This window comes from Neolamprologus brichardi, chromosome 11 (assembly GCF_056152115.1).
Source record: "Neolamprologus brichardi isolate AB-2024 chromosome 11, ASM5615211v1, whole genome shotgun sequence".
Classification (NCBI taxonomy): domain Eukaryota; kingdom Metazoa; phylum Chordata; class Actinopteri; order Cichliformes; family Cichlidae; genus Neolamprologus; species Neolamprologus brichardi.
The window spans coordinates 32,108,004-32,171,811 of NC_142114.1; the positions used below are offsets into that span (position 1 = coordinate 32,108,004).

A 63,808-nucleotide genomic window follows, 5' to 3' on the forward strand; every position below is an offset into this window, starting at 1 on the left:
CGCCGGCAGGGTAAGACTTTGATTGGTCGAAGAGATTTGTGTCGGTCCAGTCAGGTGACTGTTGACGTGTGTGTCAGCAGGCTGTGGCGGAGGACAAAGACATGTACGAGGAGTATCTGACTCAGAGGGAGATCCAGGACCACATCGACGCCGTCAATGGTGAGAAATAAGCCCCTCCCCCTGTCCTGATGGCATTAATGCAGGTATTGATGACCTAACGATTATGTCACTGTGGGCGTCAGTGCGGGCAGCGGTGGAGCAGGTCGACGAGGCTCTGGACGTCGCCAACGAGCTTGCTCTGCTGTCGGCACTCCAGCTGCCGTGTTTGGCCCTCAGGGGCCTCCGTACTGACAATGGGCCCTGGTACCTGGATCAGCTGACCGCAGACCGCCAGCAGAAGGCCCAGGTAAACTAACAAGTGCGGCCCCTGACCTCTTTCTGACCTCTCTGTGACCTCTGACCTCTCTGTGACCTCTGACCCCAGAATCAGGGCTCTGTGGATCCTCTGGAGCATGAAGAGCTGCAGGAAGGCGTCACCGCTGCCAACCAGGAAGCTCAGAGCACGCGAAACAGTACGCCATTTTCTTCCCATGTTCGAACCAGGCTCACCTTTTGACCTCTGACCTCGCCTCAGTATGTGTGTGTGTTTGTGTGTTTCAGTGGTGGCGGCCCTCCAGAGCGTTAATGCGGCACTGCGTGGAAATGACCCCAGACGCACCGTCAGCTGCCTGATGACCTCTGACCTCCAGCTGCCTGAAGTGTTTCCGTTTGCGGCGAAATTTTATCACCGAGAGCTGCAGCTGCTGCAGAGGCAGACGGCACAGGTAACCACGGCACAGGTGGAGCACCGGGTTTACCTGGAGATGAGTGACAGCGTCACTCAGGGGCGGATCTAGAAGGGTGGCTTCGGGTGGGGGTGCCACCCCAGTTTTCCATATGACAGCGTTGTTTATTAACATAAGACAGCATGAACAGTTTGAGCGTAGTTACAGTCAGCAGTGAGTATAAATGCTAAAACTGAATATATTGCAGAGTGCCCCCCCCCCCGTGCACCAGTAACAAATGGTTCAGCCCACAGCAGGACGGCTTTTTTCTTGTTTTCAGTAGCAAGCGATGCTCATGATCGTGCCAGAGCACATTTTAAACAACACCACGGGAATTTCAGATTTCACACAGGTGGTTGGATGTTGCACTCTGGAGGGAGGTGAGAGTTATTAACCCTCTGGGGTCCACGGACACGCTGCACCTCCAGATCACACGACTGATTTAAGATGACACCGCAACAAGCTGCAGCCACGCTGAGTCTTTCAGCCTGTGTTGAAGTTTGGACTTCAAAGTTTTTAGATTTTAATTACAGGCCAGTAAATCCAGAGTTATGATAAAAATATTTATATATATAAGCCATGCTTGTTTCTAAATACTGTTGTCACGTGTTTTTTTTAAAGCGTTTTCTAAGGACAGCACGAAAACAGTAAAGAAAGGAGAAAAAAGACACTTCTTTCCTATTGGTGGAAAAATGCACCATGTCCACCAATTTAAAAAATAAAAAGTCAAGACGTGGGATTTGGTTGTTTAGGCAGAGGGGAAAGTTTTGGGAGTGACGGCAGCGAGACAGAGCGAGCGAGAGAGAGAGTTTTTAGACGTGGGAGATTTGTGACGTTTAGTGTGGAGTGTGTAGTTAGTGTGTTGTGTTGTCTTGTGTAGTTAGTGTGTTGTGTAGTCGTTGTGTTGTGTGTCAGTGAGGGCACTAATGAATGTCACACAGGCACATTTGCAGTGTAAACACTGTAACCAGGTAGAAAACCAGCAGAGTGATACACCTGTTGTCAGGCCTGCAGGTTTGTCCCTGCGCTGTTTCCTGTCTTGTGGTGGACAAACTTTTATTTTTACTGTCACACATCATTTGTGGGGCATCTTATTGCGACACCTGATTGTTCTCCCATTTTAGTTTTAGTAATATTTTTAAATGGTTGTACAAGATAATAAAAATAAATAGTTGTATAAGTTTACAAAATGTGTGCATAAGTTTTCAAAATGTACAATTTAAATTTACATTTCAAGCTATAAAAATAATTTACTCAACATGTCTGTTTGTTTACAGTAAAAAAATACTACTAGGATCTGAAGTTTGTGTGATTTCAGATCAGTTGTGTTAACACAGTATGTCAATGAAAAAACAACTAAATTCAGACACGTGAGGTTAAGCTGAAAAGAAAGAAACCAAACAAGAAGGGGAAAATAAAATGACACAATTTGAAGGTGAAATACAAACGTGAAATCAAAAGAAGTCAAAAATGAGCGGTTATATTTTGGGCCTCAGAGGGTTAATACAACAAATCATGAAAGATTAGGTTCAGATGTTTGCAGTGCAGATTTCTGACATTTTGTAATTTAAGCTGTAACGATTTTACCTTTTTTCTAACAATAAACAGTGAAACTTAAGGTAGACTTGTGTTTGTAAATGAAGCGCCCCATGTTGTGTAGCTTTCTGATTGTATACTTACTGGGCTACATATTTATTATACAGGCTATACAGTAGGGGTGGGGAAAATGGATACTGTGTAGCATGGTGATACTTTGTTTGCTAATAATGTATGGATACAGGGACAGCAGAAATCGATATTTTGTTACAAAAAGGTTTTTGTGCTCTGACTTCAGAGCATGTTGATCCTTTTTCTGAGCAAGAATCCTGACATTCCTTCACTGTCCAAATGTGTTTAACTTGTTTTTGGCAGCAATAAACATGACAGTTTACTTATTTTAATTTAAGACATGTTTTATTTTAATTAAGTTTAAAACTTTTTTATTTAATGTAAAATTATATTTTGTTTTAATTTACTTTCAAATTCTTCAGTTGCTGAAGGGGCTGCATAGTTTTCATAAACTGCATAGTTCAGAATAGCTATAATTGTACCAGATGGTTGATTCAGTCAAGTTGGACTAGACTGTAATACAAACCGTTCAGTTTGTCAACAATCAAACTGAAATGAGAGAAAGACTGAGTGTGAGACTTTGATATTAGAGAAAATGAATATTGATAAAGTTTACCTTTATGTACAGAATCTGAATATCGCAAAATATTTTAAAAAATTGCAATAATATCGTATCGTGCGTTAAGTATTGTGATAATATCGTATCGTGGGATGTATGGTGATTCCCACCTCTACTATACAGTACATAACATCACATGTTTTATGTCACTAAAGTGTTTAATTATGGGGGCTACAGAAAACAGTTAAGTTATGGACTATATTTCTATGACAAATGTGAATGCTTACTGCATTTGAATCATTTTAACCACATGTAACCACCTGCATGTGTGTTTGAAAAAAGCCTTGATTTTGCCACCCTAAGAAAACTCCTCTAGCTCCGCCCCTGGCGTCACTGTCATTCAGCTGGCACTTCCTGTTGTCTCCTCCAGGGAGAACTGCAGGAGGAGGAGCTCTTTGTTGCCGTGGAGATGCTGTCAGCCGTTGTTCTCATCAATCAGGGTCTGGAGGCGGGACACCTACAGCAGTTCAGCTCCTCATTGGTCAGTTCGTCTGCAGGGCTCTCTGATGTAGAGCCCGCGCTGCTCGACAGGTACCGCCTCTTACCCATTTACCTGTTGATGATGTCACTGTTGATGATGACGTCCCTGATGATGTCACTGTCGCACAGGTACTTTGAGACTCTGGCTGGTGTGAAACAACAAGTGGGCCGAGACCTGCTTACCTGGAACCAGCTGCAGGAAGGAATCGCCGCTGTGAACGGCTTGGCGCAGGACGAACAACAGCGTACGACAACGCGATGACATCGTTACAAACACGATGATGTCATTATAAACAACAAACATTAACTTCTTTGAATTCTGTTGAGCTGACCCTGCGACCTCTGACCCCTGTCACCCTCAGAGCTCCTGGCTGTTGGCCTAATAAACAAGGCCGTGATGAGCGGAGACCCTCGGCGGCTTATCTCCGCCCTGTTGCTGCCCTCCTGCGGCGTGGACGAGGTTTCACCTGCCAATGCCTGCAAGTACCTGACCCTGCTGAGCCAAGCCAGGCAGATCAAAGCTCAGGTGACTGCACAGGTGTGACTGCACAGGTGTGACTGCACAGGTGTGACTGCACAGGTGTGACTGCACAGGTGTGACTGCTCAGGTGTGACTGCACAGGTGTGACTGCACAGGTGTGACTGCACAGGTGTGACTGCACAGGTAACCGAGCCATCACCTCAACAGTCCCTCAGAAACTGACTTTAGTCTTTATCGTGACCCTCTGGAGGTAGAATCCAGGTGAGGTTTAAACTTTCAGTCACATGTCCCCCTCCTGTCCAACCAGGTGAGCAGAGACCCGGGAGCCGAGCTGTGGTTGGCTGATATCCAGGAGGCTGTGAGGACGGCCAATCAGCAGAGTCAGAGAGCTCTAAAGTGTGAGTCACAGAGTCATTTACCTGTAACCACACCTGTTCAGTTTTTAAGCATGTGGGTTAGAAAGATCAGAGGCTGGACCGCCGTCGTTTGTGTTTGATGATATCTGTGATCATTGCGACGCACCTGCGGCGCTTTGTGTCAGACGGAGGAAGGTTGTGAGAGCGAAGCGTCTTCCTCTTACCTGTTAGCTGTCAGCAGTGACCTCACTGAAGGTGTGCCAGGAGACAGGTGTGAACATCGCTCCGAGTTGCACAAGAAGAAACGACTAAAGGACAGAACTTCCCGTCAGCGTGTTGATTATTGATCCGTGTGTTGATTATTGATTGTGTGTCCGTCAGTGTGTCTGTCCGTTGCCGCGGTGAATCAGGCCGTAAAGGAGAACAGGGCGAAGCAGACGCTGCGGGTGCTGTCTCTGCCGGAGGCGGAGCTTCACGGAGTTCTACCTGACTGTGCTGCAGACTATCAGAGAGAGCTGAGCGCCCTGATGGCACGCCGCACACGCACAGGTGAGGCACGCACACACACAGACACACACACAGACACACACACACACACACACTGAGAGAATCACGTGTGTGTGCGTGTGACCTGTGTGTGTGTGTGTGTTCAGGAGATAACCGCAGTCAGTGGGTTCGCGTCCGCCTGCAGGACGGCTCCGTTTATTTCTTCCACCTGAGCAGACTGCAGGGCGGCTGGGAGCGGCCCCCCGGCTTCGTGCACAACAGCGTCTTCTTGGATCGCCACGACATACAGGTGAGACACCTGAGGCTTACCTGCTCACTTCCTCGTCAAACCAGAACACTGTTTCTGTGCTTGGAAAGTTTGATCTGCGATTGGCTACAAGCTTGCTGCGCCACTTTCCCCCCTGCAGGAAGTGGTCGGCAGCGTTTCGGCCCAGTACAGTCGCGGCGTGCTGTGGCGGAACAGCGAGGCCCTCGTCGTTCACCTGCAGGCGCTCTGTCGAGGCTTCCTGATCAGATGGCGGATGGCGGCGCGACGTCACTTCCTGATGAATCAGACGGCCGCCGTCATTGTCATCCAGGTGAGCGTGAGCCCCCTGCAGAGCTGAGGCTCGTCTGGGAGCTATAGGTGTGTCACAGGTGTGTCACAGGTGTGCTCTGCTCTGTGTTCAGTCTCACTGGAGGAGGTTCGTCGAGCAGAGGGTCTACAGACGGCGCCTGCAGTTCCTCTACATGAACTGGAGAGCTGTCGTCAAGGTAACAGCTGCTGTTCCCAATCATGTGACTGAGATTAGATTAGCAGGTGCAGCTCACCTGATTATTTACGTCTGCTTGTGTGAACAGATCCAGGCGTTTGCGAGGATGTGGTTGGCGAGGAGACGATACTGCGCTCGGCTGAGTTTCTTCAGACGTAACGTGAGTTGTTGTTGTTGTTGTTGTTTTTGTTAACGTTGTTGTTTTATTGAAAGCACGTGAACATAACAGTAGTTTGACTTTTTACACTCTTTGCTTTTTTAAACTTGTAATTGAGAACGAAAGACGGGAAACCTCGGGTGGGTACGTCAGCATCTTAATATTGAAATGGGAGTTCAACTCAGGGCTTCAACGTAAAGAAAATCATGGTTCATAAAAATGATTTGATTAAAATAATTTCTGACTGCAGATCTCTAAAGAAGTCGTCTGAGCCTAAATCATGTTCACTCCTTTCAAAGCTTTTCACGCCCCCTTGTGGGCAGATGAATAATATTTAGTTATAGCTTTTGAAATCCTCTTGAATCTGTTACTGATTATTATAATTATAATATAAAATATTATTAAATTATATAATAATAATATTATTATTATGAATACTGTACTGATTCGGGGTAAAATCTGAATCACATGCTCACCATCTTAAAACCTTGGAGGCATTTTCCAAACTGCAAATTCTGATTACGTCTCTCAGAGCAGATGTCATTATTTGTCGTATGGGTTCGTCTGCCATGTGTATTTTATTCTGTAACTTTATGTCCGATATTAAAGCTGGTTTTGCTTTAACTATTGTTCCCTCAACATCTTTCCATCCGGCGGTGTAATCAACAGAGACATCAGTGGTCTTAGCTGAGCTGTAATATTCTCGTAGACAGGGAAGCCCACGACCTCCGTTTTCTTTCTTTAGTTGGGGCGTTTATATTTAACCGTTCCAGATGTGTTTTGGGAACATCACCACACAGTTTGTGGTACGGGAATCAGTAAAGACTGAAACAAACACAGCGTCGGGGAAGAATATTTACTCTGATTCGATCCTGGAGTGCAGGTCCAGAAACAGAACGGTACTCCATCTTTGTCTGACTGTAGAGATTCGTTTAGCGCGGCGTAGTTGGCATTGAACGATGTGTTACCACCTGTAGGTACCTGATGCTATCTGCATCTCACTTCCATTTATAGCGATTCTTAACTACAACTGTTGGCTCATAGTTTAAAGTTAATACTTGCGTTTTCTTACATTAACCTTAAACTCTGATAGCATTTCCATGGTTTGGGGGCCTGTGAGGATATTGTTAATCGTAAGTCGTCAGCGAATAATGCTAATTTCTGTTCCCCTCCTGCTGTTCTTCCTCCAGTTACGTCTCTGCCTGATCCACTGACTTAATGGTGCAGCGGTGAAATACTGCAGCCCTGTCGAGTCCCGCGCTCCAACATAAATGGTTCAGTGAGGCCTCCATTGAGTTTGATTTTAGCTGTTGGTTTATTGTGTAGCCCTGAAATAATATCAATTACAGATTTATCAAAACCAAAATTCTCAAGCACCTGATATAAAAGGACCACCTCACTGAACCGAACGCCTTCTCAGCATCTAAACTTAACACTAAGGTCTCTAATTTTTGTTTATCTGCCTCATTATGTGCAAAACCTTTCTGACGTTGTCCTGTTTCTGTTTGATCAATAACCCAGGTGATATTGTCTCTAGTCTCTGATGATGGATGAACAACTTGTAATCAATATTCAGGATAGTTACATCCTAGTTTATAGTGACGTGAGTTCTGCTGATGTCACATGACTCATGGACTCAGATACTCTCAGCATCTCGGTCATCAAGATCCACCTGTGAGGTCCTGATGCAGGCCAGCGTGTACACCTGTGTCAGCCCGTCAGACACCATCTCCTGTTTCCACAGTAACGGTTTGTGTCCACAGGTGGGCGCCGTCGTAAAGATCCAGGCCTTCTTCAGAGCTAACCGAGCTCGCGAGCAGTACAGGATGCTCGGTGAGTTCAGATGCCTCTGATTGGTCAGGCTGCCGTGTCATCGGTGACTCATTAATAAGACCTCTTCCCCCTCACCTGTTTTAGTGCACTCGGCCACTCCCCCTCTATCTGTGGTCAGGAAGTTCGTTCACCTCCTCGACCTCGGGGATGGTGACATCAGAGAGGAGGCGGAGCTGCTGCGTCTGAGGGAGGAGGTGGTGAGAAGCATTCGCTTCAACCGACAGCTGGAGGCCGACCTGGACCTGATGGACCTGAAGATCGGGCTGCTGGTCCGCAACCGTGCTACGCTGCAGGTACGGCCCCGCCCCCTCAGCTCGCCACGCACACACACCGATTGGCTCCTTGTTGTCCTCGTTAACAAAGCGCCGTCTGTGAACAGGAAGTGGTGTCTCACTGTAAGAAACTAACGAAGAAGAACAAGGAGCAGCTGTCAGACATGATGGATGTGGAGAGGAGTAAAGGCCTGAAGGCTCTGAGCCGAGACAGGAGGGAGAGACTGGAGGCCTACCAGCACCTCTTCTACCTGCTGCAGGTAAGACGCACACCTGCCCGCGGCTCGCTCACCTCAGGCTGACCTCAGCAGGGCCATCACATCACTGTACCTGCCTGACATCTCTGCTTCACCAACAAGGCAGGGGCTCCACCTGGTGGTGATAGTGTGCAACTGCAAGTGGAACAGACGATGCATTGTGTGTGTGTGTGTCTGTGTGTGTGTGTGTGTGTGTGTGGCAGACGCAGCCCCTGTACCTGGCTCAGCTGATCTTCCTGATGCCTCAGAGTCGCTCCACCTCCTTCATGGAGATGGTGGTGTTCAGTCTGTTTAACTATGGCTCCGACCGCCGCGAGGCCTTCCTGCTGCTGCAGCTCTTCACAGAGGCGCTCCGCTACGAGATCAGGTAACGATGATGTCACTGCACCTGCGTCTGAGCAGTCACGTGTTGTCACTGCTTACCTGTGTGCGTGTGTGTGATGTCAGGCTGAAGGTGGAGCAGCCCCAGGACGTGATCACAGGAAACCCCACCGTCATCAGGATGTTGGTAAACTTCTACCGCCACGCTCGTGGTCAAAACGCCCTGCGCGAGGTGCTGGGTCCAGCTCTACAGGACGTCCTGCAGGACCGCACGCTCAGCATCAGGACCGATCCCGTGGATGTCTACAAGACCTGGATCAACCAGACCGAGACGCAGACCGGACACAAGAGGTCAGAGCGCGCCTCTGCTGCGCTGCTCGTCTCTGCTGCGCTGCTCGTCTCTGCTGCGCTGCTCGTCTCTGCTGCGCTGCTCGTCTCTGCTGCGCTGCTCGTCTCTGCTGCGCTGCTCGTCTCTGCTGCGCTGCTCGTCTCTGCTGCGCTGCTCGTCTCTGCTGCGCTGCTCGTCTCTGCTGCGCTGCTCGTCTCTGCTGCGCTGCTCGTCGCTCCTGCGTTGCTCGTCTCTGCTGCGCTGCTCGTCTCTGCTGCGTTGCGCGTCGCTCCTGCGCTGCTCGTCGCTCCTGCGCTGCTCGTCTCTGCTGCGCTGCTCGTCTCTGCTGCGCTGCTCGTCGCTCCTGCGCTGCTCGTCTCTGCTGCGCTGCTCGTCTCTGCTGCGTTGCGCGTCGCTCCTGCGCTGCGCGTCGCTCCTGCGTTGCGCGTCTCACCTGTATTGTGCGTCTCACCTGTCTCACCCAGCTCGCTGCCCTATGAGGTTTCTCCCGAAGACGCTCTGGCTCAGCCTGAAGTCCAGCGACGCATCGACATCTCCATCATCAACCTGAAGAACCTGACGGACAGAGTCCTCAAAGCCATCACCGCCAGCCTCCACAAGCTGCCGTACGTCTCTGCCGCTGCTGCACGCCGCGTCACCAGTCTCTTCTTTGCTAAACGGTCGTCTGTGTTGTCGCAGGTATGGTCTGCGTTACACCGCCAAGGTCCTCAGAGACGCCCTGAAGGCAAAGTTTCCTGAAGCCGGTGAGGACGAGCTCTACAAGGTAAGAACACAGATCAACACACCTGAATCACATGATTAGTTCATTACCAGGCGTCCGGAGAACTCGAGACATGTAGAGGAGGTCGTTTAGTCATTTAAAGCAGCTGTGCTGGAGCAAGGACGCATCTGAAACCTGCAGGCCTGGAGTTGCATACCGCTCAGGTGTGCTCAGGTGAGCATGATGATGGAGGATGTGTGATCAGCAGATTTGGAGGTCTGCAGAAATCACAGCTTGCAGGTCGGAGCTGAGACTTGATTGGTTGCTTGACGTAAAGCTTGGTCTCTGTACGGCGGCGGGCCTTGAAGTCAGAACCACGTGGCTCTGACGCCGTGACCTGAATTGAACCGCTAACGCCGAGCCTGCCCTTCTCCCCGCAGATCGTGGGTAACCTTGTCTACTACCGCTACATGAACCCGGCCGTCGTGGCCCCGGACGGATTCGACGTGGTGGACCGTTCGGCCGGCTCTGCTCTGCAGCCCGGACAGCGCCACATCTTGGGCTCCATTGCCCGCGTGCTGCAGCACGCCGCTGCCAACAAACACTTCCATGGAGGCGGCTACCACATCACAGCACTGAACCAGTACATCAGCCAGACCCACAGCAGGTTCAGGTGGGTTTCAGGTGACCTCGCTCTGAGGTGGAGGGGAGGTGGAGGTTCTGACGGTGTTGTGTGTCTCAGGAGGTTCCTGCAGTCCGTCTGCGACGTTCCTGAGCCGGAGGACAGATTCAGCATGGACGAGTACTCGGAGCTGCTGATCGTGAACAGACCCGTGATCTACATCTCTGTGAGCGAGCTGCTCAACACGCACAAGGTCAGGAAGCTCCGCCTCCAGCTGTCATCTTTTTGCTGCACGCGCACCTGTACCTGGTCTACATAAACCCTCACGTCTCTCTGCAGCTGCTGCTGGAGCATCAGGAGGTTTTGTGCCCGGACCCCTCAGACCCCCTCGGCCTGATCCTGAAGGATCTCGGTCCGGTTCCCGGCCTGCAGGAACTCACCGGTACAGCCAACCGATGCTCCGCCGTCGCCATCCGGTCTGAGCCGAGTCTGACTGTTTTCTGTCCTCCAGGTGAGTCCGCAGCTGATCCGGGATCAGACGCTCAGAGTAGCAAGATGGAGGTCTCTCTGACCCTGACCAACAAGTTTGACATCTTCGACGACGCCAACGACAAACCGGACGCCAGAGGACTCCTGCTCAGGTAACCCCGCCTCTAAGCCTCACCTGCTCAGTGTCTGTCAGAGTTTACCTGAATATAAAGAAGAACCCGGTGTTCACAGAAAATATTTGTTTGTTTGTTTGTTTTTTCCAGCACCAAGCAGCTGATCATCGATGTCATCAGGACGCAGTCAGGTGACTCTCTGCGTGACATCCTGAGGACGACACCGTCACGCGACCAGGTAAAACTCGCACTAATAGGTTGGTTGGTGACTGGCACCCGCTGCAGTCTTGATGTCTAGAGATGGCACGATACCACTTTCATGACCGATATTTGATCTGTCGATACCGACATGAATCCGATATAGTGTGTTTATAATCAATAAAACGTTTTTGTTTTTTAATATATTGCTGCATTTTGTACAAGTTCATACTCTAGTTTTAAAAAACAAAACACTAAAGTTATTCTGTTACACCTGTATGCAAGAAACACACCGCACCCAAAATATTTCATAGTTCAGCAAAACTGATCAATCTAATCAACTTAAATCCTCCATCCTCCCTGTTCTGGTGTTTTAAAGAGCACTTAGCAGAAATATTAAACAACCTGACTAACAGGGCTGCAAACTGCCAGCAAAAAAACCACAGGGGACCACGTAGTGCTGGGTCATATCACACCGTTCACGGTAACACCGGTATAATGTTGGGCAACGATAGGAAAATGAAATATGGCGATAGAATATGGGTAAAACGCGCATGTGCAGTGCCTTTGTTTACATACACACATGGTGGCGACGCAGAACGAGAAGAGCGAAAGTGGATCATTGAGTGAAACGATGAACCTGAACTGGTTTGTAAAAATGCAGCTACTGTCATGGTCCTGGGTCGGTGACCCAGCGCTTTAAGTTGATGATTGTCATTTTTCTAGTTTGTTCTGATTTTGTATTGGTTGTTGGTGTTTGGTTGTGTTTATTTTCCCTACCTGTGTCTCCCTCGGTGCTCTGTTCATGTCCCCGTGTTGTTATGTAAAACAGTCTGTGTGTTTCCTGTTTTACTTTGTAGGGTTGTGTCTCGTTATGTCCATTAGTTCCAGCTGTGTCCCCGCCTGTCTGCCATTACCGGATTACCGTGTGTGTATATATAGTGGGTGTCGGTCTGTGTTCGTTGTCGGCTCGTCTGTGTTTCATGGTGTCCTGTTCCTCGTCTGCGTCTCTCTGCCTCCCACCCCATTCGTATGATATCAGGTTTGTTATTTAGCTCACCCAGTTTAGGTTTATGTTCTGTCCTGCCCTCAGTTCTGTTATTTGTGCACTGTAAATTCTCTCCCCTCACTGCCTGTTTTTGCCACTCCACCACTTGTGAATAAACCCTCACTCGAATCACCAGTCGCTGTCTGCATTTTGGGTCCTCCTTTCCCTCCACACCACACGGCTCACCCCGCCAGCCGTGACAGCTTCACTGGTGGAACTGGTTTAGCGTTCGTCCGTCAGATACACAACAAAGCACTATTTTTGGTAGCGCATGCTAGCGGGCCGTCGTTATTACCGTGTTGTTTGGAAAATACGGCGCACTTAAAATCAATCCTTTGATTTTCCTGAAAGTCGACAGAGCCCCTTATAATCCCGTGTGCCTTATGTATGAACTCTGGTTGTGTTTACTGACCTCGAGACGATTTTATGTGCACGGCGCTCGAAAATCTGTCAAATGTTTCAGTACGACTTTGCTAAGCTACGAAGCCGCACCGCTTGATGGATTGTCGGAGCATTACGGCTATCGTAGGCGGAGCCTCGCGGAGTGATACGTACTGTGCTTCAACATAATGTTACCGTATTGTGTGTGTATGACCTCTTTTTAAGTGTTGTGGATGTTACACATGGTTATGCTGAGGATATGTCGGCCAGTTTCCACTGGAAATGCCTTTTGGTTAAACTGTCAGCGAGGAATTTGCATTTGTACTGTTAATTATTTATTTAACTTTAATGCAGATAAAAAACAGCTGCTTGTTTAAGTGAAAATACATTGATGTTTTTTTTGCACTAATAAAGTTGTGGAGTTGTAAAGTATTTTGTCTCGTGTCAATTATATCGTTATTGCAGATTTTCAGAAGTATATGGTGATAAATATTTTTGGTCATATTGCCCTGCTCTAGAACCCCCCACCCTCCACCTCATGATGCTTAAACGACGCAATCAACCTAAATTTAATGCATGTGTAAAAGAAAAAATAAAATTAAACTGCACAGATGGTTCCCAAAGGAAAAAGTACTACAGCTTACTAGGGTATATTAGACTTAACAGTTACTATATACAGTAATGGACTTCTATACATTTACATCAGATTAAAACTTTGGGTGTAAGATTCAGATAATTATTTAATAAAAGCTCGACATTTTAAATGAGGATAAGAAAGAAAAGTTTGTCTTTGTGCCCCCTTTTCCCTGTTCATGCCCTATCGGCCCCCCTGGCTACACTTTGCTAGATCCGCCCCTGCACAGTTACGTCAGCTGTAGAAAAAGATCCTGGTGTAGAAATAATATTAAATAACTTCTAACAACAGCTGATCAAGCTTAAACGTGCTGCTGTTGTTCAGCCGCTGGTTTCCTCTTTCAACCAGACTGCCGAGAAGTTTTGCACGCCACGGCGCTCTATCACGTGACCACACTGCTCCGACTGCTACGGTTATGAGCCGAGTTACGCCGTGTCGTAGTTTTGTGACATTTAATGGATCAATTTCATTTTTTATTTCTCTCCGGTATCCGATCCAGTATTTTAGGTCAGTATCGGACCGATACATAATATCGGATCGGCCCGTCTCTAATGATGTCATCTGATCTCTTCAAACAGGAAGTGTGTCACGATTGGCTGATGCAGCGCCGCGCCCAGCAGGATGCTCGGACTCCTGAGAAGATGAAGCGGAACCAGTCGCTGGTCGCCAATGGCAACCTGACCCTGGAGGAGAAGAAGAGGAAGATCCTGAGGAGTCTTCGTCATCTGGAGGGACTCGGCACCCTGAAACCGCCAGACAGCGAGAACCAGATCCTGCAGATGATCGCCAAGGTAACGAGACCTGCCTCCATCTCCTCCTATTCCAGGGTCCTCCTTCACTACATCCTGCCTGCAAGCTCCCGCCCTCCTCTGCACGTGTGCAAACTGTTTTACCCAGAATGCACCAGTGGCCTGTTGCCTGCACGTCCCTGACTATGTCGCTGCACGTTTCCCCACCAGGACATCCGTCAGCAACGTCTCCACCGCCAGCGCAGAGGGGCGGAGCTCCTGAAGCTCCATCAGACTCTCAGCAGCCTGCAGGCTAAGAGCAGCTTCCACAGTGAGCAGGTGGACTATTACAGGCATTACATCACTTCCTGTCTGGACAACCTCACCGCCAGGTATGCACAAGCAGGTGTTTTTGGGTAACGACCGAGTTTTCCTCATCTCAGGCCATTAGCATCAGATATAACTTCCTGTTCTCGGACATGGCCGCGCCAAGCGTTTAGAAGTACCGCAGCAATGAACGGCGATGGGGCGGGGCTGTGGTGACATCACACGGCTGTGGTGTGAACCAGGTCGGTTTTGGGGCGGGACGAACAAACGTTTGTCACACAATCAACAACACAAGGGATAAACTAAAGTACAACAAATTAAGTCATTCGGGAACAGGTGAGCCGAGGTCGACCACGAGCCCCGGGTACAGGAAGCGCTATCAGAGGCGCCAGAATACGAGAGCTTTAAACCGTGCGTTTGAAATCTGAGTGAGGAGAAGCTCGCTGAGGTACGAGCTGAATGTTTGCATGAAAAGTTCAAACATCACCAAGAGCGTTGGCGTCACGAGCCGGCATCCACGCCGACCTGCCATCAGCTGACCTTAAATATCCACCAACAGCTCCTGAAACAGGAAAGAGGAGCTTCGACCGCGTGTGTCCCGAAGGTGCACGTCGCGAGGCTGTCAGCGAGGTCCATCACTGATTGGCTTTTTCTTGCAGCAAATCGACCAATCAGAAGGCGGCAGACGGCAAAGGGAGGAACAAGCTTCCTGCTCTGAGCTACAGCGCCACCCGGCTGCACGAGAAGGGCGTTCTGCTGGAGATCGAGGACCTGCCAGTCACGCAGTAAGTGGAACGCACAGACAGCACACGTATGACGCGCAGCGAGGACGCACGCTCACGATCTCTGTTTCCAGGTTTAAGAACGTCATGTTTGAGATTGCTGCCGGGCCTGAGAGAGGAAGTTTCAAAGTAAAAGCTCGATTCCTCGGCGTGGAGATGGAGGAGTTCCTGCTCAAATACCAGGTAGGACCGAGGCCACGGCGAGCCGGGCCACATGAACCAGGTGATACGAGTTTAACGTGTGTGTGTGTGTGTGCATGCATGTGTGTGTGTGTGCATGTGTGTGTGTGTGTGTGTGTGTGTGTGTGTGTTAGGACCTGCTGCAGCTGCAGTATGAGGGGGTGGCTGTGATGAAGATGTTCAGTAAGGCCAAAGTCAATGTGAACCTCCTCATCTTCCTCCTCAACAAGAAGTTCTTCAAGAAGTGAGAGGAGCGGCACTCGGCTTCTGCGGCGAGGCTCACGCTCCCGTCTGTAATCAGGAAACTGAACGGCGTTTTATACCAAATATATCTCGCTCAGTGGGGCGTCCTTATACACTCCTGTCTGTGCTGTCATCACTGAGTTAGTGCTCTGTCTGCAGCGCCGTCTTTGTTTTTATGTCCGTAAGATTCAACTAAAGTGATTCTTTGTTATTTCACGTGATATTTTTATGCATGTTTATATGATACTAATCAGAGTGAGTCGTCTGTCTCGCTGTCTGTAACACTTTCATGGGACGTCCTCTCCCTACACCTGTTTTAATATCTCACTACAGTATTTGGATGCGGTGCAGAGTGAGGCATCTTACCCTAGTGTCTCTCTTTGTTTGGGAACATGTGTGCTTCAGTTTAATTTGGAGGAGTGACACGTCAGTGTTTGTCTTGGTTTGTTTCTCAGGACTCGAACTACACTACGCTGTCTGCTTTTGAAAGGTTTGACCCTTTCAGGACTCCGTAGTGGCTCATTGGTCACTGATGTCTGGTTGTAATGTTTAGCTGCACTGATCTTTGACCAATCAATACCAGCTGATCAATACCTGTAAATATTTCCTGTCATTTCCTTCTTCTTTTGTCTTTGCTACAATAAATGGTCTGTATTTGTATAGCGCTTTACAGTTTTATTTATATAGCACATTTAAAAACCCGAAGGCACACCAAAGAGAGTCAACATAAGTCAATAACAGGGTACAAATCAGGCACTAACAGACCAGGAGAGTTAGATAAATACCAAATCTGCTAAGAAGACAAAAACAGCAGTAAAAATAATAAATTTAATAAAATATAATAAAAGATTTAAAAGGGTATTAATTGGTCAGGAAAGCCAAGTCAAATATGCTTTTAATCTTGATTTAAAGGACTGGATAGAGTCCGAGGCTCGAATAGAAGCTGGGAGGCTTCCAAAGGTCGGGTGCAGCTGAAGCAAAGGTCGCCTCTGGTCTTCAGTCTAAACTTAGGTTGGGCCAGGAGTAACTGACCTGATGATCTTAATGCACGACAGAGTGTACAGATTGAGGTCAGTGAGGTAGCTGGGCGCAATGTTATTCAGGATTTTAAAAGTGAGCAGCAAGATTTTAAACTCGATATTTGATTGGTAACCAGTGTTGATCAACAAGAGCCGGAGTAATAGGGTCAGATTTTCTAGTGCCAGTAAGAAGGCGAGCCGCAGCATCCTGAACGAGCTGCAGCCTTCGAAGAGAGAAGGAGACCACAGTAGAGAGAATTACAGTAATCCAACCTGGAGGTCACAAAAGCATGGATACGTTTTTCCAGGTCCCTGTGTGGTACATAATGCTTAGCTTTAGAAATTTGAAGTTGAAAAAACCCCCATATTTAACTACAGATGATACTTGCTTATCGAGCTTAAAGGAGCTGTCCAAATAGACACCCAGGTTACGCATAGAATCAGAGAGAGAGTTAGCTCGGGGCCCCAGCAGGGCAACAAGCTGGTCTCCAGGAATATGGCTGTCGAACACGATAACTTCAGCTTTTTTCTCATTTAAAGGAGAGAATTTTCTGACAGCCAATCTTTAACCTCTCTCAGACAATCGTTCAGGGAGTTCAGTGATGCTGCCAGTCAGTCAGTTGACAATAGATTTGAATGTCATCGGCGTAAAAGTGATAAGAAATATTGTATTTTTCAAATATGGAGCCCAAGGGTAGCATATACAAAGAGAATAATAAAGGGCCCAATACAGACCCCTGGGGCACACCACAGCAGAGAGGGGCAACAGAGGAAGAGTTTCCTCCCATCACAACAGAGAAGGATCTATGAGGTAAGAATTAAACCAGTTAAGGGCAGAGCACTTGATGCCTACAACATGCTCTAGCCTCCTCAAGAGTATATTATGATCAACCATGTCAAAGGCTGAAGACAGATCCAATAAAACTAAAAGGGCAGGGCGACCAGAGTCAGCAAATACAAGAAGATCATTATAGACTCTTAGCAGTGCCGTTTCAGTGCTATGGTGTGGCTAAAACCAGACTGGTATTTGTCAGTGATATTATTTGCTACTAAGTAGGCCTGTATTTGGAGAAAGACGGCTTTCTCTAAAATTGTGATAAAAACGGAAACTTCGACATTGGCCTATGAAGGGTCTTTCTGATCAAAATTACTTTTTTTAAGAACGGGGTGCACTACCGCATGTTTAAAGGCAGTCGGGACACAGCCCACTAACAATGATAAATTCATTAAGGATAAGATGCAAGGCCCAATTTCATCAAAGCCTTCCTTAATAATTCGGGATGGAAGGATATCTCACAGAATTTGAGTTTCTCAGTTGTTCAATTTTTCCCTTAAGAGTGGGAAGTGATAGCAGCTCAAAGTGAGAAAAGGTGGACATGCATCTTAAAACCGGAACAGGATTCAGCACAAGAGAGTGAGAAGCCTTCAGTAATAAAACTTTTCCAGTAAAATGATCAAGAAATTGCTCACAGAGAGCCTGAGCTGAGCTCGAAGAGTCCGGACAGGGATTTATCGCTGAATTAAAATTTTGAATAACATTCGGGGGTTGTGGCTGTTAGTCTCAATAATGTCTGATAGGAAAGCTGCTTTAGCTGCCTTTACGGAGTTCTGGTAGAGAAAGCGGCTCCTACAAAGAATGTCATAGGATATCTGAAGCGTTTCTTTTTTCCACCTCCTTTCAGGTTGACGGCAGGCACGACGTAAGGCTCGTATAGTGTCATTCAGCCATGGTTGATGAGAAGTTCTGGGACGTTTCATCTTTATAGGGGCCACAGTATCTAAGATGGAACAACAGGTGGATAGCATTTACTTGGTCCTAAGGACCCCAAAGCTTTACACTATACACAATCATCCACACACTGGTGATGGCAGCTACAGTATATGTTACCATGAAAATGGGAAATGCATGCAGTGATGGAAATGGCAAAGTCTGCACAGTTGTAATGAGCTTGAAAATTAATAGTTGGTGTTGCCACCATTTTTCTTCTTTTAGGCAGACTTCTAATTTTTTTTAGTCTTCAGGAACAGTTCTCCAGGCTTCTTGAAGGACATTTAGCTCAGGTGGCAGAGCAGGTCAGCCACTAATCAGAAGGTCGGTGGTTCGATCCCAGGCTGCCTCCTGGCTGCATGCCAAATATCCTTGGGCAAGATACTAACCCCATGTTTGCCTACTGGTGGTGGTCAGAGGGCCCGGTGGCGCCTGTGTCCGGCAGCCTCGCCTCTGTCAGTGCGCCCCAGGGCAGCTGTGGCTACAATGTAGCTGCCATCACCAGTGTGTGAATGAATGGGTGAATGACTGAATGTAGTGTAAAGCGCTTTGGGGTCCTTAAGGACTAGAAAAGCGCTATACAAATGCAGGCCATTTACCATTTAAAGCTTCTCTGCCAAGATGATCCCACACTGCTTCAGTAATGGTAAATGGTCTGTATTTGTAAAGCGCTTTACACTATACACAATCATCCACCCATCCACGCACTGGTGATGGCAGCTACATTGTAGCCACACCTGGGGTGCACTGACAGAGGCGAGGCTGCCGGACACTGGCGCCACCGGGCCCTCTGACCACCACCAGTAGGCAACGGGTGAAGTGTCTTGCCCAAGGACACAACGACCGAGACTGTCCAAGCCGGGGCTCGAACCGGCAACCTTCCGATTACAAGACGAACTCCCAACTCTTGAGCCACGATCGCCCCAACAAAAAAACATGAACATTTCAGTCATTATTTCTATTTTTAATTTAAGTTAAAAGACTAAGCGTGTGCGTGCGTTTAAAAACTGATGATAGCCAGGAACAAGCTGAATATTGCGCTTTTTTCCCCCCCTGAGCTGTGATACACTTTGGATTCTAGCCAATCGTTTTACGTTTCCGAGGATAGTAGGCGGGTCCAGGTACGTACGTTCTTTTAGAGCAGAGCTACAGATTAAAAATGCCCAAGGTGAAGCGGTCAAAGTCTGGCTGTACTTCACAGCAAAAGATGCAAACTCAGCAGCTGCAACAAGTGCTTTAAGCTGATACTGTGATGCTGTCAAAGGAGGTAACACCTTGAATCTGATGAAACACCTGGCGACTACAGCATTTTGCAGAGAAATGCGCCGTATTTGATAGCTTGCTGCGAGACCTCACACCGAGCACATCTACTGCGGGTGTGGTGCCTGTTATCGACCCGGAGTTAGCAACATCCCCCAAAAACCTGAAGAGGAGAGTCCTGGCCCCTAGCCCTGCCAGTGTAGCAGAAATGATGAGGATGATGATGCAGCAGCAGCCGTTCTTCTCTGCGTGAGTAGCTTAATGTTGTTCGTGTGTAATTTACATTGAGTAGGCTAACCACGTTATTACATTAATGCATGTAAGGTGAACTAGCAAACACCATCATAGCTACATGCGGCTGTCTTCTTGTTTGATGGCAGATGCTCCCTTCACCCTGGACAAAAAGGCTAAAATGACCAAAGAAAAAGTGGAAAACAGTTAAACATGAGAGGTTTTTGGACAAAGTTTGTGTTTTTTCCATTGTTTAAGCTGCTTCCAGCCAAGAGTGATACCATATATGCCCCATAGCTGCAGAAAAGGCTAACATTGTTATCTTTTTACAAAAAAACAGCTAAACATGAGCGGTTTTGTGTTCTTGATTATTTAATCACCAGTTCGAGCACTGTTTAAGCACCGGCACAGCTTCAAAAGTACCGGTTTGGTACTGGTATTGGATAAAACTTAAACGATACCCATCCCTAGTCTAAACCCCATTAAGGTTAACCAACCTAAAGATTCATCAATGTTTTAGAAAGCTTCCTGCCTGATGTTCTCTCTGGTGTTGTCCCTGTAACGCAGTGGTTCTCAAGCGGAGCTGATGTTTAACATCGCAATCACTTTTACAGCAGCACAAAGAAGTTAATGATATGTACATCCACTGCAAAGCTGCAGCAGCGTGTGTAAGTCGGCAGCTGCAATAAAGAAGTACTGAAAAGTGCGAACACGTGGGCGAGTCTGTCGTTCATTGTTTACAGCGGTGCTGAAACCCTGGATTGGGGCACGACAGACTCGCCCACGTGTTCGCACTTTTCAGTACACTTCTTTATTGCGGCTGGCGCCTTACACATGCAGCTGCAGTGTTTCAGCTACAGCCTACACACATCAACAACAACAGGACCCAGTTCTTTCTGTTTTAAGCCGGCGAGGCATGATTGGGGATGTCGCTCAGGTGCATCCGCCTCCCCCGCAGCTGCATCACAGACCACGCCACACCACCGCTCTGCAGTCAGAAACAGGCTGACTGCAGCCACTAACAGTGAAAAGTATTAAACTCTCACTAAATGACATATTTTTCATCTCCGTTCAAAAGTTGCTGGACTTCTTTTTTATTTCCATGTTTGGTTCACATCCTGTTCAACTTGTTGCTTTTTTGAAGAAGTGCTGCAGACGATTGAAGCAGTCGAGGGACAAACGTTACAAATATCTGAAGTGAAAGTTGTTTAAAACAAAAATGACTGAGTTTGTGTAAATATAAGCTCAGCTTTTCTGTCATTATTTTGTTTAGATGGGGCGTGAAAATATTTCTTCCTGCCATGTGGGGAATGACGTAAAACATTGGAGAACGCTGTGTTGTAAAGGCCTTCATTCATTCAATTCATGCTTCTTTGGCAGCCCGTCCTAAAGACACTATTTTCACAAAATCAAAACTTGGTGATTAAAATTGATTTTTACAGCTCATCTTGAACCTGACCCTGCTTAGTGCTGGACCAATCAGAGCAGACTTGTTGCAAGTTAAACATTAAGGCGCAGACATGTATTAAGTCCAGTCTTGGACCAAAAATATTTTTTAAGTGAAGCTACACGTTAAAATGGCTTTTCAATTAGCACTAGCTTTAATCCACATCTGGGAAACTGGTTATGAAAGTAAACGTATTACCATATAGCCTGTGTCAAGGCCCAGTGATCAATCATCTATTTTAAATAGATTTAAATAAATCTAATCAACCACCTTCAGCCCAGAATCAAAGTGCAAAACCCTAAAATCCCCAAAGCCTGATGAATGTTCAGTTTACGACACAAAGCTTTAGAGAACTCTGATTGGCCAAAACGCCAAATGCAGAAGGCGACCCAACCCTAACAGGAGATAAACACCAGAGGAGAACCTGTGATTTAACACCATGACAATGTGAGACGATGGCTGTGTCCCAATCCAGCGACCGCATGCTTTGTAGCGCGCATTGGTAGACTGATTACGTCACAACGACGCAACGAAGGCTGTCCTCAAAGAGTCCTCCAAATGCGTCCTTCATTTCCCCAGATTTGAAGGTCCGGTGTAGCCTTCGTGGCCCAACCTATCCCACAATTCATAGCGCGGCGGTGGGTGTGGATAGTTTTTTGTGAAAAAATCGCGGATGGGTGAAGCGGAGCAGCTGAAAAGTGAACTTTTAAATGTAAGTACTGAATGTTATTTATTTATGTGCAAATGTTTAATAATGAAGAACATTAAAACATTGCTGTTGGCCACGTCAGCAAAGTCATGTGACATTAGTGACGTTTGTACTAACTTGGTTTTAAAGCCTTTAAATATACGCCGTTCAATAGTGTCGACCTTAATCTTACAGAGATGTGATGATTTGATGGATAATTAAAGTCAGTCATATATCCACAAACAGCTGAAAGTCAGTGATGCTGCTCGGTTTGCAGTCCTGAATATCACGGCACAAGCAGGATCCACTGCACTGTTATAGTTAGCTCTGTTATATTGCTGCCTCTGTTCGGTGGTGTCGAGCCAAACGCACTTTAACGTGTGTTTGAACGAGCTGACGGTTCACTCGTTAAGCTGAAAGAAAGATGCTTTAATCACAGCAGTCACACATGTGTCCACTGTACCATCTGGAACTCTTCTTGTTTTGTAATAACACAAACACTAAATCCTCCTGTTTGTAGCAGTGTCTACACCTGAGACTGTCACCTGTGTGTCTGTCCTGCACTCTCTCTCTGTTTCTTTCTCTCTGATTGTGGAATAAAAGTATGAACATGTGTTTATAAGTTACACTTGTGTTTGAATCCTGCAGCTTATCACACATTTGATTTCCATGTGTGACGACTGCAAGCGTCCAGAGTGAGGACAGACTGAGGGACCCACTGCTGCACATCATCTGTGAGGCTTTGCACCCCTGATGATCCACCAGGACAAACTCCGCAGTGTGTGAGGAAGAGGAGGAGGAAGAGCCAGCAGCAGCTGACAGATGGAGAGAATAGACAGACTGTTCCCTGTTTGTGAAGGACTGCTAGGAAAGTTTAACATAACTAACTGTCTGTCCTGAATCAGTCTTATTAGGTAATGTTCAAATAATGTTATCATCCAGTGTTTTCAGTGTGGGAGAAAGTACTCAGGGCCTTCAAGTTACACACTATGAAAGGCAGCAACAAGTTTAATGTTCAGAAACCTAAAGTATGTATCAGCAGCAGAATGGAGCTAAAAATAAATGTTTGTTTCAGTTCTATGAAGCTTTGAGTATTTTGGATCAGTAGCTGCTGTGTTTGTTGCATCATATTGCTGTAATTGTTTATATGCTTTATATATTCTGAGGTAAGTTGATCTATAGTGTTACATCATATTCTATAAGGATGTTATGTGTTTGTAGACTTTCTGCCCAGTTTGACCCATTTAGCAGAAGTCAGCCTGTTTAAGGCTCTGATATCTATTCTGTGTGACTTAAAGCAGTTATGACATGGTCTGATTTTCTCACCCAATAAAGGAATATTTCATATATCAGTCTACTCTTCATTCTATCAGACACAGTTATCACAGCTCGTACATTTGCTTTTTACACATGTATGTAAGCATTGAGCCAAATGTAATAATGCCAACAAATTAAATGAACAATATGTCTCTTATATATAATACATCTGTATATACACTGTCACAGATGCTTGTCTTTGAAGATTTAAGGTGATAGGAAATATAAATAACTGCAACTTGAATCTTTACTGAAGCTCAGTTCAAGCTCACTGCTGTAATAAATCTTAATTAATATAATAACAGATATAATATTAGCCATATTATATTTACATTACCAAAGTGTAATGACACTCGTCTCATGCGTGACATTAGCTAATTGTTATTTACAGAAATATCCCGTGGTCTCAGCCTCAGATACTTAACTGAGGAGTTTGGCTCCGCTCTTCTTCACAGCGTTGCTTCAGCTCATTGAAGTTTGCTCCATTCGAATACGCACAGCTCTCTGAGCTCTGCACTCTGGGCCGCTGCAGCAGCTCCGTCTGCGCTCGCTTCAGCGTCCTGCCGATTGGTCCGAGCTTCAGCTGCGGGACACGCGGCCTCGCTCTGATGTACAGGGGAGTTCACGGTCCACTCGTCATCCCACGCTCACAGCGAGCCGTTTGCTGCTGTGCACTTTACTCTCGTCTGTTGCTGAAGTCTGCTGCAGCTTTGCAAACCTAAGTTTTCTCCTCTTCTCTTTTAAACCAGCCATACTTCTGTGGTCTATTTCTATTTGTGCTGTCATTAACTTCAGTGTTTAATATGCTAACTGAGGCCTGTAGAGTGTGAGATGCTTTGATATTTGCACAAATTGACTGCAGCCACACCAACATCCTATGAACAACCCTGAATGACGGACTTTCACATTGTGTGGAAATGACCTCATCACTCCTCCCAGATTGATGGACAGCACCAAGAGTATTGCTGATGTCTCATCCTCAGCACTGATAACACATTCTTGCTGACAACATTTCTACTTTTATACAGGTGGCTGCTTCTTACACCTGTGACAGGTGAGACCTGAGTCTGGAAACTGCCCCTGGTGGGCAGAGCTTTTCCCTTTTATAAGCACAGGTGCAGGTAATTTGTTGATCTCTTGTGTGAACCTGGAGTTGTGTGAATACTGGGTCTAAGCAGCGCTATTTGGCCTTTTTAGCTTTTCTACAACAGCTTGATGTGGCCTTCTGTTGGTGAGGTGGGCCCCAGATAACGTTCTGCTTGAGCTTTGGCAGAGGTTTAAATTATTTGTACCCCAGTAGCAAAAAACTGGAAACTTGCCGGGGACTGAAAAACAGACATGAGGCAAAGTGGGAGGGATATTCCTCCTGAGGTAACCTGCTCAGTGTAAGTAATGTCCTGTTTTAGTTTACAGATAGCCAATGGCTGCTGGGCCGACGTCCTTAGATGTCTGTGTCTGTGTTTTGAGGCTGATTTAATTTGGCAGCGAAGAGCTGAGAACTGTTCTGATGGTTGTGGCTGTTTATTTGGTCTATTTGTTAATCAGCGTATCAGCACCCATTAATGTACGGATTGTGTTTTAGCAGACAGCGAGGCGCCACGTGGAAACTGATCCTTTTTCTCGCTGCTTTTGCATGTTCATAGAATAAAATAGAATACAAATGCTATTTTATTCAACTGTGTATATAGTATTTTATTCTATTCTATTGTGTAGAGTTGTGTGCAGTATCTTATTGATATCTTATTCCAGTCTTTATTTTTTTCTAATTTTTCTATGTGACTTTGCACTGTCCACTGCTGTAACAAAACAAATCTCCCACGCGTGGGACTAACAAAGGTTATCTTATCTTACCGCGGTGACGGGCATTGAAGAGTTTCTATGACACATCTTTGCCCAATCAAGTGTGGCCGTTTAATGTGTTCGTTTTTAATATATTCCCCTCAGCGCTCGTCTGTCCCACCTGTTACCTGTTTAGAACAATTGTTTTTGTATTAGGGTTAGCCTTGTGGACTGACTGCGTACCTGCGGCTCATTCCCACTGGGTGCCTCCCTCGGGTAACACCATGTTGATGCCTATAGAACTAGTAACAGTGGGCTTGGTTTTTTCACAGGATTGAATATAAATCAAAGTGAACTGAGGGGGTTCAGCTGTGAGATGAGGACACGCCCCAGTTTCCAACGATTTTTCCACCTGTTTATTAATAAAGGTGCTTCTGATTTAAAACCTGCTAACATCTCGGAATAAAATGAGTGAACTGACTTTCTCTGCCCAAGCTGCTCCTTTAACAGCGCCCCCTTGTGTTGAAACAGGTGTAGTGTATAACAGTACAGATTTGTTTTTCAGTACTTACAGTGGGAACTGGTTTCTTTGGAGTATCATAAACAATAAACCAATGTTTGTCAACACAAGTTCAATAAAATATCATCTCTGAAAGTACAGACACAGGAAACGGGTAAAATAAAGATGGGTTTCCACGGATATACCAACTATTATATTGACTATAGATCATTACAGTACATACAGCGCAGTAGGTAGTTTTACACGTTATCAATCAAACAGGAGCGTATAAATAAATATGTCAGCTTTATGAATGAAAACAAGTTAGTTTGCAGCAGGACGTTTGTGTCTTCATCTGGTAGCAGGAGGAAAATGGAAATGACCTCAGTGCAAATTGTGCATCTGTAAACATCAAAGGAGTCTGATTATTTCTCTTTAGGCCAGTTCAGGTCTGAATGGAGGAGAGGAGGAGAAATTCGGAGGAATCTGAGGAGCTTTCTGTGGCTAAACATTCAGACAATTAAATGAAGGTAAGGAGAGCTTCACCCACAAGTTTCAACTTCAACCTGCTGAAAATCTGAGGGAGCTACAACAGTGAAACGAATTACCACGTGCATGAAGAAATATGTTGAGCTCTAGTATTGGGTAATTTCAGTTATCCTTTCTTTTATTCATTAAACTGATCTTGGGTTGGAGTTCTTCATCGAGCTTTCCTTGGATGTAGGAATTTTACACCAAGATGGTGGATCTCCTACTGGTCATACAGGGGTACTGCACTTTGTCTGTGGCAAAACGATGCAACAGGAAGCTGTTCTTCTGTTTGCCACACTAGAAAGAAGTAATCGTGACTGCCACTGGAAGACATTAAACACTGTATATCAAACAGGCCCACTAGGCCAGAACCAACCCACCGACTGCTCCAGGTCAAATGCGTGGCTGACTGCGGTGATGCCAGCTTTACTTAGCATGGAAAATGTAAAGTACTTCTGCATGATGTTTGACTCATAAAGAATAAATATCAACGTTTTCTAGTTCAAAAATACTCAACAGTAACATTTTATGCTTTTGAGGACCCACTGTAACCTACAAGTTGTAATGCACATGCACCGTATGAAAAGCAGGTGATATCTGTGTCAGGTATATGTCATATGGTTTATTAGGAACTGAAGGCATGCAGATGGTGTAATAATCTTCCTTCTGAGTTTAATTTAAATTCTAGGTGTTTTAAGAACTCCCCTTGTATGTCAGCACAGTGGCTGATCAGGGGGAGCCGGGCCTCTGCACAAACAAGGCAAGTATATCCTCGTAACTCACTGACTTTAAACTGCTTTTCAAGCACTTTGGTTTCTTAAAGATCCAGAACAGTATTTGTGATCAAGAATACGTAGTTTGATTTAAAGCTTTCGTACTAATATGTTAAAACAAATTAGGACTACCTGTGAAGACACTGCTGACAAGCGTCACGCAATGTCACTGAAGAACCTGCACAGACATGCACCCGTCATCATATTCTCAGAATAATCTGATTCCTGAAGATGTGATGTTATATATGAAAGGTAATCGGTAAGGTGATAGAGTCTAACTGCATGTTGCAATGATCTTCAGTGTTGGTTGGATTAAACTCATACTGACCTCACAGTTTCACACCAGGAACAGACTAAACCTGTATTAAACCTAAACTCTTCTCAGGTGAATTGAGTCCTTGTTGGTGCAGCTCTCCTTAAAGACCACACCATGGTATTAATTTGAGTTCATCTGTGATGATCTAATGGAGATGCTTCACAGTAAATCAACCCCTGATTAGTCTCTGCAGCTACCCTTTGCTTTGCTCCCTTGTCTTCATTCATCAATCCCCGTTGGACTCAATGACTTTCTCCGCCAGAATCTCCTGGAAGGTCGAAAGCTGCTTCATCTGCTCTGTCTGCATTGAGTGTCTCCTCATCAGCTTCTTCTTCATCTTGAAGTCTGGGCCCCGTTTGGGTGAGGCTGGGGCTACTGGAACCAGGATCTTGTGTCCGGAGTTGATGGGGGAGGTGGGTTTCCCGTTGGCCCGGATGTCAGGGATGGGTCTCTGCGGGTTGATGTTAAGCGGAGGCAAGAAGCCGGGCCTGGTGTGGGAGATGTGGTCCAGCAGCAGGGTCCCAGAGCCCCGGCGCTCCAGGAGCCCTGGGCCACGCCGTCGCATAGTGATGGGGGAAACTGAGTTGGGGATGTTTTCCAGAGACTCCCTGGAAGAACTGGTGACCAGGGACAAGGGGGAAGCGTTGTACCTCCTCCGTTCTACCGAAACCCTCCCAGAGTCCGGTGATCCAGGAATGGACTCTGGACAAAGGTGGGTATCTGACTCATAGTGCTCCATCCGTGTGAGCTTGGGGTGAGCTAGGGCTCGGGCCACAACTGTCCCAGGTCCAGCAGCGTTCTCCTGGGATTCTGGAGCTGTGTTCCTGCGGTAGAGGATCTGGTGCTGCTGCACTTTGTCAGCCCACGACGGACCAGACAGCCCTGCGCAGTCCTCAGAGCAGGATCGGTCAATGAGTTTAGGGGAGGTGGGGTCGTGCGTCTCAATGCTGTGACGCCGTGACAATAGTGGCCTCACCGGCTCTGTGACAGTCAGTCCGTTCATCTCTGTGATCGTCTTGTTCAGGTTGCTGTTGCCCTCCTCCTCCAGACCTCCATCCACCCGGTCCTGGGGAACCCCACTGAGAACCGAAGGTGCCACCAGGCCCCACGGTTCTGAGTTCAGACGCTTAAGCAGTTTACGGGGAGGTGGCCTCTTCTCACCTGGAGGTCGAGCTGAAGGTAAAGGTAATGCTGAGGTGAGTTTGAAGCTGAAGATCCCTTCCTCATCTTTGTCTCCTGCAGGGGAGGAGGTGCCAATCTCCACCTCAGAGGGTGACATACAGGCAGGAGACAGTTTGTCCACAATGCCTGGGGATGGTGGGGAGTTGAGGTACTGTTTGGTCTTCTTGGTGCCTGACGGAGATGTGTCGGTGGTGATGATGATCACCTCCTTGCCCTTGGCCTTGCAGGAGTCCAGCAGAACCTGCAGGGTGTCTCGGTCCCCTTTGTTGATGGCGTGGACAAGAGCAGAGGAACCAGAGTAGTCTTTGAGGCTGGGATCGGCTCCGTTCTCCAGCAGCAGTGACACCACCTCCTTTCCTGCCTGCTCTGCACAGGCATGCATCAGCGCTGTCCGGCCACTCTTATCGGGGATGTTCGGGTCAGCTCCTTTCTCCAACAGATACCTCACCATCCTCTGCCGGGTCTGTGGGTCATCGTAGCTTGCTAAGCAGGCAGCGGAGATGGGCGTCTCGCCACGCTCATTGCCCTCGTTGATGTAAGCGCCACCCTCGAGCAGCAGGCGGGTCAGCCTCAACTTCCCCTGGAAGACAGCTTTGAGGAGGGCATTCCCCTCAGTCTGCAGGGATCCTCCATCGCCCATGATCCCTCGCCTCTCCTCAGACCTCCTGCCCACAGGATGCTGGCTTAATGCTGAATCTCCATCCTCCTTGATAAGTTACATGACCTGCAGAAAAAGTACATTGAGGTGAGTCCACCTGAATAAAAAACATGCTAACATGATGGAACCAAAGATACTATTTAAATTCTATGGAGTTTTTAACCACTGATATTTATTGAGACTCATTCTGAGTTGACGTCAGTAATAACTTCCTCATCCTGTCCTCATCAATTCTGTTGTACATGTACAATGACAATAAAAGACTATCTTATTGTATTCTCCAAATCATCAATGTGACTTATAGACCTTCTTTCCTACAAGACTGCTCAAAGAATTCCTACCATTAATCAATACTTCAATCTTAAATATGTTCAACCTATCTCTGCCTTGAAGCTGGCAGTAGCAGGTTTCAGAGCTCATCACAGCACAGAAACAGCTTTAGTGAAGGTTACAAATGATCTTCTTATGGCCTCTGACAGTGGACTCATCTCTGTGCTTGTCCTGCTAGACCTCAGTGCAGCGTTCGATACTGTCGACCATAATATCCTATTAGAGCGATTAGAACATGCTGTAGGTATTACAGGTACTGCACTGCAGTGGTTTGTATCATATCTATCTAATAGACATACAAGGTCTTAAATAATTAGGCCCCATCTTATCTTAATGACCTTGTAGTACCATATCACCCTATTAGAGCACTTCGCTCTCGCTCTGCAGGCCTACTTGTTGTTCCTAGAGTATTTAAAAGTAGAATGGGAGGCAGAGCCTTCAGTTTTCAGGCCCCTCTTCTGTGGAACCAGCTTCCAGTTTGGATTCAGGAGACAGACACTATCTCTACTTTCAAGATTAGGCTTCAAACTTTCCTTTTTGCTAAAGCATATAGTTAGGGCTGGACCAGGTGACCCTGAATCCTCCCTTAGTGATGCTGCAATAGATGTAGGCTGCCGGGGATTTCCATGATGCATTGAGTTTTTCCTTTCCAGTCACCTTTCTCACTCACTATGTGTTAACAGACCTCTCTGTGTTGAATCATATCTGTTATTAATCTCTGTCTCTCTTCCACAGCATGTCTTTATCCTGTCTTCCTTCTCCCACACCAACCAATCACAGCAGATGGCCCCGCCCCTCCCTGAGCCTGGTTCTGCTGGATCTTATTGGATCTTCCAATCATATGACCCCCTATGAGCAAGCACTTTGGCGACAGTGGGAAGGAAAAACTCCCTTTTAACCGGCAGAACCAGACTCAGGGAGGGGCGGGGCCATCTGCTGTGATTGGTTGGGGTGAGAGAAGGAAGACAGGATAAAGACATTATCCTCAGTGTGTGAAGAGGACTCTCCATTTACATGTACAAACTGGAGTCCTGAAACCTGACTGAAACTCTTCAAATAAACCATTCCTCTGCACATGATCTGTTAGCTGTTTGACAACTACTCTTTCAAGGATTTTTGATATAAAGGAAGGTTGGAGATTGGCCTATAATTAGCTAAGACTGCTGGGTCTAGAGATGCTTTTTGAGTAAAGGTTTAACTACTACGTTTACCCTTAGCCAGCAGCATTTCCTTCAGTGTCGCCTGCTCTGGCCCCTGGAAGACAACTGACTATGGTTGCCGGTGTCTCTAGCTTCACAAGTCTAAGAACAGAATCACCAATTACCAGAGTTTGACCCCCGGCGGGTGTCACCACCAACCAAAACAGAAGCTCCAGGTACACCACCAACCTGGTTGGTGGTGTACCTGGAGGATTTATCTAAGCTTCAGCGTCTGAATGATTGCTTAGATTCGATCAAACGTTGGATGGCTGCAAATTTTCTCCAACTCAACGAGGGGAAAACCGAAGTCCTCGTATGCGCCCCTGATAGGTTTCTGTCGCAGATAGTGAAAGCCCTCAGTCCTCTCTCACTCTATGTTAAATCCTCTATCAGGGATTTAGGTGTCACCTTTGACCCGACTCTCACATTCAATGTGAAATCTCTGGTTCGGTCATGTTTTTATCATTTAAGAAATGTGGGTAAGCTAAGCCCGATGTTATCTCGCTCTGAACTGGAGATTGCTATACACGCATTTATTTCGTCACGCTTGGATTATTGTAATTCGCTGTTTATGTGTCTAAGCAAAGGTTCTCTGGATCGTCTGCAGGTTGTGCAAAACGCTGCAGTGAGGCTTTTGACAAAATCCTGGAAGTCCTCACATGTGACACCGTTGTTATCTCAGTTACTGGCTTCCTGTTAAATTTAGAGTCGATTTTAAGATCCTGGTCTTGACCTACAGAGCTGTGCACGGACTGGCACCAGCCTACATCTCTGATCTGCTACAGCCCGATGTCCCCAGCAGGTCTTTGAGGTCATCTGATCAGGGCTTACTTGCTATAAAAATACTAAGAGGAGGACTGAGGGTGACAGAGCTTTTGCCACTGTGGCCCCGAGACTGTGGACTCTCTCCCCCCAACATTAAGAACTGTGGACTCAGCAGCTGTTTTTAAAAAAACAACTCAAAACTCACCTTTTAAAAACTGCTTTTGGTTAATTTTTTGCCTGTTTTATTTTCTCTTTTTAAATCGTTTTATGACTTGTAATCTTATGTGCAGCACTTTGTGATTCTGTCTTGAAAGGTGCTATATAAATAAAAATGTATTTATTTATTTAAGGCTACGGTTACTCCTCACCGTCACTCAGCCGTCCAGTTTCCCCGGCTGCCCGGGACAGGCTCCCAGGGGACAGCTAGCGGGGCCTACGCTATCTTCGGCTGCACCGGCTACAGGGGCCTTGCTAGCTACAGATTTTTCAAGGGTTCAAAGCCGAGTCTCCATTTCAGTAATCCTGGCCTCCAGAGCTGCAAATAGGCTACATTTATTACAAGTATCATTACTGCTAAAGGAGGCCAAGGAGTAACTAAACATCTGACACAATGAGCAGGAAAGTGCAGGAGGGACAGGTGACGAGGCCAAGCTGCTAACGAGTTGGCTACGAGCTAAGCTAAGCTAGTGAAACCCTAAAGCAACCGTAAGTGAATATAAACAGTGTTGGGGAGTAATGGAATACATGTAACACCGTTACGCATTTAAAATACAAATATGAGTAACTGTATTCCGTTACAGTTACCGTTTAAAAAGGTGGTATTTAGAATACAGTTACTTTGTTGAAATAAATGGATTACACAGCCTCTGTATATCTCACTAGCAAAGTTGACCCAGACAACAAAGTAAAGCTAGTTTTCAGCTACGAGCCCGACACAGAACCCACCGTATTAGTCAGAGGTCCTTTACTACAGTTCAGAGCCGCGGACCTGTTTTATATACGCGCAGAATAGTTTTCTATACGAGATCGCTGCAAAAAGTGCAGCCTTACCTAATGTCCACCTACTGTTACTCATTTATGTTAAGGTTATATAATCTTGACATAAATGACCAGGGCGACCGTGGCTCAGGGGGTTGGGACGCGTATCTGTAACCGGAAGGTCGCCGGTTCGATCCCTGGACTCTCTGTCCTGGTCGTTGTGTCCTTGGGCAAGACACTTTACCCTACCACCTACTGGTGATGGCCAGAGGGGCCGATAGCGCGATATGGCAGCCTCGCTTCAGCTACAACTGTAGCTGCCTCCACCAGTGTGTGAATGTGAGAGTGAATGAATAGTGGCATTGTAAAGCGCTATATAATCCATTATTATTATTATTATTATTAAACATCTAGCTGGTGTTGGTATGGAGAGTAACCTTCAGTAATAGTAATAAATCACACAGCAATAGGACATTCATGTAGTTGTAAACAGCATGATAATATATTAAGTAATCCAAAGTATTCAGAATACGTTACAAAATACATTTTGGGGCATGTAATCTGTAATCTGTAGTGGAATACATTTTAAAAGTAACCTTCCCAACGCTGAATATAAATTAATGAGTAAATACACCAAGAGTGTGTTTCAGAGGACGCACATGAAGATTATGAAATAAGAAGTTACTGTAAGTTTTGTATTAAATTGCTACACAGATATACTACAGAAAAACACCACTGTGTTGGAACAGGAAGTGATACTCTACTGCAGAGAGAACACCAAGTGACAGCATGTGTACTGCATATATGCCTGTGACCTGATGAAGGTCGGATAGACCAACGTGTGTGCAGCAGTTACATGTAACTGTTTCATGAAGCAATAAGGCAAAAATATTGAGATGACAAGCTGAGTCTGAAGGAAATAAAACACAAAAACGGGCTGTGATTTGTGTGTGTCTGTGTGTGTGCATTTTTACAATGTTTACATATCGTTATGGGACCAAAAACTGGCATGCTACTATACTTGTGGGGACCATCAGTCACTTATGGAGACAAAGTTTGAAGACATTTCTGAGGGTTTTCGTGTCAGGGTCACCGGCAGCTAGCGAAAGTATTACGTCAATGATGTCCTCACTAACATATGAAAACAAGTATGTGTGTGTCTGTGTGTGAGGTAGTGTTTCTGCTGCAGCACCGTGTAGCACTAACGGACATTATTAGAGATCGATCCTTGATCACTGATAGATTACTGATTACGTCACGTGTCCCCACGGTCACCTGGCACACAGGTGGAACCTCCGACTCATGACGACAACGACGATGATGATGATGAAGGTGAGCTGTGGAGGAATGCGGATCTCTCGGTTTCTACGTCACTGCGCTGCTGTGACGCACGCGGATCTATATTTACACACGCATGAGATACGTGCACGCGCGTGTCCCATCGCAACACACGTGCGCGTGCACCAAGATGAAGATAAACGATGTTTCTATAGCTTCATCATCATCATCCTCAAACATCTCGAGGTATCACAGCGATCAAACGGACCCACACACGCACGCGCGTGGTACCGGTCCCGGCGATGCTGGTGGCGATGATGATGAAGATGGAGCAGAGCTGCAATGATGGAGCTGATGAAGGTGTGTTTGGTGTTCTTACCCCGGCATGAAGAAGCCTCTTTATCGACTCACCGACCGTCTGAGTCCGTCACCGACCGCTGCTGTTTACCGACGGACTGACGGAGCGCTCCTCCTCCTCCTGCGCGTCTTCCTCCTCCTCTTCCTCCTCAGTCTCAGCGGCTTACAACGGATTCACCCCCCCCCCACCCCACCCCCACCGATGGTTAACGGCACAACCGGACATTTTAGACATTTCTCCCTGATCAATAACCTGATCAGACTGAAGCTCTGTTTTTAGTTCCGCTGCTTCATTTTAATAGAAATCACCTGTTAGATGGCCACGGCGTTTCCATGGCAACCGTACACTTCCTGTTCGCACGAGGGAGAGTTTTGCTGTTAAAAAAACATTTCAGCGCAGACAGCGATTATTATGGGATGTTTGTAACTGTAAGAAAGCAGGTCAGAGACTCTTCATCTCATCATCATCTTCATTATTATCATCTTTTATTTTTTTATTACCAGAAGATAAAAATAAAATACTGCAGCGCTCGCGCGCGCGCACACAGAGTGGTGCTATTATGGAAACAGTTTCTATGGTAACTGATGTCCTGAATTCCTGCAGAAGTGTTCCCACGGTGACACACACACACACACACACACACACTCACACACACACTGCGTGTGTTTAATGCATTTTAACGAATCAGCTGATGTGTTTTTGCTGAACCTGCTGGAACCTCCTCACCAAATTCAGAAACCTTCATCATCCTCATCCTCACAGGGATGTTCTCCTGTCTCTTTGAGGGTTCTCCAGGTTCCTCCAGTCAAAACACGTCCTCATCAGGTTAACTGGTGATAATAAACCTGCCATTGCCATGAATGTTGGTTTATCTCATGTCAGATTGGCCACCTGTCCAGTTGTACTCCACCTTTCAGCCTATGACAGCTGGAATAGGCTCCACCCCTCCACGACCCTGAAGTGTCTTAGCATAAAATCTCAGCGACACAGAGGAGCAGAGACGGGTACCTGATGTTTGATCTGTTTCTGAGAATTTTCTGGAAGAAACTTTACAAAGCGCATTTTGGGCAAATGTTCAGACTCGCATCAGCCTGTGGGACAGGTGTCTGCTCCGGGGTGAGCAGCTGAACGTTGCAGGTTTGTCACAGGGTGTCAAATCTTTCCTCCAGGTCCATCACAGCATCTTGGTTACCACAGAGGTATCCAAATCCATGATCGCTGTGAGAACTTTCCCATCTCCACTGCCATCGCGGCATCAGCCAAGCTTCACCTGTTTATAATGACAGGTGCTGCTCAGTTTAAGTCATCGAGTAAATATATGGCATTTGGGGAATGAATAATCAAATAAAGGCATGTTAGATTAATCTGTGCAGTGTCTTGATGCATGCTCAATCATCTAGGTAAGGAAACCCCAAAAGGTTGATTCTGTTCATCTGGACTTTTTCAGTGGGAGAAATGTTTTATCATCAGGTGACTTCCTCAGTCTCAGCTGACTGCAGGTTTGCCCAACCATATAAACAGGACATTTGCACAATGACTGAAACCAGCACCACTGAATGAACAATGGCCTGGGAGCTCAGTTCCTTCATCATTAATATGCGAATTGTTACGACCATTGAACAAAGCCAATTGATGAAGGCCTAAGAAGCTGAGAAAGAAAAGCGTCTGGACTTCTTTAAGTTGCTTGAAGACGTTTCACCTTCATCCGAGAAGCTTGTTCAGTTCTAAGGTCAAATGGTGGAGAGTCCCAGATTTAAACCCGGTGGGAGTTTCCCCCCACAGAGGGACAAAAGGACCCCCTGATGATCCTCTAATCGCCTGAGCCAAGGTGTGAAAGTGGGTGTGGGTCCCAATCAGCCAGAGTTTCAGGTGATTTCAAACCTGGCCCCACCCTATCATGTGATTTCCTGAGGACTCTCCACCATTTGACCTTAGAACTGAAGAAGCTTCTCGGATGAAGGTGAAACGTCTTCAAGCAACTTAAAGAAGTCCAGACGCTTTTCTTTGTAAGCTCCTTAGACTACGATGACCTGGATGACTGAGAACCTTCACAGACCTATTGATGAAGGACTATTGATTACTGACTCAGGACGTTCCACATTTCACGGATCACATTAATTCGGTGGACCGACTCATCAGATTCACCAAGGAGGATATGAACAGTGGCAGGTTAGCCTTCTTAGACTGAGAGATTTCCATCAGTAATCGGGGACATCTAAAAGCTGACGTGTAAACCTACACATACGGATCAGTATCTAAGGTTTGACTCTCATCATCCACTGGAGCACAAACTGGGCGTCATCAGGACGCTACAACACAGAGCGAACACCATCCCCACGGACACAGCAGCCAGGGAGGCAGAAGAACATCAAGAAGAGTAAATGTGGTTATCCCAGCCGGACTTTTGTCAAAGCTGGGAAGGCTCCTAAAGAAAGTGAGACTGTCAGGACGTCCAGCGTCTGGATGGGTGTTCTTCAGCGGAGATTCGTGTCTGGCAACTTGGTGCGTGGCTGTATAAGAGAGATACAGAATGAGACAAGGTAGTTTGCAAGTCATGTACAAAATCACAGCGGTGGCCTGCCCTAACTAGGGTTAGCTGAGAATCTGGCAAAGAGAGGTCGTGTGCGCTGGCCTGGCTTAATTACCCACAGGTGCGAGCAATAAGCAGAACACAGTGGCTCCTCCCAGGGGTGGAGATGCAAACACTGGCACCCACCCAGACCATGACACAACCGCTGCCCAAGAGAAAACCTGTAGTGATCCCGTACGTGTCAGGAGTATCGGAGCAGCTGAGACGCATTTTTTCTAAACACCGGGTCTCTGTGGCTTTTAAACCCTAAAACACGCTGCGCTAAAAACTGGTCCACCCCAAGGATCGGGTCCCTGACACAAACAGAGTAACATAGTGTAGCTGGTAAGTGCAGGAGGATTGTCAGGATTTATACATCGAGGAAACCAAACAACCTCTGGCTACAACACAGAAGAGCCACCTCGTCAGGACTCTGCAGTCTGTTCACACCTACAGGCCAGTGGACACTCTTTCAATGATGAGGATGTAACATCCTGGACAGGGAGGAACGCTGGTTTGAGGGCGGAGTCAAGGAGGCCATTTACGTGAAAAGGGAAAGACCATCTCTGAATGGAGGAGGGGCCTAAGGGTCCATCTGTCACCATCTTACATGCTGTGATTGCAGCCATTCCCCAACTCTCCTGGTTTACAGTGGTGCCTGCTGATTGACTCTTGGTGTCTTTCAGTGCTTCTGTTGGTTTGTGTGAAGCATCAGGACGTGCTGTGAAATTGAAGCGTGTTCTTCTAAACTCTATGAACTCTATCAGGCAAACTAGTGTGAGGAGAAAACCCCTAACATGCGACATCAGTGTAAACTAACTCAGACCTCATCATACGGGCTGATCAGCCTCATCACTGTCGATGCTAAATTACTATCCAAGCTATTAGTAAGCAGGCTTCTTATAAACCCTGATCAAACAGGCTTTATCCAAAATCGTTTCTCATCTACAATTAAATATTGTACAATACTCGAATCAGACAAGTTATAAAGCCTATGTTATATCCTTAGATGCTGAATTCAATTCAATTCAATTCAATTCAATTCAATTTTATTTATATAGCGCCAAATCACAACAAATGTCGCCTCAAGGCGCTTCATAGATACAGAGAAAAGCCCAACAATCATATGACCCCCTATGAGCAGCACTTTGGCGACAGTGGGAAGGAAAAACTCCCTTTTAACAGGAAGAAACCTCCGGCAGAACCAGGCTCAGGGAGGGGCGGCCATCTGCTGCGACCGGTTGGGGTGAGAAAAGGCATTTGACAGAGTGGACATACTTATTTAATGTATTAAAAAGATTTGGCTTGGGCGAAGGTTTTATTGGATGGATTAAAACTCTTTACAAACTTCAAAAGCTTGTGTCATAACTAATGGTGCACAATCATCAGCATTTCCACTGCAGAGAGGCAAGGCTGTGCCCACTCCTATTTGCATTAGCACTTGAACCTCTTAGTTGTCTGTGACAAAAAAAATTAAGATTAAGATTAAGATTAAGAAAAAAATGGAGATTAAGAATAACCCAATTATTTATAATACAATAAGGGTTTGGAAGGAAATGTGTAAAAGGTTGGGTAGAGAAGACTGCACTTCATTCTTGACTCCTTTACTGAGAAACAAAGGATTTGTTCCAGTCAAGCAGTATGTTCGATAAGTGGCACAAAAATCAATTAAGGGTAATTGGCGACTTGTTTCAAAACAACACACTGATGAACTTTGAGCAACTGTAGTCAAATTTTAACATTCCTAGAGACCATTTTTGGCGGTTTCTCCAAGTTCGTAATTTTGTTAAAAATTCCAAAATTCCACAGTCTTGCACATTAACATAGGCAGATCCACTCTTACTTGCAACTGCTTGCTTCTCGCAAGCTTCACCTAATACAAAATCCTACACTGCCTATACATAGCTCCTAATGCTTTGCATAAGATCACACCTCATATTTCCCTCGTCTGTAGTAAATGTCAAAAAGAAACTGGCACTTTTTTGGAGCTCCATATCTCAAGAACGAAGTAATATCTTTAAGAATCGGCTCCAAAGGGACCCAGGGTATTTTCTTCTCAGCCTACCCTCAAAAGAATTGACATTAAATCACTTGCAGCGCAAACTATGTGATAAACTATTGTTGGTAGGAAATGTATTCTCATTGACTGGGTTAAGGATAAACCTGCCTCTGTGACTTCGTGGCACAGTTAAAAGTTTAAAGTTGTTCCTCGTGAAAGAACCGCTGCTGTTTTAGGAGGACATGAGGATCTGTTTCTCAATGTTTGGTCCCCTTTGCTTATTTATTTGCCAAATGATCTGTCCCAACTGAGGGGGGGGGGGCTGCTTCTAAGATGTCCTCAGGTAAACAGGAAGGGAGCATAAAGGACAACAGTTCACTCTTGTAGCTTGTCTTTCTTTTCTAAATCTGTGGGTAAATCGATGAAAATATATTTATTTTCTTTCCTTCTTTTTTGTTTCTTGTTTGTTTGTTTCTCTCTTCTTTCTGTTTTTCCCCGTATGGGTTAGGGTTAGGGATATTTGCACAGGTATATGACTTTAATGCATGTTTGGGTTTTTTCTCTTGTTTGTCTGCTTTGTTCTGTTTTTGTTTTTCCTGATAAAGAATAAAAACTGTTAAAAGTAAAAAAGCAAAAAAGAAACTCAGACCTCAGAAGATTACTTTTATTATCAAACTGTCCAAAGCATTTACACTGAGCATGTGCAAACAGTCATGTGACAGCCTCACCCCAGCTGTAAGCTAACATGTTGGCTATTGACGATCAGCTGATTGATCATTCATTCACTTATCTAAACTGTCAGATTTATAATGACATCGTCACTGCAGAGAGTGATTTGATTGGCTGTGGTGGTCTTATGATGTCACTGTGCTTTCAGGATCCTTTGGTCTTTCTGATCATCGCCTCCAGGATCTTCCACTGATCGGGAGTCACCTGAGACACAAAACAAATGTTAATACGGTGAACAGGTGGAGCCGCTGAATATTCAGGTGTGAAACAACGCGACACTCACACTGCGCAGTTCGTTAAACTCTCCTGCGAGTGACACATACTCTCCTCCATCAAACCGAATCACCTGGAAACAAACGTTCCTGTTACATTCAGCAGGAAGTTCAAGCTGACCAATTAGTGGCGCCTCGCAAATGCACCTCATGAACCATCCAAGCCTACAACTGTTTGACCTTTGACCCCAGGTCATTTTAAACTCACAGCTCCAGACATCCAGGAGGCATAGTTGCTGCTCACATAAGCCGCCAGGTTTGCGATCTCAGCTGGTGTGCCGAGTCGGCCCGTTGGGATGCGGTCGATCATGGACTTCTCGAAGGCGCCGGTCGGGTCCAAGCGGCTGAAGGCCCCCTGAAACCCCCCAAACAAGCCAAAAAACATAAACAACAACAACAAACTGAAGATAACAAACACCAGCCGCTACTGTCACGTGGGTGGCACCTTTGTTCTGATTGGTCCAGGCTGGATGATGTTGAATCTGTGGCCATAGCGCCCCCATTCTGCTGCCAGAGACCTGAGACACAGCCACAACACTAATAATGCTAACCACAGGTGATGCTGTGACACGTTCACGGCCATCTAACCTTACAGAGCGACCTCCGAAATCAAAATGGAATTTAACCTACTTGTAGAGCGCCTCAACTCCGGCCTTTGCCGAAGCACTCGGGACCACAAAGCCAGAACCAGACTCAGCATATATGGTGGTGATGGCAAGGAAGGATGCTCCTAAACAACAATAAAAACCAGACAGCAACATACCTGACACACATGATCCGAGCGAGACGGTCAAAGACATCTGAACAGAATCTCGGAGAGAAGTCTCGAATGAGAAAAAGGCGGCACTCTACGCCTAAAAAGCCAAACAGATGGACAGGAAAAGGTTTTTCTACCTTTCTGGTTCTGGATCAGCCTCTTTCCGAGCTCCAAGGTGACAAACGCTGTCCCGTTCAGGACGATGTCGGTGACGGTCTTCCAGGCGTTTGGCGACAGACGTTCTGACGGACAGACAAAGTTTCCTGCAGCATTGTTGATTATTACCTGCACCAATCAGGATGGGAGGTTTAGGGTATGGGTCAGCCAATGAGGGGCCTCAGAGATCCAGAAAGAGGTGAGTGTTTGGTGTGTGTGTGCTTACATCAGGAAGTCCAGTCAGAGCCTCAATCTGATCGACACATTGAGCGACGGCCTGAGGATCTCTGACGTCGCACTGCACCGCATGCACCTGAGGACAAACAGACGACTCGTTTGGACCAGGACAGACTACAGCGTCTGTACTGGATCCAGACTCTGGTTCTGACCTTGTTTCCAGTTTGGCTGCTGATCTCCTCAGCTGTCCGCTGCAGGACGTCCAGCTTCCTGAAGCACAAGATGGAGTCAGGGTTCAGACAGTGCTCGCGGCTGGTTTTGAGTTCTGGCTGCTTGGTTTAAAGAGGAGATCCAAATGTTGCTCTGATGAAAAAGGCACGACTCATCTATAAAGTCGGGTTACTGAAGAGGAGTTCTGGTCTACTGTATGAAAACGGGTTTTCCCTGCTATCAAAATAACTCTGAGGTAAACCTCAGCGTGACGATGATTCTTAATAACGAGAGGAGAGGTCAAAGGTAACGTTTCCGTTTTAATGGGCCTCTCTTCACCAGCTGGTTCTGCGGGATCTCTGCCAACATCGTGGTCAAATCTACAGTTCCTGCGCTGACGATCAGATTATGGTCATGTGACCTCTCACCTGCTGGCAATGATGCACTGCGCTCCCAGCTGCGACAGGGTGGCAGTCATGGCGCGCCCCAGCCCCGTCCCTCCTCCTGTGATTAAGGCCACACGGTTATTGAAGCTTCCCGAGGGCAGCATGGCGTCTTCCAGGGGCGGAAAGAAGTTGGCCTGCGACCCGGAGCGGAGACCCGCTGACCCGTGGAGCCTCGACTGGAGCTGCAAACACATACGATCAATCACTTCATCAATCCGGTAAAAGGAGCGATTGATTACATTGAGCATCAGTTAGCCTCTTTATTGATAGACTTCCAATTTGAACTCTCCAAATGTACCTGACAGGTGAGTCTAGTAAATAAGTGTGTAACTGAGTCGGGGCTCATTGATCTCCTGACAGGAAGTTCATCTAACCACCACCAATCACATGTTATTTACTCTGATGAAACTGATCAGTCTCATTGCTCTGCGGAGCATCAGGGCCACGTTAAGAAAACCTGTTAATAATCGTTTGGAGAAGTGGAAATGTGCAGGTTACAGTAGTTACTGTTTCATATTGTGAAACCTGCTGTAAATCAATAACAGACTAACTGTTATTTAAAATGCTCTGCAGGTTAGAGCAGGATAAACAGGTTAGTTTGCTGCGATGGTTTAAAGTAAAGAACACAGTTAGCTTACATCAAGTGTAGCAGAGACTCATATGAACTTTAGCTGATGATGGTTGTGTAGAGCAGGGTCGGCAACCTTTCTGATGATGAGTGCATCTAAAATTCCCTCAGTCAGGGTGCCGTATGACTGCATTAGCAATAAATTTACTAACGCTTTATATGAACAGTCACTCACTATATAGAACAACTTTATAGATTATATTTGTTCGCAGATGTTGGCAGCTGTCAGCGAATAGTTATCAGCTACTTAGAAACAAAAAAAGACTTTTTATCCATAACATCAAATGAACTGAACAACAGAAAATCCAAATGCTATTTATGGTCTCCTCACAACAATGATAAGAAAAATAAACTGGTGACTAAGGACATCAAAGCCCTCCTCAACAACAAGAAGAGGGCTTTCAGAGGGGGCAATGAAGAGGAGGTGAGGAAGGTCCAGGTGTTACTGAAGGACCAGATCAGAGAGGCGAAGGACAATTACAGGAGGAAGCTGGAGTGGAAACTGCAGCTTCCTCCTGGTGGTTGGATGCATCAGCAGGGATGATGGGACAGAGTACCGGGCTGTGGTCGACTCCTTTGTCACGTGAGCAGAATCATCTGCAGCTCAACGTGGCAAAGACCAAGGAACTGATCGTGGACTTCAGGAAGACCAGGAAACACTTGACCCCTGTTTCAGGGGGTCAGTGTGGACATTGTGGAGGACTATAAATACCTTGGAGTACACATTGACAATAAACTGGACTGGGCTACAAACACCACAGCACTTTACAGGAAGGAGTTGTCTCTATTTGTTGAGGTGACTGAGGTCCTTCAACATCTGCTATTGGTGTGCACACAGGTGTGCACACCTGTGTGGATCAGCACACTGTGCGCTGTCTATCTTGTGTGCTGCACAATAGCGTTTAACATTCAGTATCTACTGTTATCTACTGTTATCTACTGCTAGCTAGTTTATTGTGATGGTGCTGTTTTTATTATGTTGCTGTTTTTTTGTTTGTTTTCTCTTCTGTTGTTTTTTCTCCATACAGGTGATCCAGGTGTTTTGTTTGTTTTTCCTTCCTCCCCCTTTCTCACCGTCTCTTCTCCCCTCTGGTTCTTTCTCCCTGTCCTATCCCACATTCTGACACTTCCCAGTTGGAAGTGTCAGAATGTGGAAATTTCAACATCACTTGAAGAAAAACTGCCAGCTAGCAACGTCCCTCTCACCGGTAGGCAAAGTTATTTTTAGCCAATTACAAGTTGAACCTGGTAGTTGGGGTTGTTAGCTAAGACACCGTCATTAAGAAGCGGCACAACTAATGCATTTTCATTTCATTTTTTTTATTTGCTTCACACATGTAGTATTTGATTTCCTTCACACAAGTCCTCATTCATATTAATATAGCACGCACCCATGGGTGAAAAGGAAGAAGAATAAATTGTTATAAGCTCCTGCCTCCTATCTGAATTCCAATCAACAAGTGGGCGCACTCTAACATTTATCTATATTTAACAACGCAAAACAAAACAACAAATGAATATAATCAACAATATACAATTCTACTAATATAAAATACTACAAAAATACTACTCTTGCACCGGTTTTCAGCCAACAGGTCCTTAGACAGGCAGCCAAAATCATCACTGACCCCTCTCACATTATTCACCCCGCATTTCAATGGCTCCCCTCTGGGTGGCGCCTCCGCTGAGAGGAGGAGCGCCACCTTTGTCCCCTAAGCCACGCGGCTTTTTAACTCCAGCTGATAAGACCATTCCCCACACCAGAAACATAAACTCTTCTTATAGTACCGACACTTCATTCACTTTTAGTCACTTACAGTTATTTATTCACCTTTCAGTCACTTTCATTTTAAAACTGTGTATATTCTGTGTATTTATTATCTCACTCTTATTACCTGTTTATGCCCTGTCCTTATCTTCAACGTCATGCTGCTCTGTTGTATGTTAATTGCCCCCTTGGGGACAAATAAAGTCTCTCTGATTTTACTTGATGGCCCAGAAGAACTCTTCCTTCCACATTTAGCCCAGATTACTTTCTTGTTCTTCATATTGAGTTATCGTTTTAAGTGTGTAACACGTTTTAAAACGGTTTGCCTTTGTGAGGTCCTAGCAAACTGATGCCTCAAATAAAAGTTCCACTTCCTGAACACAATACAAATAAACTTTGTAACTTCAGAGGTAATGTATTATTTTTTGCCTTGAACATGATTAATAATGTTTGTAATTTCACTAAATCTTATAATTTCAACAAATTCGATTTTATAAACAGATTATTTGTATGTTCTCTGTATTTAACATTATGAACCATTCGTACCACTTTCTTCTGTAACAAGTATAAAGGTTTTATATTACTCGCATGTATTCCCCCGCACTTCAGCACAGTAACTGAGAAATTAGTGAGAAATATAAAATATTTGCCTTATAATCTAATACATCCCTGACATATACACTGTCAGCGTAGAGGATGAAATCAGCCAGGACAGCTCAGCAAACATCTGCTCACATCTGGCTGAATTCATGGGAACTTCTAATCAACCACTCAGCTGCCTGTGCGCTGACGCACGCGCCTCAGGTGGACATGCGATAGCTGGGTGAGAGGTCAACACCCTAAAAAACGTATTTACTCCATCATCGCTCAAACAGTCCGCGTTCTGACGTCACAGACGCCCGAGTGAGGGCATCAACAAAGTGCTGCATAATTAAAGTTTCCCTCACGCGCACAGCGGAGCTCCTTACGACTGCCGCGAGCCTTCCTGCTCTCCCCACGACACGCGCCGCCATCTTCGTCGGCTCACGAAGGCGTCATAACGGGTCGTACCAAATAAAGCAGGAGCGGCGGGAACGACGAAACGGAAAAGCTCCCAGTCCGGTTAATGCTCGGGAATCACTCGGGACTGACCTGGATTAGCATTTGTTCCATTTCTGAGTTAAAGGTTGTATTAGACTTGGTTCTTGATCATGACGAGTATCATTGATCGCCTGGTTTTGTTTTGTTTTTTAATATAAAGTTTCCAGTTTTTAGCTAAAATCACCTCTAATCTGTTTTTAAATTTTAATTTTCAAAGTTTGTTTTTTAGCCTCACTCTTTCTTTACGTTAGCAGTGACGAAACAGAGACGCCCCCTCCTCCCTGCACAGTGGTTCAGTCCACGTCTGACGACGATCACGTGTTACCGTAATATCGCTATTGCGTTACGCAAACGGAGCTCCGTTTTGTCCACAAACAGCTTGACGCGTCGCAGATCGATGGCCAGTCGGTTTGGTATTGATAACTGATCTGATGAAGCTTCGATGACTGATGACCTGCGCTCGCGGAGGACTTTGGTTTTGTTCCTTCCTGTCTACTGGGCCAGTTACGGTTCCGGTCCGTCATGGTCCGACCGGAAATCTGAACTGATAAACAGAAGCTGATCGATGCGCGCGGAGCTGAATGAGAGGCTTGATCAGCAATGGAGGACCGGGTCTCCGAGCCCGGCCTGGTTCTGGTCTTCAGCGGGAAGAGGAAGTCCGGAAAAGATTACGTGACGGAGCAGATCCAGAAGAGGTAAACACACCTGGAATATTTCGTAATTTATGGAAAATTCAGCAACAAGAGACAAATTTTCACAGCAGATTTCGGACCCAGTTTCAGCTCCACTACAGCTAAAACCAGAGAACAACAAACTGCACTTTTTGTATAAGATAACCCACCGCCACCATCATCATCATCATCATCATCATTATATCACGATCCAATTTTTAAATCCGCCTTTCTTAATGTTAACCTTGTACTTGTACCTGTGCAGTTGTAAATATTTGTTATTTGTGTTTCTGAGTGTTTGTTGTTTAAAACACATGTTTACCTCACTGCGCTGACTGTGCAGGTTGGGCTCTGACGTCTGCTGCATCCTGCGCCTGTCTGGACCCCTAAAGGAGCAGTATGCTCAGGTGAGTCTCACCTGCTCCAGATGCACCTTCACACAACTCTCCGCACTTTACCTGGAGGTCATGAGGCCAACTGGTTCTCCTGGATTAAGGTGGGTGACCGTCCAGGTCTCGGAGCTCCTTCAGGTTTGCTCAGGCTGATGATGGAGGATGTGCGAGTAGGGCAGCAGGTTTGATCTCCAGAAGGTTCCTGGGAACCACCTCGTGGACCACATCCTCCAGCAGCAGTTTATATTCGTACTCAGACATGTGTGAGGTGTCCAGGTGAAACAGCCATTCGGGGTCACACCTCGTCATACCTGCCAGTTTGCTACTGTACCTGAAGCTGATAAACAGACACTATACCAAGAAGGCTGGTTCTGGTTCTCACCCTGGTTCTGGTTCTGCAGGAACACGGTCTGGACCTGGACCAGTTGATGGGTCCTGGACCTTATAAGGAGCAGTATCGAGCTGACATGATTCGCTGGGGAGAATGTCGCCGCCGCCAGGACCCCGGCTTCTTCTGTCGCCTGGCGAGCAGAGGAGCCTGCCAACCAGTGTGGGTAGGTGAGCGTGGATCACGTTGCTGTGATGTCATCCTTCAGACAGCTGAGCTGTGCTCTGTGATTGGTCAGTTGGTGAGCGACGCGCGGCGGCTCTCGGACCTGCAGTGGTTCCAGGCAGAGTTTCCTCAACAGACTCAAAGTGTCAGAGTTCAAAGTTCAGAGAAGACCAGGTCACAGAGGGGGTGGAGCTTCACTGCAGGTGAGACTGAATCCTCCCACTAACCGTTTGTTTCTCTCACCTTTTTCCGTCTCACCTGTCTGCCCATCTCGGTCTCTCAGGTGTCGACGATGCAGAGTCGGAGTGCGGTCTGGACAACGGAGTTGAATTTGATTGGATTGTAATTAATGAAGCCGACGCCCCCTCGTTGGACGAGCAGCTGCGTCCAATCTTGCAGCTCGCTGAGGAAGCAGCTTCAACATCATCAGTGACTGATCAGGTGGTCCCGCCCACAGAACTAACAGGTTGACCTAACCTGCAGCTCAGGTGTTTCAGAGCAGCTGCTGCAGGTGGTCGCATGTTTTTAAAGAAGGGAGAACGGCATGCTTTCAGCAGAATGAACTACAAAACTTTATTGTCCAGCTGATCAATAAAGTTTTATTTAACACCTGTTCAGGCCCTGTGTTTTTGTTTTTAGAAGTTTGTAGTCCCCTCAGCTGTTGCTGGTGTACGAGCGCCCTCTGCTGGTCTGAGCAGGTTAAACCAATGATTTCAGTGACAAAGATGACAGCCGAGGCTTCGTTCCAAACTCTGCAGTTCCTACTTTAGTCCAGCAGATGTTGAATGAACGTGGCTCTGCAGCTGGAAGACAACGCTGGTGTAGTGAAAGGAGCCATTGCACCGGCTCTCAGCACACGCCTGTTCCACAAGCCTGAAAGTTTACCCAAGTTTGCACTTTGAGTCACCAGAACGTGACCAGGTTTTCAGACTCTGAGCCTAAAACTGACCTGGTATCAGTTTTTAAACTCTCCTGCGGACATCTGCTCAAGTCGTACGTGTACTTGTACTGCAGTACAACTTCACAGCTGCCTCACCGTCTCAGAGGAAATCGATCGATCAATAACCCACAGACTCTGTTTGGGTCTACATACGGTACTTTTATTTTATAAAATCCTGTTTCACGATTTATTACAATGAACTGTGACATCATCAGTGATGACAGCACCTGCCTCCAGGTAATCACTTTTCTTAACTTTGATTCTGTCCTAAGGTCAAAGAAAACAGGAGGCATGTCTGGCTTGTGATTGGCCCCTTTGTTCACCATATTTGGCAGCTGAATGCCTCTGTTATTGGTCACTCCAGTAAGCCACACCCCAGAAGACAAAAACAATTAATTGGCTAACAGAAGATTGGCTTTAATCAATCAGTCATCAATATTTATTGTGGCAAAGTGAACTAAAGCAGGAACAAACCGTTAAGACAAACACGCCATTAGTTAACGAGGGGCGGGGCTGTTAGTCACTCATTATTACAAAAACATGACTGAGGTGGAGGCAAAGCAAATTGTGCAGAAAAAGTTCAAAGTAGGAATGTGAGAAAAGAGGGGGAGGGGCCAAAGGTGAGGGGAGGAGCCAGATTGGAGAGGAAATATCTCCCACACTCCTCTCATAGCAGGATCAGAGGATCTAGTTTTTGACCTCCAGCAAGCAGAGAAAAGGGGAGGGGCCAGAGGAAGAAAGGGAAGAGGAATATTTTGGCCACAGAGTTTCCTGACATCCACGTCAGGTAAGGCGGAGCCAGAGGTTCAGCAGGAGTTGAGCTCCTCCATGGTCTGGTTCAGGGTCGCCTGGAGCTCCAGGTTTGCGTTCTTGGCAGAAGTCAAAGCATCTGCAACACAGAGAGGAGGGGCCAACCAGTCAATGACCAATCACATCAATCACAGGCTGGTCTCTGAGGTCTTACAGTTTTACTTTGTGACCTCAGCGGGCAGCTGATAGTGTAGTGGTCAGACTATACGCCTTTGGAGCGGGAGCTGCAAGTTCGCCCTGTATTCAGTGAGGGTCCTGGCTACAAAACCACGCTAAAACCTGGATGGCGCGGCCAAGTCTGCAGGCAGCTCGGACACATGTTGTACTCTGTATGTGACAAATAACACTTGTTATCTGTGATGAATATCGATCGTGAGCCTCACCTTCCAGACCATCGATGGTTTTCTCCAGTTTGGCCACCGAGCGCTCGGCAAACTCAGCTCTGGTCTCAGCCTGAAACACAGGAAGTCGGATGACAAAAGGGAAATACACACGGGGAGAATGTGAACAGCTGGTCTGTTGTAGAACCCTGATTGGTCGCTCTGGTTTGTTGTTTTGTGCAGGATAAATAGTCAAACTGAAAACGCTCGTACGTCCTGGTTTTATACTTTTCTTCTTTTTTAAACCCTTTCAAGATATTTGTTTAGTTTTTTTCAAAATAAAACATCACTTTATGGTCACATTAATCTTGTTTAATATTCGTGACCTCAGACACAGTCTCAGACCTTAATTATAAAATTGAAAATGCATCAACACTTAGCCTTAAACCGACGATTGGCTGACTTTATTCAGATGTTTCCCTCCATGCAGCCGACAGCTTTTATTGTGAAAAGAAGAAACAAATCGAGTTTCTCCAACAGGTCGTCACAGGTGACACTCACCTCCTTCAGTCTGTTGCGCAGACTCTTGATCTCCTCCTCATACCTGTCCTCCTTCTGAGAGTACTGACACACAGAGACAGCAGCCAATCAGAGAGCAGGTACACACAGGTGAGCACACAGGTGTGAGGCTGAACCGTTTCTGGTTCCAGAGACCGCACCGGCTCCGTTCCCCGGCAGATTTACCTGTGCCATGAAGCCCCACCCCCTCCTCCTACCTTGTCGGCTTGGGCCTCCAGAGACTTTGCACTTGTGAACACAGTTTTCAGCTCCTCCTCCAACACCCGGGTCTTGCTGCAGGTCAAAGGTCACATCAGAGGACACAGTGTGTCAGACAGGCATGTGGGCAGGTAGGCTCAGGTGGTGTCAGGTATCAACTACCTTCCGACTAAAGCAGGATGCACTCAGCAGAACCTGGAAATGTTATGAGCCTGACTGTCCATCTTTAATGTTCCCGCCTCAGCACACCTGCACAGGTGCTGCTCTGAGAGATTGCCAGGTACGGAACTGATGATGTATTCTGTCGCCAGGCAGACAGGTGCAGGTGCAAGGTGGAACACCAAAAATGTGATCCTGTAGGCTCCGCCCCTTTGTTTTCAAGTCATGAGGATGCCAACAAAGCTATTGATTTACATTTCTACCTCACCTGCTGCTTGACTTCCTGTTATCAAGGATGCTGAGTGTCGAGAACTGCTTCTAGAAGGATTTTAATCAACCCGACACCACCTGAGCACCCTACGAGTTTGTGTGTGTGTCATCAGGTGTGTGTGCGCGCGCTGTCAGGTGTCATTGAGCCTGCAGGTAGATTCATGCAGAGCAACAAGAGGAGGAGGGTGAGGAGGAGGAGTTGAAGCAGCAGATAAAGGTCAGAGATCATGGAGGCAGTGGGAGGTCAGGAGGAGGAGCTTCACTCGGACAGCAGGTCCAGGTCACGTGACCCTCAGTACCTTATCCTCGGACGCCTGCAGACTCTTCAGCGAGTGATCGAAGCTCCTCAGCTGCTCCTCCAACCTCCGAACCTTACTGTGAGACAGGTGGAGGCAGGTAGCAGGGCATGCAGACAGTTGCCGTAGAAACAGACAGGGAGAAAGAGGCGGAGCTGTTACAGAAGCAGTGTGGCATCACATCAATGTGATGTCAAAGTTACCAGGTGTGTCAAAGCAGCTTCATGCTGTTACAGAGCAGGTATGTCCACTTCATTAGGAACACCTACCCGCTCGAAACTCACCTGTGTGGTCCCCGAGGTGTTCCTAATGAAGTGGCTCTGAAAGAGGTGTGTGTGCGTGTGTGTGTGTGTGTAGAACCTCTCGGCCTGCTCCGCTCGTTCTTCAGCTCGCTCCAGCTCTCCTTCCACCATCACCAGTTTACGAGCCACCTGTCAATCAAACAGCACACTGCATTCCTGTGTACGACACCACCATGTACTACTACCAGTGCTGGGCCATATCGTAGCGTTCACGGTAACACCGGTGTAATGTTGGGCAACGATAGCAAAATGAAATATGGCCATAGAATCTGGGTAAAACGCGCGTGCGCAGTGTCTTTGTTTACATACGCACATGTTGGCGACGCAGAATGAGAAGAGTGAAAGTGGATCGTTGAATGAAACGATGAACCTGAACTGGTTTGTAAAAATGCAGCAGCTTCACTGGTGTGGAACTGGTTTAGCTTTCGTCCGTCAGATACACAACACAGCACTATTTTTGGTAGCGCATGCTAGCGGGCCGTCGTTATTACCGTGTTGTTTGGAAAATACGGCGCACTTAAAATCAATCCTTTGATTTTCCTGAAAGTCGACAGAGCCCCTTATAATCCCGTGTGCCTTATGTATGAACTCTGGTTGTGTTTACTGACCTCGAGACGATTTTATGTGCACGGCGCTCGAAAATCTGTCAGATGTTTCAGTACGACTTTGCTGAGCTACGAAGCCGCACCGCTTGATGGATTGTCGGAGCATTACGGCTATCGTAGGCGGAGCCTCGCGGAGTGATACGTACTGTGCTTCAACATAATATTACCGTATTGTGTGTGTATAACCTCTTTTTAAGTGTTGTGGATATTATACATGGTTATGCTGAGGATATGTCGGCCAGTTTCTACTGGAAATGCCTTTTGGTTAAACTGTCAGCAAAGAATTTGCATTTGCACTGTTAAATGTTTATATAACTTTAATGCAGATAAAAAACAGCTGCTTGTTTAAGTGAAAATACATTGATGGTTTTTTTGCACTAATAAAGTTGTGGAGTTGTAAAGTATTTTGTCTCGTGTCAATTATATCGTCAGTTATATCGTTATCTCAGATTTTCAGATGTATATGGTGATAAATATTCTTGGTCATATCGCCCTGCTCTAACTACTCTGTGGTGATGCCAGTAGCAGCGTGTACTGCAGTACCTCCTCGTACTTGCGGTCTGCCTCCTCAGCGATGGTTTTGGCCTCCCTCAGCTGCACCTCCAGCAGCTCCATCTTCTCCTCGTCCTTCAGAGCTCTGTTCTCAATCACCTTCATCCCCCTGATTGTGGACAAAGTTATGTGATCACATTTAACCTTTGACCTTCTCAGCGCTGCTGCTGTGTAAAACAGCTACAAACAAATCCTGCAGTGCTTCTCTACAGTCATAGTACTGCCACAGTATTACTGTGTATTATTACAAGCTGTAGTACTTTGCAGTATTTGTGGAGTACAAGCGCCCTCTGACCTCTCGCTCTCGTCCGCTACCTTCTCAACCTCGTCCAGCTTGTGCAGCGCGGCGGCGAGTCTCTCCTGAGTGCGGTCCAGGTTCTCCTCGCTGAGCTGCAGACGCCGACCCAGAGACGTGACCTCGGACTCCGCCTGCGGGGACACACAGGTCAACTGACACATCGCCCTCTTACCCCCAGGGGCGCAAACATCCTGTTCCTTCCTTTCACAATAAAATTCCTTTTCACACATAGTGACAGCTGCCCATGAAATATTTAAAGCTAAAAATGTGTTTTTTACTAGTTATGAAACATTGTTGTAGTAACAAGCTTGCTCTGGTTCAGCAGCACAAACAGGAAATGACATCAGAATCATCTGTTTTATAAATGTTTCTGATTTCATGATTCACAAACGTGCCTAAAAAACAAAAACAAAGCTTAGCTGTAGTTTGTCTATTTACGCTTAAAATATGAAACTATGCTGAGTTCAGCAGCAGAACGCACAAGCAGACTGCGCCCTTTTTAATCCAGCACCTTTAATCTGGAGGTAACAGGAAGTGAAACGGGTCAGGCTTCCTGTATGCATCAGGTCACGCAGCCAAGTGTGTGTTATCAGCAGCTTCATGCTGCCGTTTATCAGCGCGTCACGCCCTGACACACACACACACACACACACACACACACACACACACACACACACACCTGCAGTACTCAGAGTACACACTCCGCTGACAGGAAGGGTACTGGATATTTACTGTAAGAGGTAGCAATGAGGCTGTGCACACTGTGAGGGAGGAACCACATGTGAGCCACCTCCAGATGTGCGTGAACGCACCTCCGATCAATCATGGGCATTTTCACACTTTGATAATCGGAGGAAACGATGTCGCTGCAGCACAACAACAGTAAGATGAATAACTGGATATTTGTGGAGTCCGGTGACGTAGGCGGTCAAGATGGCAGCTTGAGTAGAGATTGACAGACCACGTGACTTTCGCGCATTGCATGCCGGGAACTTGTGGCAAAACAATCCAAGTACCGCATCAAACGCAAGCATGTGCAGCACCGCAAAACATTCATTCTCCGGTTCCAATACCTTCTTGGTTTTTCTTTGCCCCCCAAAAAGGTATGTACAAAACCCTAACCCTAACCCAATTCAAATTACTACACCAAATTTACTGGTCGCCACACAGACTGTATAGAACCTCATGCAATCCCCTGAATGCTGGAGATGTCAGAGTGGGGTGGGCACATTGACCCACATGATTTGGAGCTGTCCTAAAACCCAAATCTTTTGGACTGAGATACATGACTTTATCAAATCAACCATACGACGGGATATTCCTTTTTCACCAAGACTATTTGTTTTGGGGGACCCATCACTCCTTAAATATGCTGCGCCTAAGGCTGCTGAGTGGGTGCAGACTGCATTGATGCTGGGGCGTAAACTCATTATCTCCCAGTGGAAGGCTCCTTCCACCCCACCTGTCTCTGTATGGCATATTCAACTAGGGAGACTCGCTGCACTAGAACAACTCTCATACAGGCTTCTGAACAAAGTGGAGAGTTTCCATCTGAAGTGGATCGATCTCTGTCCAGAGTAAAACGAACAGACTAGAACTTAGAGCGGGACAGACATTGGAAGTCTGACGAAGCACTCTCAGGGATGTCAGGGTGTGGCGTGCAGTAAGACCCACGTAGTCGAAGGCTGGCTGTTTTTGTTTGTTTCTCTCTTGCTTTGTTTGTCCCCCCTCCTTTTGGTTTTGTGTTCTCTACTGTTCTGCTGCTATGCTGATGCTTTTTCATGTGATGTAATCTGTCTCTGCAGTGGACTGTGGTGTTCTAAATGGTAAATGGCCTGTATTTGTATAGCGCTTTTACTAGTCCCCCCTAGGGACCCCAAAGCGCTTTACACACCCAGTCATCCACCCATTCACACACACATTCACACACTGGTGGAGGCAGCTACAGTTGTAGCCACAGCTGCCCTGGGGCAGACTGACAGTACTGAAAGTACAATAAAATATTAATCACAAAAAACTAAACAAAAACAGTATATTTGTAAATGTTTACAAACATAAGAGCTCAGTTATAAACATCCAGAATATTACAGAGGTGAAATATATCTGTGTTTAAAGCAGGAACGTGTTCATCGGGCTTCATCACTTCCTGTTCACGCTGGCCGCCGGGTTAACGCATTCTCCTCCAGCATAATCAAACACGATCAGCATGTTGTCACGGACAGCTTAAACAGCCAATCAGAGTGAAAACAGCACCATGCTGAGCCAATCAAGTGGCTCGACCAAATATTCACAAAAACTCAGGCGACTGTGTCAGCGAGCCCACAAACTGAGAAAAGGTGAGCGCCCTCTGCTGCAGCGCTGCTGGAACTACACAGCTCGCCTGATCTCACCCTGCTTCAAACACACCGAGTTCGCTCTAAACTTCAGGCTGTACACCAATCAGAGCCAGCCGCATCAGGCACACTTCCTGTTTTGTGATTGAGGTCTGATTGTGAGTAATGGCATCACTTCCTGTCTGACGGCAGGTAAATGCAGTGCCACACAACCCTTTAAGACCTACCACAGAACCAAGTCTGCCAGAGCTTATCTTTATAATTTTTGGGAGCATTTCAAGTTGCTATACATCAATACAACTGTTATAGCCCAAATTGTAATAACATGTATGCATTAAGTCCATAGTAACTACATAAATTGCAAAAAAGTGCAATGAACAAGAAAATTGAAAATTGTTTTTGATTTTTTACATATATTTCTAGTTAGAGAAATTTATGAGATACGCCAATTTTTATATACTGCAGGAAAAACAAAAATATTATAATGCAAATTTGCAAAACATTCAGCATGTGCATCAAAATAAACTTTTTCCAGCAGTGCAGTTTGAGTTCTAAGCAGAAACTATTCAGAAAAGCATAAAGCTAAATATGACTTTTAAAAACACCAGTATAGGCCTATAAGGCCCTGAAGCTAAAAAAACCCCTCATTTTCTGCGATAATGACGTCACTTCCCGTCTCGGCCAGATAATGGCGGACATGCGATTGTTCGCGCTGACGTCTATTCCAACGTAGGAAGTGTTATGAACAGCTGATCGGATCAGCAAAGCGTGTTTCTGGAATATTATGTTTTTGTTGCTGCAAGTGCTTTTTATGCAGTTTTTGCAAAGCTATATGTGGAAGGAAGCTGTGACCGAGGACAAGCTGATGGCATAAGATGTGAGTACAACTCCTCCGGTTTCATATGCAAAAAAATGTTTGCGCTAGCTCACGTGGTTCCAGTTCTACAGAGATTTAAAAATAGTTGCACAAAACGGAGCGTGCCCACTCCGACTGGTTTTAAAGGGTTAAACCCACAATGACAAATGCACAGCAGTACAGCACTGTGGGAGCGCAGCATCATGCCACCTGACAGGAAACAGCTGTGAAATACATGATGTCATCGCCTGACTTAAGGACATTGTTCGGGTGCGTGTGCCGTACCTCCTCCCGGCTCCTCTTCTCCTTCTCCACCTCCCTCTGCAGTCGCTCCGCCCGCTCCTCGGCCTCCTCGGCCTGCTCCTGCAGGACTTTGATCTTTTTCTTCACTGCCTCGATGCTGTTCATGCCGCCACTCATATTTTCTTCTTCTACTGCACAGAAAAAGTTTATTACACACTTTTCACAGTAAAACAGTCAGAGCGCCGCACATACCTAGTCTGAAAAACTATCAGCAGGAAGTCCGTTCAAACGACGTTTTGTAAGAGTGAAATAATCACAGCTGTGGTCAGAGGGAGGCCCTCTATCACTAACCCGGGTTAGAGTGGAGCCGCTGCTCCTCCAAACAGAAAGGAGATGGCTAAATGGCTAAACCAAGCCCGTCCTACCAGGAGGAAGCCCCAGATCTATCGCACAGTGCAGCGTGTGATCTGGACACAAGCGATGGAGGCACAACTTGTAGAACTTTGGCTCATCCGAGCCTTTTCGATGTGGCCTCACAAAATTATTACGACCACAACAACCGTGAAAATAGTTGGATGGACGTTGCTGCTCAATCACAGCTGCCTGATCATGTTTTTCATTAGCAATGTAGCAAAGCTGGTGGTGTCTGTGTGAGTGAAAGACAGAGAGGGAGAGCGAGCGACAGATTGTGCGCTATAACCTTCATGTTATGGACGCACAGTGTGAGCACTCATGTCGCATTCGAGCACCGTGACCTACGAACTTCTAACCCTTGCGAGTCAATCGTACAGTTCGAGCAGAAGCTGAATAACGTGACTGGAAAAAATATATATATAAATAGAAATATATATATCACATATATATCTCACAGAGTATGCCCAGCTTAAGAAAATTCCTAATATATACATTTTAAAAATCCCCCTCTCGCTGGATTCTCAGCAATCTTCCACACCAGCCTATTAATCAACCAAAGGCCCAGACAGACTTTTAATTCATTTGAAAGTCTGATGCTTAGCTTTGTCCACCCCAGCTGTAAAACTCAGAGACCAGTAGAGCTGCCAAACACGATTATTTTGATAGTCGACTAGTCACGATTATTTTTGTGATTAGTCGACTAGTCAGATCATCATCCATTGAACGTAAAACGTACAGCTTATTGCACCAGCAGCATCTGCTCTTATATAACTATCATTAGCTTACAGCTTTAAGTGTTTAAGGTCTGTGCTAACTAAAAATAAAGACAAGATGATAGTTTATTAAATTTTAATGAAATCTGCAGATTGTTTCAGTGAAGTTTAATAAACTCCTTGCTATCTAAAATATAACAGGACACCGGAGTAAATTCTCGAGCATCTCACACTTCTGATAATCAGCTGTCTGCTTGATGTTTATTCAGCTGTGTAAAAACTATAACTTTAATCTCAGCCAAACAGATTTACTCAGGAACAAATAAAATACTAAAAAAAGCCAAACAATAACATTTTTAAGTTATCTAAGTGACTTATATATCATGTTTAACCTGAGTAGCGAAAGACGGCGGTGGGTTTGAAAACGATTAGCCGGGAGTCCGGTGTTCTCACGGCTCTAGAGAGCCTGAGCAGATTCTTACTCTGGATGGCATTACCTTGGCCTCCAGTAACACTGTGAGGAACCTTGGAGTCATTTTTGACCAGGATATGTCCTTCAACGCACATATTAAACAAATATGTAAGACTGCGTTCTTCCATTTGTGCAACATCTCTAAAGTTAGAAATATCCTGTCTCAGAGTGACGCTGAAAAACTAGTTCATGCATTTATTACTTCCAGGCTGGACGACTGTAATTCATTATTATCAGGAAGTCCTAAAAACTCCCTGAAAAGCCTTCAGCTAATCCAAAATGCTGCAGCAAGAGTCCTGACAGGGACTAGAAAGAGAGAGCATACTTGAGCCTGATTCTGCCAGAGGTTTCTTCCTGTTAAAAGGGAGTTTTTCCTTCCCACCATCACCAAAGCCCTTGCTCATATAATTGTTTGGGCTTTCTCTGTTTTCCTCGCATTATTGAAGGGCCTTTACTTTACCATATATGGCACCTTGAGGCAACTGTTGTTGTGATTTGGCGCTATATAAATAAAACAGAGTTGCATTAAACCAACGTGTGTATTTTTGAGTGACCAAGCCGTACAGAAAGCAGTGATCAGGCGGTTCTCGAATGTGTAAGAAAGATTAGTGATATGCTGTGTTGCTGGTGATACGTGAATGGCTCGAACTCATGAAGAACCAAAACAAAAACCTGCTTTTCCTGGAACGCGTCAACTCTGAAGCGACATGACTGTCAAGTTCTGACAGCCAATGGTAACATGGATGGAACATAGCCTAACATAGGGCTGTGTGATATGACCAAAATCTCACATCCCGATATAAGAAATCTATCGTCCCGATAACAACAACAACAACAACAATAATAATAATGGATTGCATTTATATAGCGCTTTTCGGGACCCCTCAAAGCACTTTACAATACCACTTCACTCTCACATTCACACACTGGTGGAGGCAGCTACAGTTGTATGTAGCCACAGCTGCCCTGGGGCGCACTGACAGAAGCGAGGCTGCCATATCGCGCCATCGGCCCCTCTGGCCATCACCAGTAGGTGGTAGGTGAAGTGTCTTGCCCAAGGACACAACGACCGAGACTGTCCGAGCCGGGGCTCGAACCGGCAACCTTCCGATTACAAGGCGAACTCCCAACTCTTGAGCCACGATCGCCCAATATAACGATATAAATCACAAAAATTTTAACATTTTCTGAAAGTTCTGTGAATCTCGGGCAGCTCGACTTGTGTAAAGTGTTTCCAGCTGGGTGTTGCGTAGCTGGAGTTGAGTGTTTTAACCGATTCATGAAACGATACAATTTTAGACATTTAGACGTTTTCTTTGTGAGTGTTTATTACACGGTGTGCTGCGGGGAAAAGCCTGTTCTAACATTCGAGTCTAAGGTTTATTTTTTAGCACCTGACGGCCCTTTTTTGCTTCTCATCTGTAAATACTCTGCATACTCTTTCACGTGATTCAGTTTATTTTGTCTCAACAGGATCTTGAGCTTTATTGTGAAAGGTTTAAGTGGAAAATAAACAAGCGGACATGCGATGGTTTTACCAACGTTGTTGCTAACGACAAGGCATAAAAACAGGCGCTTGTCCATCCATAGCGTGGTTATATTAAATATAAGAGAAAGAGAGAACTTTAATAAATTAATATAGCCACTACAGTGACATCAAAACGATGAAAAAATATTGCCGTAAACAGTTTGTTTTACAACACCACAAAACAAACGATAGCATAAAATGAAACGACAGACGTTTTTATATCTTCATCCGATATATATCGTCATATCGAACAGCCCTAGCATAACATCTTAGCTCAGACAGAAGGCGGCGGGGTTATTTCTGCTGTCAGATCACAATGGCATCCTGCAGCCCACAGAGAAACATGGGTTTTGCGCTCCTGAGATGAACGAAGAGGGCAGAGCAATCTCTGCTTTAGATCATCTCCACAGAACAGTGTCCTCTGGGAGGATCCGATATTTGGATTGGGTGTCAGCAACGAGTTGATCTCGGGGAACTTTCCTCGCAGTCAGCTGACACAAATCCGCTGAGCTGGGTACGCCGCTGTTCCACCTGAGCACCAGTGGCTCTCTCTTGTGTTGCATCAGCCTCTTGATTCCTAACACCGCCAAGCTGAAGGCTGTAAGAACGACTGCTACACTTGAGACTCAGAGATTCTTAGAGTACTCTGATTATTCTTAATAATCTGATTTCCCCACACTGCTGGGCCTGAGCAATGACCCATCCTCCAAGTGTGATTAATGTACAGGGTCATCACCCGTATTTTTGACCACTGATTAAACTGATCAAATCGGAAGAGTAGATCAGAGTTGAAGCTTTGACCTGAAGAGGCACGTTCAGGGGGCGGTTCTAGTTCTCTGCCCCTATGATTGGCTTTTTTAAATAAAGTTGGTCTGAATAAACTCAAACTTTAGTCCCTCCCTGTGCCTGCGCAACCTCTTACGTGCTCAGGTCGTTTATCCATACCTCATCGATTATTACCGACTTTATCGGAAGCACGTTTTTCACACCTGACTTCCTCTTGTGTGCGCCACTGTTTGTTCCGTGTTAGCACGTTAGCGCCGGAAGCTAGCTGCGGACACCGCCCTGTTAGCGGCTAGTTCGTTAGCTCAGCTCAAGTGTGCTCAGCTTTACCCGTGTGTCTCCCACTTACCTGTCCGAATCCTTGGAAAGAGTCACACCTGTAGCTCGCGCCCTTCTTCCGCTGCACTCACTTCCCGTCAGCTAACTGTTAGCTGTTGGCGGCTAATGCCTCACTCTCCGTGAAGTTTGACGAACTGTGAATCGCGCTCCGTCTCAGCCTCCGTGGACTCGAGTCTCGTGTCGGTCCTCGTGCTCCCTGTTCGGGTGGTGGTCTCGATTTCTGGTCTAGGGTTCTGGTCGCGCTGAGTCTGGATTCCGGTTCCAGCCAACTCCCAACTCAAGAGACTCCGCCCTCTTCCGGGTTAAATTCGCTCCACGGGAAGTGATGTTACACTATGTCCTCTTCAAAGTAAAAGTCCGAAAGAAGAAGCTGCCGAGTATCAAAGTTCAAAATGAGACTCCTAAGCTCTGTGAATACCTCCCGGACAGCTCACATTAACGCTCTCTATCAAAACTAAAGAAAGTGTATTAATTCTTTGTGCAAATATGACTGTTTTAAATGAATTAAAACGTACTTTTTACTTTTAATTCCTCTCAGACAAACTGCAGATTTGCTTCAGTTTTACCGGTTTTAGTGACTTTCCTGAAACTGAATGGACTCTTCAATGTTCTGTTTTGTTTTTGTTTGTTTTTTTTCCCTGAATAAGTTGTTTTTGAAACTGTTTAGCAGTTAATCCCCTCTCATTGTGATTGAATATTAAACCTTAGAAAGCATAATGACAGATTTATTTTTTTTTAACAAACCAAACCAGAAATCTTCTCCAGCTTGTTCTTCTGATGTGTTATTGCAATTTGGCTCTAATTAAATCACTTAAATTAACAGCAGCAGCCACCTCGAGGTGGGAAAAAAGTGTAGCAGATCAGAGAGGAGTGACTCTGACAGGTGTGCACAGGTAGCTCCAGCGTGATGTTAAAGCAGACTGTGTGCTGGCCAGCAGGAAGACCCCCACCTTCGTCCTGTAACAGCAGCGATCTGTGGTCCTGGGACATCGATCAAGCCGCTCTTCTATGGAACCAGCTCCCTGTTCGGATTATATAATTTTCTTCCTGTTAAAAGGGAGTTTTTCCTTCCCACTGTTGTCAAGTGCTTGATCAAAGGTTGCCATTTGATTATTGGGTTTTCTCTGTATTATCATAGGGCAGTGTGCCAAACAGACAGACAAAATCAAAGCCCTTTTTTTCAAACACACATGCAGGTGGTTACATGTGGTTAAAATGATTCAAATGCAGTAAGTATTCACGTTTTTCAGAGAAATATAGTCCATAACTTAATTGTTTTCTGTAGCCCCCATAATTAAACACTTTAGTGACATAAAACATGTGATGTTATGTACTGTATAGCCTGTATAATAAATATGTAGCCTAGAGAACAATCAGGTGTCGCAATAAGATGCCCCACAAATGATGTGTGACAGTAAAAATAAATGTTTGTCCACCACAAGACAGGAAACAGCGCAGGGACAAACCTGCAGGCCTGACAACAGGTGTATCACTCCGCTGGTTTTCTACCTGGTTACAGTGTTTACGTTGCAAATGTGCCTGTGTGACATTCATTAGTGCCCTCACTGACACACAACACAACGACTACACAACACACTAACTACACACTCCACACTAAACGTCACAAATCTCCCACGTCTAAAAACTCTCTCACAATCGCTCGCTCTGTCTCGCTGCCGTCACTCCCAAAACTTTCCACTCTGCCTAAACAACCAAATCCCACGTCTTGACATATTATTTTTTAAATTGGTGGACATGGTGCATTTTTCCACCAATAGGAAAGAAGTGTCTTTTTTCTCCTTTCTTTACTGTTTTCGTGCTGTCCTTAGAAAACGCTTTAAAAAAAACACGTGACAACAGTATTTAGAAACAAGCATGGCTTATATATATAAATATTTTTATATTTACTGGCCTGTAATTAAAATCTAAAAACTTTGAAGTCCAAACTTCAACACGGGCTGAAAGACTCAGCGTGGCTGCAGCTTGTTGCGGTGTCATCTTAAATCAGTCGTGTGATTTGGAGGTGCAGCGTGTCCGTGGACCCCAGAGGGTTAATAACTCTCACCTCCCTCCATTTCTAGAGTGCAACAACCAACCAATTCAATTCAATTCAATTTTATTTATATAGCGCCAAATCACAACAAAAGACATGCTGTGGAAGAGAGACAGAGATTAATAACAGATATGATTCAACACAGAGAGGTCTGTTAACACATAGTGAGTGAGAAAGGTGACTGGAAAGGAAAAACTCAGTGCATCATGGGAATCCCCCGACAGCCTACGTCTATTGCAGCATAACTAAGGGAGGATTCAGGGTCACCTGGTCCAGCCCTAACTATATGCTTTAGCAAAAAGGAAAGTTTGAAGCCTAATCTTGAAAGTAGAGATAGTGTCTGTCTCCTGAATCCAAACTGGAAGCTGGTTCCACAGAAGAGGGGCCTGAAAACTGAAGGCTCTGCCTCCCATTCTACTTTTAAATACTCTAGGAACAACAAGTAGGCCTGCAGAGTGGGAGCGAAGTGCTCTAATAGGGTGATATGGTACTACAAGGTCATTAAGATAAGATGGGGCCTGATTATTTAAGACCTTGTATGTGAGGAGCAGGATTTTGAATTCTGGATTTAACAGGAAGCCAAAACAGGAGAAATCTGCTCTCTCTTTCTAGGACCTGTCAGGACTCTTGCTGCAGCATTTTGGATTAGCTGAAGGCTTTTCAGGGAGTTTTTAGGACTTCCTGATAATAATGAATTAAAGTCGTCCAGCCTGGAAGTAATAAATGCATGAACTAGTTTTTCAGCGTCACTCTGAGACAGGATATTTCTAACTTTAGAGATGTTGCACAAATGGAAGAAAGCAGTCTTACATATTTGTTTAATATGTGCGTTGAAGGACATGTCCTGGTCAAAAATGACTCCAAGGTTCCTCACAGTGTTACTGGAGGCCAAGGTAATGCCATCCAGAGGAAGAATCTGCTTAGATACCATATTTCTAAGATTTTCAGGGCCGAGTACAATAACCTCAGTTTGATCTGAATTAAGAAGCAGGAAGTTAGCGGCCATCCAGGTCTTTATGTCTTTAAGACATTCCTGCAGTTTAACTCATTGGTGTGTGTTATCTGGCTTCATGGACAGATAGAGCTGGGTGTCATCTGCATAGCAGTGTAAATGTATGCTATGTCTTCTAATGATGCTGCCTAAGGGAAGCATGTATAATGTAAACAGAATTGGTCCTAGCACTGAACCCTGTGGAACTCCATAATTAACCTCAGTGTGTGAAGAGGACTCTCCATTTACATGCACAAACTGGAGTCTATTAGATAGATATGATACAAACCACTGCAGTGCAGTACCTGTAATACCTACAGCATGTTCTAATCGCTTCAAATAAACCATTCCTCTGCAGATGATCAGTTAGCTGTTTGACAACTACTCTTTCAAGGATGTTTGATATGAAAGGAAGGTTGGAGATTGTGGCTCAAGAGTTGGGAGTTCGCCTTGTAATCGGAAGTTTGCCGGTTCGAGCCCCGGCTTGGACAGTCTCGGTCGTTGTGTCCTTGGGCAAGACACTTCACCCGTCGCCTACTGGTGGTGGTCCGTGGCCCGGTGGCGCCAGTGTCCGGCAGCCTCGCCTCTGTCAGTGCGCCCCAGGGTGGCTGTGGCTACAATGTAGCTGCCATCACCAGTGTGTGAATGGGTGAATGACAGGTTGTGTAAAGCGCTTTGGGGTCCTTAGGGACTAGAAAAGCGCTATACAAATACAGGCCATTTACCATTGGCCTATAATTAGCTAAGACTGCTGGGTCTAGAGATGCTTTTTGAGTAAAGGTTTAACTACAGCCAGCTTGAAGGCCTGTGGTACATAGCCGATTATTAGAGATAGGTTGATCATATTTAAGATCGAAGAATTAATCAATGGCAGGACTTCTTTGAGCAGTTTTGTAGGAATGGGGTCTAAAAGACACGTTGATGGTTTGGAGGAAGTAATTATTGAAGTTAACTCAGAAAGATCAATTGGAGAAAAAGAGTCTAACTTAACATCAATGGTACTAAGAGTAGCTGTAGATAATATTACATCTGTGGGATGATTATTGGTAATTTTTTCTCTAATGATAAACATTTTATTTGTGAAGAAGTTCATGAAGTCATTACTAGTTAACGTTAAAGGGATGGTTGGCTCAGAGCTCTGACTTTTTGTCAGCCTGGCTACAGTGCTGAAGACAAACCTGGGGTTGTTCTTATTTTCTTCAATCAGTGACGAATAGTAAGATGTTCTGGCTTTGTGGAGGGCTTTCTTAGGCAAGCTACAGTTGTAGCCACAGCTGTCCTGGGGCAGACTGACAGAAGCGAGGCTGCCATATCGCGCCATCGGCCCCTCTGGCCCAGTAGTATCTCGCCCAAGGACACAACGACCGAGACTGTCCGGGGCTCAAACTGGCAACCTTCCGGTTACAAGACGAACTGCCAACTCTTTGAGCCACGATCGCCCACGATGGACTAAGCCTCCATCTTAGAGCTGTGGCATTTAAGGAAGATGCACGATGACAGTCAACGTCGAATGCTTACTCCAGGCTGGTAGCGTTAGTTACTTTAAGTGAAAGTGGATTGTTGGTTTTGAAGCCCGCTAATTGTGTGTTTGGTTTCAACCTCTCCCAGGAGATTGGCACGGAGAGGAGCATCAGGAAGCACCATTCACACACGGAATCGCACGGACGAAGCTGCACTTGGGGATTAAGGAGGAGCACCTTTGGATTAGCA

General features: G+C 45.9%; 5 protein-coding genes across 11 annotated transcripts in view; 2 read left to right on the forward strand and 3 right to left on the reverse strand.

Moving 5' to 3' along the window:
- Positions 1 to 15,577, forward strand: part of iqgap3 (IQ motif containing GTPase activating protein 3) — a 19,880-nt gene extending 4,303 nt beyond the window's left edge. For all 3 annotated transcript variants that reach the window (XM_087848622.1, XM_087848620.1, XM_087848621.1), the window contains exons 8-38: positions 1 to 10; positions 81 to 159; positions 243 to 406; positions 485 to 572; positions 661 to 824; positions 3,422 to 3,582; positions 3,661 to 3,776; positions 3,894 to 4,057; positions 4,320 to 4,410; positions 4,750 to 4,917; positions 5,022 to 5,164; positions 5,283 to 5,453; positions 5,545 to 5,628; positions 5,716 to 5,787; positions 7,548 to 7,617; positions 7,702 to 7,910; positions 7,997 to 8,149; positions 8,350 to 8,513; positions 8,594 to 8,818; positions 9,281 to 9,421; positions 9,495 to 9,579; positions 9,957 to 10,189; positions 10,259 to 10,391; positions 10,478 to 10,580; positions 10,650 to 10,779; positions 10,891 to 10,978; positions 13,580 to 13,792; positions 13,961 to 14,121; positions 14,716 to 14,841; positions 14,913 to 15,021; positions 15,153 to 15,577. The exon at positions 1 to 10 is cut by the window's left edge and continues 169 nt beyond it. In XM_087848622.1, the coding sequence (XP_087704748.1) occupies positions 1 to 10; positions 81 to 159; positions 243 to 406; positions 485 to 572; positions 661 to 824; positions 3,422 to 3,582; positions 3,661 to 3,776; positions 3,894 to 4,057; positions 4,320 to 4,410; positions 4,750 to 4,917; positions 5,022 to 5,164; positions 5,283 to 5,453; positions 5,545 to 5,628; positions 5,716 to 5,787; positions 7,548 to 7,617; positions 7,702 to 7,910; positions 7,997 to 8,149; positions 8,350 to 8,513; positions 8,594 to 8,818; positions 9,281 to 9,421; positions 9,495 to 9,579; positions 9,957 to 10,189; positions 10,259 to 10,391; positions 10,478 to 10,580; positions 10,650 to 10,779; positions 10,891 to 10,978; positions 13,580 to 13,792; positions 13,961 to 14,121; positions 14,716 to 14,841; positions 14,913 to 15,021; positions 15,153 to 15,266 (4,132 nt within the window). In that variant the 3' untranslated portion in view covers positions 15,267 to 15,577. The remainder of the gene's footprint in view (positions 11 to 80; positions 160 to 242; positions 407 to 484; positions 573 to 660; positions 825 to 3,421; positions 3,583 to 3,660; positions 3,777 to 3,893; positions 4,058 to 4,319; positions 4,411 to 4,749; positions 4,918 to 5,021; positions 5,165 to 5,282; positions 5,454 to 5,544; positions 5,629 to 5,715; positions 5,788 to 7,547; positions 7,618 to 7,701; positions 7,911 to 7,996; positions 8,150 to 8,349; positions 8,514 to 8,593; positions 8,819 to 9,280; positions 9,422 to 9,494; positions 9,580 to 9,956; positions 10,190 to 10,258; positions 10,392 to 10,477; positions 10,581 to 10,649; positions 10,780 to 10,890; positions 10,979 to 13,579; positions 13,793 to 13,960; positions 14,122 to 14,715; positions 14,842 to 14,912; positions 15,022 to 15,152) is intronic.
- A 9,597-nt stretch (positions 15,578 to 25,174) lies between these two features.
- Positions 25,175 to 33,800, reverse strand: ankrd34a (ankyrin repeat domain 34A). The gene is made up of 2 exons (XM_006805600.2): positions 33,659 to 33,800; positions 25,175 to 28,795 (listed from the first exon to the last, which is right to left on the reverse strand). The coding sequence occupies exon 2, from the start codon at positions 28,709 to 28,711 to the stop codon at positions 27,116 to 27,118; it is 1,596 nt and encodes a 531-aa protein (XP_006805663.1). The 5' UTR covers positions 28,712 to 28,795; positions 33,659 to 33,800; the 3' UTR covers positions 25,175 to 27,115.
- Positions 33,801 to 38,855: 5,055 nt separating this feature from the next.
- On the reverse strand, positions 38,856 to 44,631 carry decr1 (2,4-dienoyl CoA reductase 1, mitochondrial). 3 transcript variants are annotated; one of them, XM_006805603.3, is made up of 10 exons: positions 44,480 to 44,631; positions 40,935 to 41,134; positions 40,509 to 40,566; positions 40,346 to 40,432; positions 40,101 to 40,248; positions 39,837 to 39,936; positions 39,652 to 39,724; positions 39,415 to 39,561; positions 39,218 to 39,280; positions 38,856 to 39,138 (listed from the first exon to the last, which is right to left on the reverse strand). In XM_006805603.3, the coding sequence occupies exons 1-10, from the start codon at positions 44,498 to 44,500 to the stop codon at positions 39,079 to 39,081; spliced, it is 957 nt and encodes a 318-aa protein (XP_006805666.2). In that variant the 5' UTR covers positions 44,501 to 44,631; the 3' UTR covers positions 38,856 to 39,078. The 3 variants fall into 3 exon arrangements, with proteins under 3 accessions (XP_006805666.2, XP_006805664.2, XP_006805665.2); XM_006805601.3 differs by lacking the exon at positions 44,480 to 44,631 and adding an exon at positions 44,296 to 44,411; XM_006805602.3 differs by lacking the exon at positions 44,480 to 44,631 and adding an exon at positions 44,317 to 44,380.
- Positions 44,282 to 46,655, forward strand: pmvk (phosphomevalonate kinase). The gene is made up of 5 exons (XM_006805604.3): positions 44,282 to 45,123; positions 45,443 to 45,506; positions 45,893 to 46,045; positions 46,118 to 46,247; positions 46,328 to 46,655. The coding sequence occupies exons 1-5, from the start codon at positions 45,029 to 45,031 to the stop codon at positions 46,513 to 46,515; spliced, it is 630 nt and encodes a 209-aa protein (XP_006805667.1). The 5' UTR covers positions 44,282 to 45,028; the 3' UTR covers positions 46,516 to 46,655.
- A 467-nt stretch (positions 46,656 to 47,122) lies between these two features.
- Positions 47,123 to 59,361, reverse strand: LOC102793710 (uncharacterized). 3 transcript variants are annotated; one of them, XM_006805606.3, is made up of 9 exons: positions 59,065 to 59,361; positions 54,848 to 54,993; positions 51,371 to 51,504; positions 51,067 to 51,184; positions 49,977 to 50,047; positions 48,891 to 48,966; positions 48,676 to 48,738; positions 48,178 to 48,247; positions 47,123 to 47,873 (listed from the first exon to the last, which is right to left on the reverse strand). In XM_006805606.3, exons 2-9 carry the CDS (start codon positions 54,980 to 54,982, stop codon positions 47,791 to 47,793), a joined length of 750 nt encoding a protein of 249 aa, XP_006805669.1. In that variant the 5' UTR covers positions 54,983 to 54,993; positions 59,065 to 59,361; the 3' UTR covers positions 47,123 to 47,790. The 3 variants fall into 3 exon arrangements, with proteins under 3 accessions (XP_006805669.1, XP_006805668.1, XP_006805670.1); XM_006805605.3 differs by having other exon boundaries at positions 54,848 to 54,996; XM_006805607.3 differs by lacking the exon at positions 48,891 to 48,966 and adding an exon at positions 49,620 to 49,695 and having other exon boundaries at positions 54,848 to 54,996.
- Positions 59,362 to 63,808: the final 4,447 nt, after the last annotated feature.

What these genes read in the sequence shown, in the direction of transcription:
- decr1 (XM_006805601.3), bottom strand. Translation starts at nt 44,361, where the DNA reads ATGGCGGCGCGTGTCGTGGGGAGAGCAGGAAGGCTCGCGGCAGTCGTA. An exon ending in CAGTGCATCATTGCCAGCAG is followed by an intron (nt 40,567 to 40,934) that starts GTGAGAGGTCAC and finishes CTTGTGCTTCAG; the next exon opens with GAAGCTGGACGTCCTGCAGC. An exon ending in GCTGATCCAGAACCAGAAAG is followed by an intron (nt 39,937 to 40,100) that starts GTAGAAAAACCT and finishes ATTGTTGTTTAG; the next exon opens with GAGCATCCTTCCTTGCCATC.
- pmvk (XM_006805604.3), top strand. Translation starts at nt 45,029, where the DNA reads ATGGAGGACCGGGTCTCCGAGCCCGGCCTGGTTCTGGTCTTCAGCGGG. An exon ending in ACGGAGCAGATCCAGAAGAG is followed by an intron (nt 45,124 to 45,442) that starts GTAAACACACCT and finishes CTGACTGTGCAG; the next exon opens with GTTGGGCTCTGACGTCTGCT. An exon ending in TAAAGGAGCAGTATGCTCAG is followed by an intron (nt 45,507 to 45,892) that starts GTGAGTCTCACC and finishes CTGGTTCTGCAG; the next exon opens with GAACACGGTCTGGACCTGGA.
- ankrd34a (XM_006805600.2), bottom strand. Translation starts at nt 28,711, where the DNA reads ATGGGCGATGGAGGATCCCTGCAGACTGAGGGGAATGCCCTCCTCAAA.
- LOC102793710 (XM_006805606.3), bottom strand. Translation starts at nt 54,982, where the DNA reads ATGAGTGGCGGCATGAACAGCATCGAGGCAGTGAAGAAAAAGATCAAA. An exon ending in AGAAGAGGAGCCGGGAGGAG is followed by an intron (nt 51,505 to 54,847) that starts GTACGGCACACG and finishes GTGTCCCCGCAG; the next exon opens with GCGGAGTCCGAGGTCACGTC. An exon ending in TGGAGGCCCAAGCCGACAAG is followed by an intron (nt 48,739 to 48,890) that starts GTAGGAGGAGGG and finishes TCTGTGTGTCAG; the next exon opens with TACTCTCAGAAGGAGGACAG.